The sequence below is a fragment of the Clarias gariepinus genome, chromosome 10 (genome assembly GCF_024256425.1).
Source record: "Clarias gariepinus isolate MV-2021 ecotype Netherlands chromosome 10, CGAR_prim_01v2, whole genome shotgun sequence".
NCBI lineage: Eukaryota > Metazoa > Chordata > Actinopteri > Siluriformes > Clariidae > Clarias > Clarias gariepinus.
Window position 1 is genome coordinate 14,048,851 of NC_071109.1, and position 71,697 is coordinate 14,120,547.

General features: G+C 36.9%; 6 protein-coding genes across 11 annotated transcripts in view; 4 read left to right on the forward strand and 2 right to left on the reverse strand.

Moving 5' to 3' along the window:
* Positions 1-1,246: 1,246 nt before the first annotated feature.
* Positions 1,247-10,993, reverse strand: asb12b (ankyrin repeat and SOCS box-containing 12b). Of its 2 annotated transcripts, XR_008361246.1 has the most exons (4): positions 10,957-10,993; positions 5,645-6,502; positions 5,197-5,551; positions 1,247-1,472 (listed from the first exon to the last, which is right to left on the reverse strand). XR_008361246.1 is itself a non-coding variant. In XM_053506225.1 (3 exons), exons 2-3 carry the CDS (start codon positions 6,447-6,449, stop codon positions 5,418-5,420), a joined length of 939 nt encoding a protein of 312 aa, XP_053362200.1. In that variant the 5' UTR covers positions 6,450-6,502; positions 10,957-10,993; the 3' UTR covers positions 5,108-5,417. The 2 variants fall into 2 exon arrangements, 1 of the variants encoding a protein (XP_053362200.1); XM_053506225.1 differs by lacking the exon at positions 1,247-1,472 and having other exon boundaries at positions 5,108-5,551.
* A 3,265-nt stretch (positions 10,994-14,258) lies between these two features.
* On the reverse strand, positions 14,259-20,736 carry LOC128532012 (zinc finger C4H2 domain-containing protein). The gene is made up of 5 exons (XM_053506226.1): positions 20,543-20,736; positions 19,960-20,131; positions 17,663-17,835; positions 17,390-17,552; positions 14,259-14,915 (listed from the first exon to the last, which is right to left on the reverse strand). Exons 1-5 carry the CDS (start codon positions 20,593-20,595, stop codon positions 14,802-14,804), a joined length of 675 nt encoding a protein of 224 aa, XP_053362201.1. The 5' UTR covers positions 20,596-20,736; the 3' UTR covers positions 14,259-14,801.
* Positions 20,737-22,790: 2,054 nt separating this feature from the next.
* commd5 (COMM domain containing 5) lies at positions 22,791-29,911 on the forward strand. The gene is made up of 7 exons (XM_053506227.1): positions 22,791-23,304; positions 23,417-23,577; positions 24,967-24,995; positions 25,482-25,532; positions 25,688-25,777; positions 27,061-27,136; positions 28,825-29,911. Exons 1-7 carry the CDS (start codon positions 23,190-23,192, stop codon positions 28,948-28,950), a joined length of 648 nt encoding a protein of 215 aa, XP_053362202.1. The 5' UTR covers positions 22,791-23,189; the 3' UTR covers positions 28,951-29,911.
* Positions 29,912-32,177: 2,266 nt separating this feature from the next.
* On the forward strand, positions 32,178-45,444 carry LOC128532009 (RING finger protein 148). Of its 2 annotated transcripts, XM_053506223.1 has the most exons (8): positions 32,178-32,698; positions 35,465-35,521; positions 36,058-36,302; positions 36,477-36,548; positions 36,632-36,714; positions 43,681-43,768; positions 44,165-44,303; positions 44,838-45,444. In XM_053506223.1, exons 1-8 carry the CDS (start codon positions 32,278-32,280, stop codon positions 44,951-44,953), a joined length of 1,221 nt encoding a protein of 406 aa, XP_053362198.1. In that variant the 5' UTR covers positions 32,178-32,277; the 3' UTR covers positions 44,954-45,444. The 2 variants fall into 2 exon arrangements, with proteins under 2 accessions (XP_053362198.1, XP_053362199.1); XM_053506224.1 differs by lacking the exon at positions 35,465-35,521.
* Positions 45,445-61,443: 15,999 nt separating this feature from the next.
* On the forward strand, positions 61,444-63,340 carry gjb1b (gap junction protein beta 1b). 2 transcript variants are annotated; one of them, XM_053505811.1, is made up of 3 exons: positions 61,444-61,563; positions 61,858-62,031; positions 62,197-63,340. In XM_053505811.1, exon 3 carries the CDS (start codon positions 62,211-62,213, stop codon positions 63,036-63,038), a length of 828 nt encoding a protein of 275 aa, XP_053361786.1. In that variant the 5' UTR covers positions 61,444-61,563; positions 61,858-62,031; positions 62,197-62,210; the 3' UTR covers positions 63,039-63,340. The 2 variants fall into 2 exon arrangements, with proteins under 2 accessions (XP_053361786.1, XP_053361787.1); XM_053505812.1 differs by lacking the exon at positions 61,858-62,031.
* A 7,225-nt stretch (positions 63,341-70,565) lies between these two features.
* LOC128531475 (tudor domain-containing protein 1-like) overlaps positions 70,566-71,697 on the forward strand; it is a 7,312-nt gene continuing 6,180 nt past the window's right edge. For all 3 annotated transcript variants that reach the window (XM_053505332.1, XM_053505333.1, XM_053505330.1), the window contains exon 1: positions 70,566-70,839. The gene's annotated coding sequence lies outside the window, so the exon portion shown is untranslated. The remainder of the gene's footprint in view (positions 70,840-71,697) is intronic.

Below are 71,697 nucleotides of genomic sequence, written 5' to 3' on the forward strand. Positions count from 1 at the left end.
TTTTTTTTTGCAGATGCAATGGTACCATGGGAAATGTTTTTTTGACAGGACCTTCGAGACAACTAAAAGAAATCAAATGGAAATGCATTTTTTTTGCATTTAAAATAACTTGTTAAAAATGTAAACCAAAACAAACAAAAGATTATAAAATGAAAAGTTTTCAGAAAAGGGGTTGAACTTTTTTAATTTGTAATCATTCACTTTAAGTGTATTTAGACTTTTTTTTTACATTTTGTATTTATTGTGAACTTTATCTTTTATCACAGTGCATAGCACATCACTCGTTAGTTACTTAATGTAAAGTTTTTCTAAAGTTGCATAGTAGTGGAAGCGAGTTGCTTGGTCTGTCCGCTGTGCTTCGGTAAGCTTTTCTGGTGCCAGGAGAGACTCAGTCAGTACACTCACATGTTGTCTGTCAGAAAGGTCTTTGTTTATTAACAGCAAAGGATGGGGTTTTTATATGTTTGACCAAATGCCTGTGCCATCGACATATGTTACTACAAAGAACATGAACCATTGTAAATGTCCTGGTGAGATCCTGAAGAATCAGGAGAAAGGAGAGGAAGATAGGTGTCCGTCCAGGGACAGATCACAAGATCTGGCTCAAGTTGGGGGGGGGGGGGGGGGGGGGGACAGAGGGAGCTAGAGAGAGAGGGAGGGAGAGAGACATAAGGAGAGAATGGGAAGCTGAGCGTGGGAGCGTTTACACCTCAAAGAGCAGATGTAAGAGGAGACTAGAGGATAGCAGCAGAAAAGATTTAACACGTTAATATCAGATCTATGAGGAAGAGAGCAAGAGAGTAGAAATAACTCCTTTATATATAAAATAATTCCAACACTTAACATTGCGTGTAAATGTTTAATATTTTTGAAAAAGGAGAAATTTTTCATTAAACTTTGTAATCTGTTTCATTCTAATTATTACAAATAAGTCATATTGCATTTGGTTGTATGTGTTTCTCCCATAAGCAAATTGAATTTTATAAACCATTATAAAAAATAAATTATATTCATCTGTGTTAAAATTTGTCTTTTTGTCTAACACTTCCTTCATGCACTTTTTTCTCTTTAAGACACAGACTTTTCTCCTAACTCTTGCCACTTGTTTCTCACTGACTACCTTTATTTTTCTTTCTTTTTGCCCCTAGCCCAGAGCGCGACGCTCTATACCTGGTGCTACGTAATAGCGTCGATTCAAAGTGGCTTAAATGGACGCATGCTCAGGTGTCGCACATCTTGCCTGATTGGCGCTCGGGCGGCGTCGTTGAAAAATGCAAACTTGTGGGACTGCGCATGCGCAGATACAGTATGTAGCACAACTTGATGGGTAGCATTTTTCGGTTAAATACCCGGTCCCAAGCCCGGATAAAATGGAAGGGGTTGTGTTAGGAGGGCCATCCGGTGTAAAACCTGCGACAAGTTGCAGATTGATTGTCTGCTGTGGTGACCCCTCAACAGGAGCCGTCGAAAAACTAACAATAACAACAACAACACTAGAGAATTAGTTTCTTTTTCCTTAACTATGTGCTTTGCTTAAATGTAGAAAAAATGCTGTCGTCTCTTTATGCTAATGTCTAATGAGTGTGTTCTGTACAAAGGTGTTTTTACATTTTATGCCACACCAAAAGAATGGGAAATTGAATGCAAATAAGGACAGGCCTGTAAATAAGGGCATTTGTATAAAAAAGCAACACATTACATGACAGACCAGTTTTCAGATTGAAACAAACCAAAAATAATAATGTAGGGTCTGCATAAATATAAAAAAGAACAAGTTTGACACCACAAGAACTCATATCATGCTCAGTAAAACGTAGCAGCTGTTTTACCTACAGTACTGTGTAAAAGTAAAAAATGCCATAAGCAAAAATGCCTTTTGAAAACATTTTTGCACAAAAGAAACTTCTATAAGAGTACTAAATAACAATAAAATAAACACAGTTGATATTTGGAGTGAAAACTATTTACTTGAAAATAAATAGTAGTATTAAATAATGTTTGTATGGTTTAATAAGTAAAACAGCTGGGAGGCATGCGAACATTCATCTGCAATGTCATTTATTTCTTACTTTTTAAGTTATGTTTGGATTTTTTTATGGTTTTGTACATAATAATGCAGACATTATAAACATATAACACAATCTGTATTTTTTAAATAAATAATATGATGCCTAAAATCTTCACAATACTTTAATATTTAGTGTGGTGCAAAAGTGATATTTAGCCACATGCAAATAAATGCTGTAGAGCAAGGATGCCTTAAAGCCCAGTAAACGGTAATAATAATGATAATAATAAAAACAATATTTTTTGTGACAATGCATTGAAGACCCTTTAGTGTCAGTTAACATTTGTGCAGTTATATAAGGCAAATTAGTATTACTGACCATCCTGCAGAACCAACCACAGCTTTTTTTAAAGACTGTTTTATCTTTTTACAATTAGATTTTTGTTTTAAAATTTTTAGGTGGAATACTCATGTTTGAAAATCAGAAATGTTTTGTACTGACTCAACGATACTCAAGTAAAGTCAAATGTAAAATGAAATAAAGTTAAGTTCATACTAAAAACACAGGGTGCCTTAGACTTTGGCTACAGTATTATATACAGTGCCATGAAAAAGTATTTGCCCCTTTCAGATTTTTATTTAATTATTTTTTGCATCTTACATTAAATGATTGAGATTGTCAAACAAATTTACACACAATCATCCAACATTACACAAAAATAACCTGAGTAAATACAAAATGCTATTTTAAAAGATAAGTTCATTTATAAAGGAGAAAAAGGCATTTTGACCCCCACCCCACAAGCAAACCATGGTGAAAGCTATTATCCACAAATGCAGAAAACTTGGAACCGTGGTGACCCTGTCCAGGATTGGCCAGCCTACCAAAATAACTCATAGAGCATGAGGATTACTCATCCAGGAGCTCATAAAAGAAGCCAGAACAACATCTAAAGAACTGCAGGCCTCACTTAAGCCTTAGTTAAGGTCATTATTCATGATTCAACAATAAGAAAGAGACTGGGCAAAAATGGTATCCATAAGAGAGTTCACAGGGAAAAGCCACTGCTGACCAAAAAGAAAACAAAGGCTCGTCTCACATTTGACAAAAAATATCTTGATTATCCCCAAGCCTTTTGGGCAAGCCTATAGACTGATGAGACAAAGGTTTAACTTTCTGTAAGGTGTATGTGTCCTTATATCTGGTGTAAAACTAACACAGCATTTAATAAAAAGAACACCATACCAACAGTCAAATATGATGGTGGCTCCAATGTGGCCAAATTAAAGCAATTTTGAAAAGTAATTCCTCAACAGCAATGTGAAAGAATCATTGCCAGTTATCCCAAAAGCTTGATTGCTGTTATTAGATTTAAGTGGCAATTAGTTCTTCACATGGTACCAGTTATGTTGGATAGCTTTTTTCCCTTAATAAATAAAATCATCATTTAAACTGCATTTTACTTGTACTTGTGCTGTCTTTGTGTATAATTTTAGTGTGATAAATATGCACATTAAGCATATATAATTATATACAGTGGGTACAAAAAGTATTCAGACATCCTTAAATTTATCACTCTTTGTTATATTGCAGCCATTTGCTAAAATCATTTAGGTTTTTTTTTTTCTCATTATTGTACACACAGCACCCATATTGACAGAAAAACACAGAATTGTTGGCATTTTTGCAGATTTATTACAAAAGAAAAACTGAAATATCTCATGGTCTCAAGTATTCAGACCCTTTGCTGTGACACTCATATATTTAACTCAGGTGCTGTCTGTTTCTTCTGATCATCCTTGAAATGGTTCTACACCTTCATTTGAGTTCAGCTGTGTTTAATTATACAGATTGGACTTGAAAGCCACACACCTGTCTATATAAGACCTTACAGCTCACAATGCATATCAGAGCAAATTTTCTGCTGCACTTAAGGTTCCTAAGAGCACAGTGGCCTCCATAATCCTTAAATGGAAGGCGTTTGGGATGACCAGAAGCCTTCCTAGAGTTGGCCGTCCGGCCAAACTGAGCTATCAGGGGAGAAGAGCCTTGGTGAGAGAGGTAAAAAATAACCCAAAGATCACTGTGGCTGAGCTCCAGAGATTCAGTCGGAAGATGGGAGAAAGTTGTAAAAAGTCAACCATCACTGCAACCCTGACCAAGAAAGAATTTTTGGCCTTAATTTTAAACGGTATGTGTGAAGAAAAACAGGCACTGCTCATCACCTGTCCAATACAGTCCCAACAGTGAAGCAAGGTGGTGGCAGCATCATGCTGTGGGGATGTTTTTCAGCTGTAGGGACAGGATGACTGGTTGCAATCGAGGGAAAGATGAATGCGGCCAAGTACAGGGATATCCTGGACGAAAACCTTCTCCAGAGTGTTCAGGACCTCAGACTGGGCCGAAGGTTTACCTTCAAGGCAATGACCCAAAGCACACAGCTAAAATAATGAAGGAGTGCCTTCACAACAACTCTGTGACTGTTCTTTAATGGCCTAGCCAGAGCCCTGACTTAAACCCAATTGAGCATGCAGAGACCTAAAATGGCTGTCCACCAACATTTACCATCCAACCTGACATAACTTAAGAGGATCTGCAAGAAGGAATGGCAGAGGATCCCCAAATCCAGGTGTGAAAAACTTCACAAAAATAAAAAAAAATTAAAATCCAGTGCTTCTACTAAATACTAAGCAAAGGGTCTAAATAGTTAGGCTCATGTAATATTTAAGTTTTTCTATTTTAAATAAATATGCCAACATGTCAACATTTCTGTGGTTTTCTGTCACTATGGGGTGCTGTGTGTACATTAATGAAAAAAAAATGAACTTAAATGATTTTAGCAAATGGCTGCAATATAACAAAGAGTGAAAAAGTATGTATACACTGCACCTTGAAAATTCGGAATATCATGGAAAAGGTATCTGCCTCCTTTTTTAAAACTGTCCTAACTGTTGATTTAATTTCATGTAAAGTAAAATATTTCAAGCTGTTTTGTTTTAAGTTTGATGATCACATCAAAGGTCTTGAAAGATAACTTACAAAACTTTATATTACAAAAATTTTGCTAAAACTTTAGCATCTCAAAATATTACAATATTACAGTATTTCATCTTCAGTTTGTATAAATTACTATTTATGCATTAAATATCTTCACAGCAGTATAGTGGATAGCATTGTGGCCTCGCACCTCCAGGGCTGATGGTTTGATTCCTGAATCAGGTCTGTGAATTTGCTGTGGAGTTTGCATGTTCTTCCCGTGTTTGGTCTGTTTCCTCTGTACTCCAGTTTCATTCCACTGTGTGTGCGTGTGTGTGTGTGCGTGTGTGTGTGTGTGTGTGTGTGTGTGTGTGTGTGTGTGTGTGTGTGATCTTCTTAAGCTAACACAAAGGAGCAGACAGACAGTGTAGGTCATGTAGTATGTTTTAAATATTTTTTTAGTACTTCTGGAATATCCAGTCCATCTATCAAGTGCAGTTTGCGCGCATTAGAAAGGTACTTTCGTACTGCAAGCCGAATCTGAGACATCAATGTTTTGGGGAAAGCTGCAAAAAAAAAAAAGAGAATATGTGAAGTACTAAATAAAAACGTAAATTCATATACTGTAAACATACTGTAACTCGTGTATAAAAATGTACCTCTTTCTCTTAGCACCAGCATGATAGCCTCATCCTTCTCTCTTGTTTTGTCCGTAATCACCATTGGAATGTAGACATTTGCTCCGAAGTCTATAAGAAGTTGAATATATTCAGATTGGCACCCATATTTGAGACATGTGTCCAGCACTGTGCTTGATTTCTTGATCCTTGCCAGTATTTTCTCTTCCCTACAGTTGTAGTCTGGGTCGGCACCATGTAGCAGCAGCATTTTAAAGCATTCCAGGTGTCCATAAATGGCTGCGAGGTAAAGAGGACCTCGGCATGTTGTTGTATTGGATGCCCAGTCTGGTACTTTGGCTCGGACATCTGTCTCAGCACCATAAGACAGCAGCTCCCTCAAAATGTCAACATCTCCTTCCCTGGCTGCAGTTAGCACTGGTGAACAGTTGTTATATTGGCTTCCATTAGGGTCAGCACCAGCTTTGAGCAAAGCTGATACACACCCAAGGTGTTTGCCACTGACTGCTGAGAACAGTGGAGTCTGGGCTTTCACATCCAGACTGTCAACCTCTGCACCGTGAGCTAAAAGGCATTCCAGGCAGCGCAAGTGACCGTGAGCAGCCGCAGTTTTTAGTGGTGTACTTGGTATTCCCCAGCCACTTCTGCTATTGATACATCTTCTGTATCTTTCTTGAGAAAGCAGATCAGCTAGACGTTTGTCATCATCTTCAGCAATAGCCTTATTTAACTCTTGACAGCCATCTTCTTCATCCTCGTTCGGTCGGAGGAGTGAGAAAATCTTGGTAATGTCCATTAAGCTCATTTCAGTGGAAGTGTATAACATCTTGATTCGAAAAACTTGTCAAGGCTACATTAAATTTTCTTAGCAGCACAAACCTTTGGAAGGAAAAAGAAGTTAGACAATACTTTTGTTAGACAGATTTTACTTTATATTAATTATTTAGCAAAAAAATAAAAAAATTTTAGCTACCCATGCAAATGTAAAAAGAAAAAAAATTCTCCTAGAAAATTTCTCTAATATATATATATATATATATATATATATATATACACTCACCTAAAGGATTATTAGGAACACCTGTTCAATTTCTCATTAATGCAATTATCTAAATAACCAATTACATGGCATTTGCTTCAATGCATTTAGGGGTGTGGTCCTGGTCAAGACAATCTCCTGAACTCCAAACTGAATGTCAGGATGGGAAAAAAAGTATTTTCTCAAATATTTCACAGTATTTCACAATCTGCTCAGTTACTGGGATTTTCGCGCACAACCATTTCTAGGGTTTACAAAGAATGGTGTGAAAAGGAAAAAAACATCCAGTATGTGGCAGTCCTGTGGGCGAAAATGCCTTGTTGATGCTAGAGGTCAGAGGAGAATAAGCCGACTGATTCAAGCTGATAGAAGAGCAACTTTAACTGAAATAACCACTCGTTACAACCGAGGTATGCAGCAAAGCATTTGTGAAGCCACAACACGCACAACCTTGAGGCGGATGGGCTACAACAGCAGAAGACCCCACCGGGTACCACTCGTCTCCACCTTAAACAGGAAAAAGAGGCTACAATTTGCACGAGCTCACCAAAATTTAACAGTTGAAGACTGGAAAAATGTTGCCTGGTCTGATGAGTCTCGATTTCTGTTGAGACATTTAAATGGTAGAGTCAGAATTGGGCGTAAACAGAATGAGAACATGGATCCATCATGTCTTGTTACCACTGTGCAGGCTGGTGGTGGTGGGGTAATGGTGTGGGGGATGTTTTCTTGGCACACTTTAGGCCCCTTAGTGCCAATTAGCCATCGTTTAAATGCCACGGGCTACCTAAGCATTGTTTCTGACCATGTCCATCCCTTTATGACCACCATGTACCCATCCTCTGATGGCTACTTCCAGCAAGATAATGCACCATGTCACAAAGCTCGAATAATTTCAAATTGGTTTCTTGAACATGACAATGAGTTCACTGTACTAAAATGGCCCCCACAGTCACCAGATCTCAACCCAATGGAGCATCTTTGGGATGTGGTGGAACGGGAGCTTTAGAACATTTCTAAAGAATGCTTTCAGCACCTTTTTGAATCAGTGCCACGTAGAATTAAGGCAGTTCTGAAGGTGAAAGGGGTTCAAACACCATATTAGTATGGTCTTCCTAATAATCCTTTAGGTAAGTGTATACTATTGATCAAAAGTTTGGGATCACTTGCAAATTTCTGTTTTTGTGCAGTGATTTCAACAATATTGGGGATTTCTATGAAATAACACATTTGGAATTAGGTAATTATGTATTAACATTAACATCAGCTGTTATTTTTAAACACAGTGGTGACCTTTTCTGAAATAGTTCTTGTAAAGAACGGTATTGTAAAGTGCATTTGCAAAACCCATCAAGCACCATCATGAAGACCCTCCTAAGAACGCAAGACCAAAACTTACCTCTATGCATCATGCCCGCTGTGCAAGCCTCTGGAGGCAGTCAATCATATCTAGGCTCAGCAATGTAACTGGTCATAGTGAGCTAACTACCTGAATATACTAAATGACAAGGATTTCTAAAAATAAAGTTCTGGAGGAAAATAAATATTGTGACATTTGCATAAGGAAATGCACAAATAAGCCATACCAAAAAGTCCAGTGTGTGAATGTTTTAAGCATTTCCACTTTGTGTTGCATTAAATATTTAGTTTTAATAGAATTTGGGAGTGCATGATTCAGTACACATAAATACAGAAAGGAATGACTGACTTTATATTTTCTACTTTTCTTTCTTCTAACTATAGCAGTTATATAGCCACAGTAGTTATACCTTAAACATCTCAGAGCATCAGCAAATAAGGTGATTAACAAAGAGGTGCAGTTAAATAAACTACTGTTATTCTTTTTTCCCATGATACCTCTATTACCAGCTGTTTAAAAATTATATATGGTAAGAATTATGAGTGGGCACAGGATCAATATGGCCACTACCCAAAATTAGCATAGAATTACCATGGCATCTATGCCAACCAGAGAAACCCAGGGTAATTTACATGTGTAGCCAAATAACAAAGAAAACAGTCAATAGCTGTGTTACTCACCATCTTAAAAAAAGAAAGGGAAAGGAAAAAAGTAAGAAAAAGCTACAGCAAACTGGATACTAACTTTCAATCCCAGTACCATGAATGTATCTCCCAGTGATACAACCTAATGAATGTGCAGATGTGGAAACACCAACCAGACAACAACAGCACAACAGGGAGGTCATGAATAATTCATGGGAAGACACAGAGATATACAGCGAAAACTGTCTTGATGAAAGCTAAGTGAAGCACCTGCGGAGGAAAGCAGCAACGTGTTCAAACAGCAGGGCATTAGATACTTTGCAACCAATGTATTTTAGCTTAGCTGGAAAGTTAAATAAATTACCAAATGATAGTAATAGAGGTAAAATGTTTTGGTGGATTGAAGACTTTTTTGGAGTATTGTACAATACTGTTTAGGGGAAGTGGTGCTCTTGCAGACATTCCTAATATAGATACTGCAAGCAACTACACAAGGAGGTGTGATAAGCCCTACTCTTTTTAACATCATGATCAATGATATCTTTGCCAAAGTGTGGCAAGAAATCAGGACATTGCTATATGCAGATAATGGGGCTGTTTGGGCGAAGGAAAGGAATGTTACCCTCACTAAGAATAAGATATCCCTTAAGATATCCCATTTTTCATCCCACAGCGGGAAAATTTCTTGAAAAGAAAAATGTCCTAAGATTTAATGAGATGTAAAGGTGGTAAAGAACTGGTCTATGAAATGTTGTTTTTTTTTTAACTCATTTAAAACAAAATGCAGTTTTCAGTCACTCTAGGGAAAATGGGAGGGCATGTTGTCATGTAACTCTCCTACTGAGAAGCCTAAATGTTTTAAAAATTTGGAGGTATGGTTAAACAGCAAGCGAAACTGGAATACACATATATCTACAGTAGTTTAACAGGATGTTCTTAAGGAGCAGAAAAGTACTCTTTCACTTATTTATCAGACCATATTTAGATTAATTTCTGATTATGTTTCCCAAATCTGAGGATTAGCAGCTGCATCTGTTCTAAAAAGACAAGCAAAGGGCTCTGTATTTGTAATGGAGCTGTCAGATCAACAATGATTTCTGCTCTACTTGTAAACATTTACTGGGAAACAGGATATTGGCTAAAGATTAGATATCATTGCTGATAAATGCTGAAACTGGGTTCATGCCTTTGTTACCTTTATGGTAACAAAATTTATAGGATTTATAGGATTTATTTGAATTATTGCAATGCATCTCTCTCTGGATGTTTCAGTAGGTGCATAAACAAGTTCTCACTGGTAGAGAATAGGTTATAGACTTTAATGTTACAGAGCTAATACAAACTCTACTGTAGTAAATCTACTTAAAATCTACACAGTAAACCTTAAGCAAATTTGAATGCATGTACTTTTATAAAATTACTCAAGTAATGTAAAGGGAGATTTTCTACTTTTACTTGATTAATATTTTACCTATTTATATTTTATGAACTTTTACCCAGACATTGTATTTGTGTATTTTGCCCACCACTGTAAAAGTACAGGCTGTCACTGGCCAAAGACTGCCCAATGCCTGGAATTCTATTTTAACTTGGAATTTTGGCAATTGCTTTTGTTGGACTCTGACTATACAACAAATTTCCCCCATGAAGTATTTACCATATCAACAATTTTTCCATGTATATTTTAGATATTAGATTATAATCCATCTTAGATTATGTAGAGCATCAGCTAAGTCCCGATGAATGTCACTTTATAAATTATAACATATTATGAATACAGTAATGTAACTGTTTTATGGATGTAGTGAGAGGGGACATGAAGTTAGTTGGTGTGAGAGAAGAGGATGCAAAGGATAGGGTTAGAGTGAGGCTGTTGATTCGCAGCCGCGGCCCCTAAAAGGGAACAGCCGAAAGACAAAGAAGAAGAAGTAATGTAACTGTTTCGAAGTGTGACCCATTAGATTTGAGAATTCAACACCTACAATACAGTGAATTTAAAGTAGGCAAATGTACAACCTACAGACAAAAAGAAATTATGCTGTCAAACTACACATCAGTGCCAGTATAAATTTTTGTTCCATGTTTAAAAAGGCCATTTTAAAATGTATTTAATTTTTTTTCCTTAATCAGTTTTAGTTAATATCTCTCTCTCTCTCTCTCTCTCTCTATATATATATATATATATATATATATATATATATATATATATATATTTAAGGTCAATGAATAACAAGATATAGAATCTGATACATCCTTTTAAAATTTAAATGCATACACCTAGTCTACCTACCTCCAAGAAAGTAGATTTGTAGTCCAAATTGAGTTCTTGCAGACTCTCCGTATTCCTGTCATTCACTGTGGAGTTTTGTGTTCCAACAGACAAAAAGCTGAAGCAGACAAAGGTGACAGAGAGTCCATGAGGCCTGACCAACAAGAAGGGCTAATTTTAGGGCACAGATGTATCTGGTTAAACTTCCATTCAAGGCAGGTTGCTACAGGAGTTTATTATTAGAAAAGTAATTGAGTTTGACAGGCAGTGAGGTGTTTGGTCTATAGCCTTTAGTTTATGTTTAGTACCTGTACTTTTTCACAATAAATTAGTTTTATTGATTTATTTATATAAAAGAATAAAAATAATGTACATGAGATACAAGCAAAGATAAAAACTTTAAAATACATGTAGATACCAGTTTGATAATACATTTACATTAATAATAATTTTTTTACAAATATCTAAAATAATATAAAATACACATACATATTATAAACTAATGTTTATTACACCAAATATTCATGTAACAGAATGCAGTGCTCACACCTTCCCATATGTAAAGTGCAGATTGATCTGAAATAACATAGGCATGCATAATTTTGGATTTTATAGATAGGCTACAATTTTCTATATGAATTGTACATTTCTCTGGCTGTTCATGTGGGTTGGTTGTTTGCCTGAATAACTAAAATAGGAAATGGAAATCCAGGGAGATTTTTCACATTGACTAAAAAAAGAACTCTGAGAGACAATTTATAGGCATTCCTCTCTGCCAGACACCAAAGTGTCTCCAAATGTCAACAGCTGTTCTACTGTTTAAATCAACTGCTGACAATCAGCTGCTGATATTCCTTCATGCTTCACTGCGGGAGGTTGCCCACAGGTTTCTCCACATGAAGAAATGGCAGCAGTTCTTAAAATCCAATTACTTATTAAATAAAGAGTTATTTTCATATTTACCGCTTTCTCTCATGCTTCCCTTTCATTACACTACTATGTAGCAGTAAATATGCTTTGTTTAACAATAAGCTTATATTAATAAAAAAAACTAATGAGAACACTGTAATTTTTTTAAGTTATAATAACTTTCAAATGTGTATTAGGGCATATTACAGACATATACCTTTTGAAAATATTATAAATATATTGTTATGTATTAAAAACCAATTTGAAGTTCCCACACTAGTTATATGTTCAGTGTAATGTGCACAGATCTGTTAGCATGCATTTTTTACATTGTGATCTATAAAGATAATTGTTTGAAAAATGTTTTTTAAACAGCTGCATTTTTTTATAAACTATATTAGATCATAATATATAGATCTCATGAGCTATTCATGGATATCTATGAGCTTATGCAACCAGAAGTCAGTGGATACACTATTATCTGAATTTGTTGCACTGCCTAGTAACGGTGCATGTGCTGCATTTCATATGGTCAGCTGACCTGTAATGGTGTTTTTGCAGGAGTTCACAGTCACCATCTGAACTGCTGCACATGCACTGTTACTAGGCAGTTTAGGTTGTCAGCTGGCACGACATGTCTCGGAAGAAGCCCTACTTTGGTTGCTCCCACCTCATTAGAAGTTTTATTTCATTAAAAAAAAAAAAAAAAAAAAAAAAAAAAAAAATATATATATATATATATATATATATATATATTTTTTTTTTTTTTTATATATAATTTAAATAATTAATTAATTACCCTAACAACATTATCTATTTTTTATAATTGTATTACCCTTGTTCTTTTTTTTTATCTTTTTACTACAAAAAAAATATATTAACTATTAACTTTAATTTGTACTTTGGAATATTAAGTAAGAACTAGAATTTCTTAAATAAAAATATTAATATACAGTATACACATTTTAATTATGTAATTATGTAAATTAATTGTGTTTAAAGAGTAAGTTTTATTATATACAGTATTTATTCATACTGTCACTGCACATAATCCTAGATGTAAATTTTTATTTTAAAAAATGCAGTGTGTAAATCTGCACATGCACCCTTGGACAAGAAGTGCTATGTTTCTATTTCTATGAACATAAATGTCCTTGCTAAACTAAATATAAACATAATTAGCTTTTTGTTAAAAAAATTGCTTTGTGTAGATTTACTCAGATGAACATTTAATCAAGCAGAAAGCCTTTCATGCATATTCTATACACTTTAAGTGGAATCTTAATTTTTCTGTTTTAATTTTGATGATTATGGAAAATCAAAAGGCCAATCATGCACAGTAATATCAAGTTTCAAGTTTTACTTTCATATTCATGGTAAAATAAATATGGGTATAGAGATAGATAGATTTTAAAATGAATATATTAAACCCAGCTTTATGAGCTGAATATGAAAATATATACTGTAAACAGTCAATGGATTGTGCAAATTCTTTGTAAAAGGTGTATAAAATAATGTGTTTGACTGTAAGTCCGCAATTAGTGTTGAAGAAGTTAAGCAAACTATTTAGTGGTAGCTTTAGACTGTGGATAGGTGCCTAATCATGTTGAAAATGAAAATCCGCATCTTCTTAAAGCTTGTCAGAAGATGGAAGCATGCTGTGCTCTAAAATATTCTGCTAGCTTAATGCTTTGTCTTTGGACTTGATAAAATACAGTAGACCAACATCAGCAATCAGCAGATGACAACAATAACTGTGAAAACTTCAAGCAACTTGGATTCTGTTTCTTACCACTTTTTATCCAGATTCAGCAACCTTGATTTTTAAATGGAATGCAAGTGTACATCAATCTGAAAAGAGCAAATTGGACTACTGAGCAATTGTGTTAATTTATTTTCTACTTAGCCCAGGTAAGATGTCTCTTGTTCAGGAGTGAACTGATACTAGGTATGCAACAGTTGTATTGTATCTCATTTCCTGAAAATATCTGTTGTGGTGGCTCCATCCTCACTCCATGCCTTCTTAATTTAATAAATCAGCTTTGATTGACAATACAGTTAAATCTGCAGTCATTTTCCTACCACAATTTTTCTTCAGTTTTTATAAAGATGCTTTGATACAGAACTCTGTTATGTATTTTCTGCCATAGACAGCTGATTTTAAATTAGACGTGAAGTAAATACCTGAATTATTTTTCCACCTTTTTGGTAACCCTAACTTTATGTCCAATAAACATTTCTGAAAATTCTAAAAAATAAATAAATAAAATAAAAAAAACAGGGCTCTGGGCTTTTACAATTACTTTGGTTTTTAGCATTTATCAATTAGCATTTATAAAAAGTATGATTTTCTGCTAATATTTTGCTTAAAAAAACTTAACATTGCATGACTTATCTTTTATTGAACAACTAGTTTGTCAATTAAAAATGCATGATACACCATCAGACAAATATAAAAAAATGGAAATATAAAAAGATTCAATATTTAACACTTTTCAATAACAGTTACTAGATGCTTTAATAAAGATTGGTTCTTAAAATAAACAAAATATTCACAATAATTTTTTAAAGACAACAAACATGCAAGCCTACAATTTTGCAATTATTAATGCCTAATACAACCACTCGTTTATCATAATCTGCAGATACCTTTTATATTTTAAATTTCCGCTACCAGAGAAAAAAAAAATACCATGAATACCATTTGTGCTTGATAAACTACATAAGTATTACATATACGCAATACATAAAAAATGTAAAAATGCATAAATCAATGTCAGTAGAAACAGTACAACAGTACAAACTGAATAATATGAATTATTGCATGAATGATTCCGACAAACTCTTAAAAAGTTTAATATATTTAAAAAACATCACACATAAGGGACTATAACATTGTTTACATAAACAAGACTCTAAGGGGATCTTCTTAGTTTTTCAAATAAGTTCAATTTTATTTACTCATCTGGCTTCCTCTTGGGTTTCTTGGGGTTCCTGGAACGACTCTTTGCTTTACACAGTGGACAGATGGGTGCATTGCGGTGAATTTGCTGGTGACAAGACAGGCATGCCTGTGTGCAAAAGATTATGTTAATAACAAAAAGACTGACATCACAGTGCATATAATGTGCTAGTGTACAAGGTTTTCTTCATTAAGAAACAAAATGTTTTAAGACAAAGTCGAATATATTATTTTGCCTTGGTATCTGGTATCACATATATAGTTGCAGTTTTCACAGACTCACTGGCTTATCTTATATAAAACTGGGATTTAAAAGTAGAATCCACTAAATTACATATGACAGTCAAAGCATGTGAGCTTATCTGGTTTTCAAGAAAAGTCCAGGGATTTCATGCACAGCAAATGTTTTTATTTGCTTTCACAATTTAAGGCCAACAAATCTTTTTTGAATATGCCTGTGCTTTCAGGAAAAAAAATAAATCTTCTGATGGGATAGCCAGCTGCCTCTAGAGGTTTGCAGTGAGCACTGTGCATGAGTGCACTGCTTAATTCGCTTGCCTTCTTATGCTGATACGCCCATCACTTCAGAATAGGGCAAATGTGACATCATCAGACTTCATGACCTTTTACTTGGCCTTTTACATTGCTCTATAGACCAATTCTTCCTAGCAAAAAAGTCTTATTTTCCGATTACCCTAACAAGTAATTTCCATTTCAATACAGTGACATCTTATGGTAATTTGTTGACAGATGATGGAATACAAAAAAGAAAACAAAAAAACTGTTTTAGACCACTGTATAGCAAAAAAATAAAAATAAATAAATATATATATATATACTCAGCAAAAAAAGAAACGTCCTCTGACTTTCAACTGTTTTTACTTTCAGTAAACTTAATGTGTAAATATTTGTATGAACACTAAAAGAATCAACACCATAAGACATAAACTAAAAATGTTTCACAATGTGTCCCTGAATGAAGGGAGGCTCAAAATCAAAAGTACCAGTTAGTATCTGGTATGGCCACCAGCTGCTTGAAGTACTGCAGTGCATCTCCTCCTCAAGGACTGCCTATTGCGGACAGTCTGAGCACTAATGTAGGGATTGTGTGTTCCTGGTGTGACTCGGGCAGTTGTTGTGGCCATTCTGTACCTGTCACGCAGGTGTGATATTCGGATGTACCGATCCTGTTCAGGTGTTGTTACACGTGGTCTTCCACTGCGAGGATGATCAGCTGTCCTTCCTATCTCCCTGTAGCGCTGTCTTAGGCGTCTCACAGTGAGGACATGGCAATGTATTGCCCTAGCCACATCAGCAGTCCTCATGCCTCCCTGCAGCATGCCTAATGCAGGTTCACGCAGATGAGCAGGGACCCTGGGCATCTTTCTTTGGGTGTTTTTCACAGTCGGTAGAAGAGTCTCTTTAGTGTCCTGCGTTTTTAGAACTGTGACCTTAAATGCCTACTTTTTGTAAGCTGTTAAGGTCTTAACGACCATTCCACAGGTGCATGTTAATTAATTGATTATGGTTAATTGAACATGCATGGAGAACATTGTTTAAACCCTTTACAATGAAGATCTGTAAAGTTATTTGGATTTTTACAACATTATTGTTGAAATACACAGACCTGAAAAATGGACGTTTCTTTTTTTTTTTGCTGAGTATTTATATATATATAAGTGTAAATGGCAAATATTCCTTAAGCAGAATTGTACATACACTGGCATGGTCATATACTATATTATACTGGTTAATAAAACACTTTGAACCTTCCTCTCAAATGCTAAAGTCAAGCTTAATCTGAAAGCATTTAATCAATTTAGGACACAGGTGAACATATAATGCAAATTTAATTTTTAATTATTTATGCATTTATTTATGTTAGGATTTGATGCCTGATTTGAAATTGAACTGGGGAAAATTGTAAGTGCTGGAATTTACAAGGTGGGGCCTCTATGAATCAGATTTGTTTGTCTAGCACAACTGAGTTTACAAGTCATTTTTTTTGGGAGGGGCAATCCTTTTACAAATCAGGGATGACTTGCCCCAGGGATGGGGGAAAGACTTCCCCATGACAAAAGACAATAACCTTAAAGTCAAAGTAAGTAAAACAAGACCTATTGTTGAAGTAATCATCCATTTTCACCCTTTCATTAGTGCAAACAACTTCAAATTCATTGGTTTGCAAATATATGTTTCACTGGGAGCACAGTTGACCTTATGTAGACATTGCATTGCAGGCTCTTCATTTATCTCTTTCATTTATCTTTATTTAGTTTAAGCTCTGAATTCCTTAAAAAGACTAAGAAGCACCATGGGGCAAACTGGATTAAGCCACTCGATCTCAACTAAGTATCCTGGAATTACTTTCTGGAGCACTTTCCACCCAAACAGTACTAAACCATTTAATATAATTATACTTTCTACTTTGTAATATACTTTGCATTTATTTTATATTTTACTTCATATTTACTTTTTTCCCCTCTTTTTATGTTTAAGTGGGGTAAATTTACATTTTATCTTACCTGGTCTTATAATATTTTTATTATAACCAACCAATCAGATTTGTGATTTATTTCTGACCTTCATAGGTGGAGGCTGCTGTCTGAAAGTGGCCGGCTGCCGTGGGTCTTGTTTTCTTGACACCTGAAGCTGTTGAGCAGCAGCTGCAGCTGCTGCTAGAGATTCAGGAATGATGGGTTCATGTGGTTCTTTTTGCCATTCAGCCTTCTGCTTCTCAAAGTAACTAAATGGGAAAACAAGAGCAAAACACATTTATTTCTTTATCCAACACATACAGCAAAATAGGTTTTAGCTTGTTTAAGCCTGACACTTGTTTAGGCTTAAATTACTCACTCTAGTGAAAGTCTTTCCTCTTCCTCATTAAGGTTTGGCAACCGGTTCAGGCCAAGAGTCATCCTCAGAGCATCAACATGCTCCTTTAATGGTTTGTATTCATCATGAAGGCGTCGTGTAGTCTCCAACAGTTTGTTTAAATCATTTTCTGACTGCTTGATGGTGCTTTCCATCTGCAGAAATCAAGTACACAAAGGAGATTCCTACCATATTGGTAACATTCCAAAGTCAGCATATAAAGTCTTACAAAACTTTTACAATGACTGGCACTCTGAAAACATGTTATAACTTTCTGTTAAAAAAAAGACTAATAATGGTTGTTTAACCAGAGTTTAGCAAATAATCTGTATTAGCAGATGATTAGCACAATGCTCTGTTTTTGGGTTGCTCATGATTACTGCAGGCCAACTAATTTGTTATATTTCTTGCACAGTAGATTCTTGTTAAATAAACACCACATACTTTACAAACTGTGTGATGCCATCATGCCAATATGGACCAAACTTTCTAGGGAATGTTTCCAGCACCTTTTTGAACCAATGCAATAATGAATTTAAGGCAGTTCTGAAAGCAAACTCAGCCACCTCAGTAGCCTGAACCCATAACCTACTTGTCCTGGGGCCCCCTGTATCAACGCTGCGTACGCACAAAAACTTTGCTTACGCCAGTTTTCACGCTCACGGTCGGATTTACTAACAGTGAAATTAACGTGAGAATGTGCGTTCTTCCACGCCAACTTCATGTCTGGGGTACATGTATTTCTTGTGTGTGTTTGTTTTATTTCCATTGGCGACTCCTAGAGGCAATTATGTTAAATTGCACCAACACATGTGAAAAACATTGCTATTAATTTATAATTGATAAAATGGGTTAATTGACACAATATTTTTCCACCAATTATTTGATTTAGAACATATAAAAGCATTTGCTAATGTATACAACCTTTAGTCTATGGCAATGGCAGTGTTGGCCTTATTAGAGGACATTGTCAGTGGCCGAATCCGAAGGGAACGCGTTTTTAGGGATCACAGTGATTTCTGGCCCACGATGATGACTGGCTTATTAGCCGTTCAGATTTCCAAGAGCTATCCTCTTGGAGCTCTGTGCTGTGTTGGGTCCAAATTTGGAAAGAAAGACAGCGAGGAGCCACGCATTACCCGTTCCCTTACAGGTGCTGACAACGCTTGGTTTCCTGGCAACTGGTCCTGTCCAAAGGGAACTGGCAGACCGATCAGGGTTAAGCCAGTCGTCTTTGAGCCGTGCCATGCCAGCTGTATGGGACGGGATTATCCGCATGTCTAGCAGGTATATAAGGTTTCCATACCATGCAGTTGACCAGCCAAACATTAAAGCGCAATTTGCAGCAATCGCCGGGTTTCCTAATGTAATCGGAGCAATCGACTGCACGCACTTTGATATAAAGGCGGCATCTGCAGACGAATTTGCATACGTGAATCGGAAATATTTCAAATTAATAAATGTGCAAATAATATGTGATGCTCAAATGCACCTAACAAATATCGTGGGAAGGTGGCCTGGGTCAACCCATGATTCATTCATCCTCACAAACAGCATGGTTGGGATGAGGCTCCAGGGTGGCAGGGTGCGCGATGGGTGGCTTCTTGGTGAGTGATGTATTTAAAGATATTATTCCAGCTAAGTTTTTTTTTTTTTTTTTTATTAATTCCGTAGGACAAACTTGCAAATAACACAGTTTTTCTCTGGTCTTCCTCCGATAGGAGCACCTTCAATTCACTTTCTGTGAAGTTTCTCTTCTTGCTCGTTTTTGCCATTGCTTTTTCGTTTGGTTTTGCCCAAGTGGAGTCATTAACATATTTATATGGAGGAGGAGGCAGGGAGGGGTTTTGCGCTCGTGCATGTGCGCTCATTTTCACGTTAATTCGGATGTACAAAGAGAATATGTGTGGGATTCCGCGTACGCAGTGTTTTATACATCAGATTTTTTTTACTGCGTACGCACATTTACAGCTTTGTCCGTACGCAATGTTTCAGTATGAATTCAACGAAAGTCTTTGTACATGAGGCCCCTGGTCTACTTATTGTCTACCACTGAATTAGTTGGCTATGTGAGTACTTGATTACTGACGCACTTATGCAAATTACAAGTCACACCTTACAACCTCATGAGAACTCCTCCTACTTTCACAACTACTGTGATGGAAAACAGACACAAGTACATACTCAACCTAGGTACAGATAGCATCTGGTTTTAAATTTGGTAACCATACCATACTTTCTGGTACCATAGATGGGGGAGTGGATGTTAGAATACACACCACATTGATATCGGCATGGATCAGACGCAGTTCCTCAACATGGGCCATCTTCTCCTGAAGGAGTAGATCCATCTCTTGCTTGTATTCTCTCAGGTGTTTTTCTTCAGATTCAAGGGCTTCAAACTCGCTCTTCAGTCTGGATTTGATCTTCTGCAGTTGGATTGTTTTATTCCTAAAGCAACAACGTCGAAGCATAAAATAAATTCATTTCTGGGAATTAAAAATAGCTTAAAATAATAGGCGTCCTTGCAGTTTCCAGCACATAACATATCTATTGCTGATGTTAACCGGTTCTCTAAGCGTGCTCCTTTGTTTAACAAACAATTATACAGCGTCTTTCCAGAAGACTATCTATCACAGCATCTACAAAATACTAAAAGAGCCAGGTGATGAATTCGGTGCAAGGAAAACGCGTTATACACCAAGAACATAAAACACCCATAGCAGCAATTAATTGCACAACGAAAAGGTAGTAAACCAAAGCCAGAACACTAATAAGCATAGCGGATACACTAGTCTAACAGTAAGGCGCTAGCTTGCTAGCTGACCGGCTACTACTGAATGAAAACAAGGCCATTTTTACCTTATTTCCAAAATATTTTCTAATTTGCACATTATTTCTTGTTCGTCTGTCATGTTCTCGTTTTTGTGTGTTTCAGCGTCACGGGTTAAGCGCTAATATTATTAAATATTAACTAATTAGCCCAAAATCCACGTGTAAATAAATACAAGGCAGTTGCAAGCAGCATCTAACTGTACACGGTAGCGCATGCGCAGATAAATTCGCTGCTGCCGACGTGGAACGGTCATCTGTGTGTTCTTTTGAAATATTTATAATACGTGAAGTTGACCGAACCAATTATATCAGGCTGCGGAAATTATTTGAGCTGAGGGTTTTAGGACGAATTTTAGGATTTTTTTTTTTTAACGCAAGCTGCTCTCATCATCATCATCATAATTATAAATCACTGATAAAGACACTGTATTCTTCCATGATTTTGATTGACTTGTCACCTACCTAGTGTCAAATTAAAAAAAATTGGCTTTCATTTTATAAAGTTCTCTTTTGTTTCTGCAGGTACAAATTCAGTATAGTTAATATTTTATGCTCCCCAGACAGGTAAAAGCTGTGGAAACCTCAGCAACCTTTAACTGATAATACAAGATCCTCTTTTTGCAGCAAGGACCCATTAGATAATATCACTGTTCTACAAAGCTTTTTAAATCTTATGGTGCTAAAGGTTTACCAAAATGGCTTTGAAGGATGTTGCAGGGACACAACTCTTTCAGCAGGAACTATATGCCACAAAGATCGTGGTGAAGAAGAAAAGGTAGTGGAAAAGGAAATTCTTGTCTGTCAGCAATATTATTAAATACTAAATAGAAAATGGGTAATCATAATATTATTACATTTAAGTATACATGTACATATACAGTGGGGGACATAAGTATTTGATCCCCTACAGATTTTCTAAGTTTGCCCACTTACAAATAAATGCAGGGTCTATAATTTTTATCATAGGTTTATGGTAAAGTATTGAGACAGAATATCAACCAAAAATCCAGAAAAAGCAAATGATACAAATGTTATGAATTAAGTTGCATTTTAATGAGAGAAATAAGTATTTGATCCCCGAGCAAAACATGACTTAGTACTTGGTAGAGAAACCCTTGTGGGAAAGCGCAGTGGGAAGATGTTTCTTTTAGTTTTTTTATGAGATTTGCACACATCTTGGGATGCATTTTGATCCACTATTCTTTACAGATTTTCTCTAAATGTTTAAGGTTTCTTGCTTGTTGCTTGGCAACTCAAAGTTACAGCTCTCTCCGTGAATTTTCTATTGGATTAAGGTCTGAAGTCTGGATAGACCACTCAATGACCTTAATGTGTTTATTCTTGAGTCACTCCTTAGTTGCCTTGTTTGGGGTAATTTTCATGCTGAAAGACCCATCCACAACCCATCTTCAGGAGGTTCTCATCCAAAATTTGACAACACATGGCCTTATCCATTGGGCCCTCAGTGCAACAAAGTCAATCTGTACATTTAGCAGAGAAACAGCCCCAAAGCATTTACATTTGGGCATTTAGCAGACGCTCTTATCCAGAGCGACTTACATTTTTATCTTATTACACATCTGAGCAGTTGAGGGTTAAGGGCCTTGCTCAAGGGCCCAACAGTGGCAACTTGGTGGTTGTGGGGTTTAAACCTGGAATCTTCCGAACCATAGTCCAATGCCTTAACCACTGAGCTACCCCTGGCCGCAAAGCATAATGTTTTCACCTCTGTGCTTAACTGTAGGGACTGTGGTGTTCTTAGTGTCATAGTCAACATTTTTCTTCCTCTGAAAACAGCAAGTCGAGTTGATAACAAAGAGCTCAATTTTGGTTTCATCTGACCACAGCAGTTTATTCCAATCTTTCTATGTTTATTGGCAAACCTCAGACGGGTCTGTACATGAGTCTTCTTGAGGAGGGGAAGCCTTGCCGCGTTGAAGGATTTCAATCCATGCAGGCGTATTGTGTTACCAATGGTTTGTTTGGTGATTGTGCTCCCAACTGCCTTGAGATCATTCACAAGCTTCTCCTGTGTAGTCCTGAGCTGGTTTCTAATTTTTCTCATGAAAAATGAAAAATTGCCCTATCTTGCAACACTGTTTTAGCGAGGCGCACTGACTGATGAGGAACTTTGATGAAACCCGTACACTTTTCACAGTAGAAAAAAAAACATTTCCCGTAACTCTTTAGAGGCAGATCACATGACGAACTTAGGCGGAAGTATACCTCAGTTCGCTGCAACTCGTAACTCAACTTGAAACCTCCCACTTCCCACATTCTTGCCTTCTCTCGAACACAGCCGTCTGAAGTCGGAACAAGCGTTCCTTCTAAGCTGTCCGGGAGTTAAAAACGGAAATTAAAATGTTGTTTATGTTGTATTGGACTGCTTAAACGCGCTATAAATTCGTGTTTCCACTATGAGTGATGTTGACCTTGTTGAAGTGGCCCAGCTTGAAGATGTCGAGGGTTTCGGAAAACTCCGTCTTAACGAGTAGCAGTTACGAGTTGGTGATGCGTGTTTTCCTACTGGGAAGTCGAATATTCAGACTTCCTATCTGGTGATGGATGTAGTGTATTAAACAGACTGAATCTGATCACGTATGTGTTGTGCTGCCTCGCTTCGGATATGGACTTAAATTGACCGTGGAATTCCAGATTCTTCACGGATGTTGACATGATGGCTGATCATAATGTTGTTTTTCTGGGAGGAAGAATTTCCAGAGAAGTCGTCAGTATTGCCAAACACTTGAAAGACGTGGATAAACAGCTGTTTAGACAAATTATTAAAGGTGAGTTAGCTAGCAAATCATTAGAGAAACTAAAGATATAAGAAAATGTTTATGAGAGTTGTTGTACATACATGTGTGAGGGGTTTAATATTTGCAATAATATTTTGTACAGTTGTGGTGAATGCATTGGAGGAGAAGGAGTGCAGTGTGTCTATGACAGACATTTTAAAGAATAATGCACTTCCAGAAGAAAAGCTTACCAACATTGTTTCAGGCATTTATGAGCTACTGAGAGGAGCTTTACGTCTCCCACCAGCTTCAATAAAACAAGAGGTATGTTACATTTATTAAAAACTAAAATGAAAGAGAATGTTGTAAACAAGTATTTTCTCAGGAACACTGACTGATCTGTAACCAGATCAGTCTCTTATGTCTGGTTTTGGGCCAAACAATAGTCAGCGGTTTTGTTCTTGTTGTTGATATTAACAACAACAATAATAATAATAATAATAATAATGTATGCATACAGTGAATTTACCTTCACGGTTAGTATAATTATTAGTCAACATAAACAAAAAGAAATGTAAAAAAACAGCTGTGCTTTACATAAATTTGGAAGAAATTCAACCGACCAAATTAAGGAAAATGTTATTTACATACATACATAATAGTTCAAAGGTTCAAGGTCCTGAAATTTCCAAGATCTCAGTTCAATCAGAATTATGAATTGGCTTATATTACTGGCTTTCCACTGCGACAGTGGCAAAGGTAGCCAAGCAGCCAGTGCCAAGAGTAATCATAAATTGAGTTAATTAAGTTAAGCGTATGGCTGGGAGCCATTCAAAACTGGATTGGACTTATCTGGTTAAACAAGCCATCGCTTCTGACACCTTGTTTGGGTTGGTCTGACTGGGATGCCTCTGCTTCATTCCATGTGTCCTTAAATGTTTCATTGTGTTTGATGTGTTTTCCCCTCTTTACATGCAGTTGTTGAAAGACATTAGTATCTTATCACAGTGTCAGGATCCATTGTTGGGAAATACAGCCACGTGTGTCTTAATGCATTTTAATTTAAATGTGTTAAGCGTAGCTAACTGTACCTGCTGCCATCAGAGCAAGTGTAATTACTGCATGCACATGCTGCACTCATGTGGGTTGTCCCATTTCCTGAGTTGTGCTCTTAAGGTCGGAATGTGAAAACAATACAGACACTCGCGGTACTACAAACATTAGTTTAATTTGAATTATTAGAGCTTTCCGACTTGCGTTTACATGCATTTTCTCAGTCAGAAAATCTTTTTTTACATGCGGTGAGAGTGATAACCATCTGTTGTCGTGCGTTTTAGAGAATCAGATAACAATCTCTGAATTGATAATTCAGGCATTTGAGTGGCACTGAAGTTAGGCACCAAAATATGCTGATTCTGATTTGGGGTACATTATATAGGTAAACAATCCTACTTAAAACCCTTTCAAAAATTAATGTTCTTTTTAGGTTCTTTTTATATTTTTCTTTGAAAGCTGTGACTTCTGCTATTAAAGATAAACAAAATTAGCTTGTGACAAATGCAACTGATTTTGTGCAAATCCTATTTAGGTATTCTAGAACTGTTTCAGTATTTTTTTCCCCCAAAGTGTTACAAAAGTTAAAGTTTGAATAACACGCATTAGGGAGAACCAACAATAGCTGCATATTACCCTAAATGCATTTCTGTTTTTTAGAGTTTTGAAGAAGATCTCCGTGAGCTCAGGTAAGGGGTTCTGGCTACAGACTGGTGACAAATAAATGAGTTAGTTTTAAACTTGCTACTCTCACAATTTATTGGTAAGAACTGTCTTCACACCCTGACTTGTGAATGAACTTGGGTTAAGCTGGCTGCACGACATTATCATTACCTTTTGCAGAAAGGATGGGTAAAATTAAATCCAAATTATTTTAGGTGGCTGGGATGATGAAACTAAACATTCCTTTTTGTCAAGCACAGGATTTGTGAGGAGCTCAGGTAAGGGGTTCTGGCTACAGACTGGTGACAAATAAATGAGTTAGTTTTAAACTTGCTACTCTCACAATTTATTGGTAAGAACTGTCTTCACACCCTGACTTGTGAATGAACTTGGGTTAAGCTGGCTGCACGACATTATCATTACCTTTTGCAGAAAGGATGGGTAAAATTAAATCCAAATTATTTTAGGTGGCTGGGATGATGAAACTAAACATTCCTTTTTGTCAAGCACAGGATTTGTGAGGAGTTCATTGCAGACCTTTCCTCTGTTGTCTTTGGAAATGGGTATGAAGCAAAGCTAAATAATAAATATGTTTTATTTTTATGGTACTTGTGTTATTTCACATTTAAATTTCTTATTACAAAAAAAATCAAGCTGACAACTAATTCATTTTCGCCACAGATGATTCAGTTATATGCTGTTTTATTTTCTCTTTTAGGCGACCATCATCCGATGCTTTACAGCATGGCCCAAGATTACCCACATTTAAAGAAATTAGATGGAGAGTGGATGTTGCAATTTCAACAAGGTACAGTAGTCATGTCCTTAATAGGCATAAAGTAAAATAAAGAAGTGTAAAAGAGTGCTTGTCTCCTTCTAGAATAATGCTTAATGTTGTGAGAGAAAAAACAAAAAAAAAAAAAAAAAAATATATATATATATATATATATATATATATATATATATTCTTCTAGTAATGTAAAACACATCAGATTTTGTGTATGTTAGAAATCTGTGAGCATCTGTGTTTCTGTCCCAGAGGTTTAACAAATGTCAAGTTAAAACAATATTAAATGGCTTTTGGTAAATATAGCCTCAAGTGATGAGCATTAGGTTCCAAGCACAAGGGTTCAGCAAATATTGCCCCCCAATAGCCAGTTACATTTCCTTTGTAGTTTCAGCAAAGAAAAGCATCTATAAATAAAGATGGGTATCATTTTGTGAGAATCAATATCAATGGTATGGATGGGGGATTTAAAAAAAAAAGATATATATATATATATATATATATATATATATATATATATATATAACCCAGTGTAAAAATTCATTTATAGTTCTGAGTGTTTCTCAGAACCTGATAGTACATTATCAGGTTCTGCGAAACAGCTACTTAAACCTACCTTTGTGACTACTGCCATCCATTCCCAAAACTTTGTTCACTTCCTGATTACATGAGTCTTGTTTTAGTAAAACCAAGCTCCACCCCACAATGATACAATGATATATTGGATATATTGATTTATATATAAGATATATATAAGATTTATATGTTGTTTATAAATCGTACCAAACAAAATCATTGCTGAAAGGGCTAGCTGTTCGCGAAGTACCTTATCAAAGCATATTTATGGAAAGTTGACTAGAAGAAAAGTGTGGTAGAAATAGGTTCCAGAGTCTTGAAAAAGAATGGAGTGGCATCCAAGTTAAGTCCAGTGTGACATTTGATATGTGCTGTATATGATCTGGAAGTTGAACACAGCTTCTCCAGCACAACCTAAAGACGTGCTGGAGGTGCCTTTTCATTTTGGTTAAGGCCAGCACTTTGTTTTTGCCAATTCATGTCTGAAACAATTTTTCATGCTCAGAATATTTTTCATAATTTGTTCCTAATAAATAATGTCATTGCTATTGTGGAACAACCAAGTGAAAGGGTTCCAAAAAGTGAAAAATGATGTGCTAAATCATCTAATCCAGACTGGCTTGAATAATTCTTTTGACCAATCATATGATGCACATAGTACAGGATTAATTAATAAATGAATTATTATTTTAACAAACTTCTGGTTATGGATTCCTTTTGTGTTTCAGTTCCTTGTCTCGAGCTCTACAGCCAACCATTCTGATGCAGTTGAAGCTTTCTGATGGGAATCTTCATCAATTTGAGGTAAATACATTTATTTATCTTAATTATTACATATAACTTGATGGCAATCAGACTTATCCTATTATCATGCTATAGTGCATATTTAAAAAAATTGGACTTAGAGTAATGCCTTCATTTTAATTAACAGGTAGGGAACAGTACTATAACACTGTAGTTTTAACCTCTCCCCCGCCCCCAAACTCTCACAGTCTTCCATCTGAGTTAATGCAGTTATATTGTCAGCTGAACTCAGTCTGTCTATTATCATCAAGACTTTTTTATGCAGATCTGCAACAAATCGTCATTTCACTATTTTGAGTAAACTCTAAAGACCCTTGTGCTTGAAATGACCAGAAATCAGCCCATCAGGTACCATAAAGCGTGCCAAGCTTAAAATCAGTTAGATTACTTTTTACCATTCTGATGGTTGATCTGAACATTACACAACTGTTCCACATGACTGGACTAATTTGACTAATTATGTAAATAAGCATTTAATAATTCTTCCTAGGATCAAGATAATAATAATAATAATAATAATAGTACTTTTTATTTATGGATACTTTTCAACCACTTAAGATTACTATGCAAAGACAGAAAAAAAATTAACGGTAGCAATGGCAAATTAAAATGAATAAGTAAAGGTATATATGATAAAGTAGTAATCATCAGTAATTATCACATGTACAGAAATTTTATTTGCATCTTATAATTTGAAAATAATAAGAGTCTGCTGTGAATTAGTAACAGAAACACTAGTGAGAGCTACTGTATATGATGTGTTCATCATGTGTTTTTTTTATGTGTTTTAATAATTCTTGCTTGAGCTGATAACTCACAAAAAATCTCAACAAACTCTGACCTCTGTATAACAGAGCCAGAATGCATGATTATTTTAAGGAGCTCTATACATCCTTTATTTTATTTTTACATATAGGGCCTATAATATGTATAAAACTATAATTTATTTTATTTTATTCTATATATTATAATCCTGCTTTTGCAAAAGTTTTAAGAATGACATAAATTTTCACCAAGTCTCCAGCTTTAGTGTTTTTAGATATTTTTGTAAGTTTGTTAATATGCTGTATTGTAATATACTTAGAAGCATTTCATAAGCGTCAAAGGCTTTTGTTGATGGTTACATTAAGTTTATACAGAGAGTCAGTATTTTTTCCATGACCTCTGCAATTTCCCCTTGCATGCTCTTAATCAACTCCAGGGCCACATGATGGCAGCCCATTCTTGCATATATAACACTTGGAGTTTGTCAGAATTTATGGGCTTTAGTGTGTCCACCCACCTTTTAAGGATTGACCAAGTTCTCAATGGGATAAAGGTATGGGTTTTTTCAGGCTATGGACACAAAATTTCTGTGTTTTGTTGCCCACTTAGTAATCACTTTTGCCTTATGTTATGGTGCCTCATCATGCTGGAAAAGGCTTTTTTTTTTATCACCAAACTGTTCTTGAATGGTTGGGAGAAGTTTCTCTCTAAGGATTTTTTTAAATATTATTCTTTGTTCTTGGTTGTTGGTTATTCTCAGCAACCCTACGCATGAATGGTCTTGCCTTACTGTTGGCAGGACTAAAGTTAGCGCTTTCCACTTCTTCTTTTTCTGAGTGCCCCAGATAATCGAAAACGGGATTTATCAGAGAAAATTCTTTACCCCAATCCTTAGCAGTACAATTTCTGTCTTTTTTCTTTAGATTTCTATGTCAAAGTTTCAGGAGCTGCGGTACAACGTCGCACTTATCCTAAAGGAAATGAACGACTTGGAGAAACGAAGTGTTCTCAAGATTCAGGATTATCATGTTCCTTCAATTACCTTTTAAATCAGCATATGAAGTTTAATAAATAAGATGTGTTATTGAATATAGTAGTTTGTAATTGAACATGTAATATTGTATGTATGTAATATCGTTCAAATGCAGTTTAGTAATGAATTAAAGAATGAGTTTTTCTTTTTTAAGGATGGGTTAAATAAATTGTCTTTTTCTTACTTTATTCGAATTTTTTAGCACTGTCGCCTTGCACCTCCAGGGTCCGGGTTTGATTCCAGGTACTCAGGTTTCCTCCCACAGTCTAAAGACATGCAGATTAGATTAATTTTCATTTCCAAATTGCCCACAGTGTGTGAATGAGCAAGTGAGTGTATGTGTGTGTAACCTGCGATAGATTGGCACCCTGTCCAGGGTGTACCCTGTCTCGTGCCCTAAGTTTCCTGAGAGGTTTCAGGCCCCCCACAACCATGAGTGGTATAATTGTCCCCTAAATAGGCACTTGACATGGATTTTTCTACCCAGTATTTTTATAGCAATTCAAATATGCTCTTAAAGTAGCAGTTACACTTTATAAGGTGCAACTATTCTCATGCTTTAATGTTGTGTGTGTGTGTGTGTGTGTGTGTGTGTGTGTGTGTGTGTGTGTACACCAGACTGAAGCAGGTTGTAAGTTTGTATGAAAATGTGAATGTGTATAAATCAAAATAATTAGATAGTCCCTGATGAGCAAGCAGAGGGCAACTGTGGCAAGGAAAAACTCCCTGAGATGGCTATTGGAAGAAACCTTGAGAGGACCCAGGCTCAACATAGAACTCTAATTTGGGTGATAACAGATAGCAGGGATTGATCTGCAGTCACACTGTTTGTATGTATCACTTCTCAGTCCTTTCGCTACCGAATCTATGGTATCTACTCCTGGAAAAATAAATGTCAGCTTTGTTGTCACATTGAAAATGGCACCATTTTTTTTTTCCTTAACTTATTTGACAATAAATACATACAGTAGTGCCGATTTAAGTCCATATTCTCTATACTCCTGACAAATATAATAAAAATTCTTAATAATAAAGAATAAAATCATCTTTAAACATCGTTTTGTGAAGAATATTTTGTATATATTACATTCAATAAGCAAACACAATAATAAGTTTACACAATGTCACAACATTTATTTCTGTACAAGATATTGTATTTATAATGGGGAGTCAGACCGTTGCTTTTTTGAGGCTAATGAATCCTGGCATTGTCATTTTGGAATATTCCCGTGCCATTAGGAAAGAACAAAAATCCACTAATAGAAAAACCTGATCATTGAGGTAGTCAGCAGACCCAATTTTTGGGCATATAAAATTACTGAGACTAGACCAACAGAAGCTACTCGAGATCCCTTTTTCCCTTTAGGCTTGGGTACTTGGCATTATGTGTGCTTCGCTTTATCTGCATGTCTTTTTACCCTGATGCACCCATCACTCTGAAACGGTAAATATGGACTAATCAGACCACATGACCTTTTTGTCATTCTCTACATTCTATCCTTTATGCTCCCTAGCAAACTAAAGGCTTTTTTTCCCAATTAGCTTCACTGATAAGTGAGCCCAAGTTGTCTTGGTGTTTTTGAAACATTGGTGTATTATTTTTTTCTATATGTGAACATATGTAGGGTTTTGAAAATAAAAGAAAAAGAAAAACAACACAGAGAAGCTAACCAAGAGGAGCACACTCATGCTTTTCCAGGCGGGCATCTTCCCCCTGTTTAGAGAAGACTTTATTATTACAATTATACAAATAATCCTCCGCTTAACATGCATTAAAGTAAAATTGTTTATGGACTAAACCAAATTACATGTGCCAGAGGAGCCTGCTTCTTAATTTCCAGATAGACATTTCCAATCTAAATGTAGTTAAATGTAACAAATTGATAAATGAATAACGCAACATCAGTGCAGGACAGGTTTATTTTTAAGGCATATTTTAAAACAAAGCAATTCAATTGATTTACATAACATATAGACATGAAGATATATTTCAAGAATATTGAAATATAGTTGAATAGAAAATAAAAAGAAATAAATAAAATACAAGCTGAATAACCTAAAATAGAGTAAGACGGATTCCTTTGTGTTTAGATACAAGTAAGCAAAGATAAGGTAACAAGTGGAATCCATCCACTGGTCCAAACCCAAACTCTAGATGATTAGATGGATGTCATTGGCCAACTTTTTTTTTCAAGAGGGCCCAAATCCTTATGCCACATCAGTTTTTCCACTTTTAATAGAAAAACATACATTTTAGTTTTTGCTATAAAATTGTGCTGCCTGCAAAGTTATTTTTGGAGGGAACAGGAAAATCCTGGTGTTAAGGCCAAAGTTTCCCTCTTTCTTAATATGCCACAGAATCCTTATTTAAATTTTCTAAAAATAGGAAAATTTTGACATTTTTTCCAAGGTTGGAAACAAACTTTCACTGGCCATATCTCAGCAACCAAACATGATACAGAAATAAACTTGAAATCAAAATGAAGCTTATTGAACCAGGAATCTAATAATATGCATAATTCAAATCACCCAAAATGTGACTTACCTGATTTGGTGTGGCAAGTCACATATTATAATTAAATGTTTATATGATTTAATATTATGTGAGTGGAATTGTTTGTAATAAATAAGAAAATAATAATTAAAAACTTACACAAGAAAAGAAAGCTTACACTACACTAACACTAAAATAGAAAGAAATTCACAAAAATGTAAATAAGACAATTCACAAAAGGGAAGTATAATTGCTAGAAAAACATTCTATAGACGTGGGTGTCAGCAGCGGTATGGTTATCTTGGCATAAAGTGTGAATATGTCTTAAGTTTTGTTATATAATGTACATATAAACATTATACCGCTCAAGAGTTTGGGTTTCCGTGCAGTTGTCTTTGTTTTAGTTTAGTGATTTTTTTTTTTTTTTTTTACATTCTACAACAATACTGGGGATTTTAAAACTATGTAACTATGACTCGTTCGTTTAACCAGCAATTTTATGTAATATTTATAGAAATTCCACAGTGTAAATGTTATACACACTGGTATATACCACAGTGTTATAAACATTCTTGTGCTATAGTATTATAAAACATTCATGTTTGTTTTGTTCTCTAAAGGGTGTATTTCTTCACTGACAGGGAATGGGTAGGGCACTAAAAATGGTATCTTATACAAATAAATGCTATCTTATCCAGTGTTCAAGGTCCAGAATGATAAGAACAGGTCCTACTGACGTAGAGCAATCTTGGATTACCTGGAGCAATATCTGATTACAATTAGCCACAGGTACAGAGCAACACTGTCCCACTACAAAAGAGCATCAGGATTATTTACCTGGCTGAAAAAATGAGAAGGGATTACAAAGCAATACATCGATTGACTTGGCCATGGCTAGCATTGTGGATTATTCAGTCTCACGTCCATTCAGCATCAGGTATGATATTTTGGACCGCATATGTGGAAGTGAGCTACACGAGCATGGAGACTAATCAAACGAGCATAAATGCATGTGAATGTGGAGTTTATGGATCAGAATCACCATTGAAACAGGCCAAAGGATTCGTGGTGCTCCCAAACTCAGATTTACTGGCCTGCCAAACAAATACTACATTCACCATTAAGGAGAAGCCATGGATAGCTCTCATCAAAAGAGGCAACTGTACCTATACGGAAAAAATTCAAGTTGCAAAGGAAGCAGGAGCATCAGCTGTCGTTATTTATAATCTTGATGGGACTGGAAATGGGACTAACACCATGTCTTATGCAGGTATGCCAATTTGGTTTTTGCAATCCAGTTCTTGGATGAACTGGGGTTAGGAATATGTTTTGTCCACATCAGGCTTCAATATCAGTTTATGTAATAGAATATACTAACCAAATCTATTTTACACAGATGCCTATTTGACATACTGATTGTTTCATTGCGTACTTGCCAAAAATATGTCACTGTTCCATCTCAATACGGAGTATTTAACTTAGAACTGTGCTTTATCTTTACATTTAATTGGACTACGGTCCTTGTCCCATTACACTACCATGTTAGGGGACTCGATTTATTGACTGAAGTATGACAGACTCTGCTACGATTGTTTGGCGATATGACCCCTTTCAATTTGTTGACTTATTACATCACAAGCCAAACCTAGCTAAAAGTTAGCTAGTGGCAAACTGTAGGCCTAAGCATATTAATTTTCACTTTTATCAAATGATTTCGTTAGCCCTTTTGCCCTGGGACAGAACACTCCCATCAGAAAAAGTGACTCTTGAAAAAAAAACTTTTTTTATTGTTATATAAAGATATGTTTTACATTTTAACAATGCTTCCTTATAGTAACAACCACAAACACAGCGACTTACAGAGCAAAACATCGGACCAGATGATTATAAAACCAAGATGTGTTAAAGTTAGATTTCACTCTGTATTACCAAAAGAAAACCTGTTTGCATAAACACTAACAATTACATATACATACTGTATACATATAAACAACAAACTAATGATAGCTTCTATTTTTCGCCTTTTTTCCTAGTCCACACACAATCGCACACACACATCTCTAGTCTTCCTATCTCAGCCTAGATCAGGATAGAAATGTTTCATAGCATGAAGTAATAGCATTGTAATGTTAAAACCTTTTGTGTTATAGGTGATTATTTCCATAAGTTCCTAAAATAAACTAAAACAATGATAGTATATATGTGTGTGTTTATTTGCTTACTTGGAGTTTCAGTAAAGATTTGGAGTTGCTGGTTTTGGGTTCACTGCGTTTTACCTAAAGTTAACTCAACCATCTCCCAGGTGATTTTGGAACATAATTGAGATTTACATGATTTTCTCCTCATGATCATATGGTTTGGCATAGTTTCTTTAAATTTAATGGAAGTCAGGAGCCATCGCATTCAAGCTGAAAAACAAGCTTAGTGAAAATATCTGCAATTCTTCTTGATTTACTGTATTTATATTTTAATGTCAGTTTTACAATAACAAAACATTCCTCGTGGCTTCAGGCTTAGGTGAGATCTATGATTGATGTAAAAGCAATAAACCATTAAGAAGATTTATCCATTATATATTTCCTTTTTAGTGCTTTGCTGCCATGTTTGATGGCATGCCACAAGGATGTTTTAGTTTAGTTACTTTTATTTGATTTAATTTGATTCTAGTTTAGTTTAGCCTAATTTACAGTATGGCTTAGTCCATAAATGCGACCTATCAAATTTAATGAGTGAATAAGCTACTCACCACAACTTTACATCTTAATTGGTTAATTGAAGCTGTTCTACAAATGGTGCACATTTCTTCGGTTGGTTCTATTGCATTTCCTTATCCTCAAATTCTAACATTATTATGGATTGCTAAAAAAAAAAATCTACCTAAATTAATCTGATCTACATGAAAGGTGTATGTGGCAGCCAAAACAGCATTATTTCCTCTTACTGGGCTGTCATGAACTTACTTTTCTGAAATTACCTTTCTAAAGGTGGAATGTAACCATCATTTACACATATTCAGAAACATCCAAAGGTCAGATATTTCCCTTGTGTTGCACTGTTGTTTCTTAAGAGAAATTTACTTTACTAACCCATTCAAAATGCTGAAATGAAATGTATATCTCTGAAATTGCAGTAATGAGTTCAGCAAAATGAATGGGAAACCTGTATGCTTTGGCACTAAATCGGACTTGTATACATTGGTGGGTAAAAACTCTGCACTTGAACTGGGAATTTTGTCCAAGGTCATTCCATTAAGGTTAGCCAGCAGACAATACCTTGTTCTGCCACATGTGTACCCTACAGTACAATCTGGATCAGTCAGCAGCCATTTGCTCCTCTATTAACTGTTTATCTGCCAAATGACACCACTTATTTTCTTGTCTACCTGGTGTCAACCCGACAGCTGGATGTTTACTCTACAAATAGTATTTCTTTCTCATGGGAATTAGTTAAACATGTGTCTTTAAAAAAACTGTGCACTGTTGTTAGTTGGGAGCTGGGATTGTTTGGGATAATGTCCTTTAAAAAAAATAATAATAATTTTACAAATGCAGCTTTGGAAAGAGCATGTTTTTGAGCACCACTTAAAACTCTATCCCAGAGTTCTTGAACTTCACTGCTGGAGGGCCAGTGTCCAGCAGTTTGGTGATTCTTCTGCTCAAACTAATTTCCAAAGTTTACATTTTCAAACCTAAAAATTAACAAGGCAGCCATAATAACATTTATTTTATTTTATGTTATTATGGCACCTCTGGTTAAGATGTGTTCTTAGGCTTCTAATAAATACTTCTTTTATTGCAGAAGCATAATCTCATACTGAAAATTGTAGAAAAATCTAATCTTTAACTCAAGTGAATAAAGAAAAAAAAAACATTGTTTTTTAAATAAAATCACCTGTTCCACAATTATTGGCCCCCCTAATTCTGATAATTTTGACATTTTCTTCTAATTTTACTGTAGTTTATCAGAGTATCTAGAAACTTTTAATTTAATAATACATGACTTCCTTTTTCCCTGTGTAAAATATGACGTGACACAGAGGCCTATTTCTCTTATCCACTCGTCAATGGAAATGACAAGAGAACACCAAATTCAGGTAAGACAGGTGTGTGTCGACCTTCATGATTCAGGCAATGGCTACAAGAAAATAGCCCCTTTCCTAAACTTGCCCATATCTACAGTCAGAGGAATCATTAAAAAGTTTAAAACAAATGGAAAAGTGACAAACAAGGCTGGACATGGACGCAAGTTTATCTTGCCATCCTGCATAGTCAGGAGGATGGTAAGAGAAGTAAAAAAATCTCTAAAGCTCACTGTTAGAGAACAGCATCAATAGTGTCATCTTGGGGTCATGAGGTCTCCATAACAACCATCAGATGCTATCTATCTATGCTATCTAGATCATTAGATAAAGCCTGGGCTGTGAGCCCCAATAGCTCCATGTGGTGAAAGGTAAAGGGAACACTTCACTGAAACAAACCCAAAATGCACTGGCTGATTATCTTTTCCATAAAGCCTTTATCTATAATGCAATATTAAATTAATTAATATAAAATTATAAAAATGACACCAAGCTTTTGAGCCTTTCTCATTATTTTTAATTCTGTTTTATTCTGAATACTTACTCCACAGAAGCCGGGAACATAGTAGCAATCATGATTGGAAATGGCATAGGCAGAAACATTAAGGACCTCATTGAGAGTGGAATTGAGGTCTTTATGAGGATAGAAGTGGCAAGCCAACATGGACCTTGGAACCCTTTTTGGATTTACATTATGTCTTTCATCTTTTTTGGTATAACAGCCATCATTCTGGGCTACTTTATCTTTGTAGTCATTAGCCGATTCTACCAGAACCGACAGCTTCAGATTCAACAGGTGAGGCATTTATTAGCTTTTAGCTGATGCAGATCAGTTTAACATTAATCTTGTCTTTTTAAAATAGTCATTTAACCTTCTTTTTTTCTGTCCAACAGTAAAAATAAATAAATAAATAAATAAAAACTGACTATACATAACTGACAAGTTCATATTGCTTCAATATTTTTACAGAGAAAGCTTAAAAAAGTGGCAGAGAATGCTGTTGCCAAATTAGAAGTTCGGACTCTTCGGCGAACTGATCCGGTACATTCTAGCTGCTTTAATCAAATAATAATTTATAGAACTATAGTGAAGATGTTATAATGATAAAATTATTGTTTTTGCAGGAAGTTGAAGCAGAAGAAAGCAGTTGTGTTGTTTGCTTAGATTCCTTTATGAGGTGTGATGTCGTGACAACTCTGCCTTGCAGGTAGTTAATGGATGAACATAGAAGATTGCTTTGCTTCAACATAAATTATACAACAGTTAGTTCTGAGTGAGTAATCTGATTGGACAAGAGGCATTCCATAAGTGGTGATAATAAAGCGTAACAGCACAGTGAGATTTAACTCTATGATTCACTAACCAGCATTAATTACACTGTTGATCACTAGCAAGGGTAAAAGTATACCAGGGGGGGGGGGAGCAGCTGGCTGCCAAAACCTACATTCAACACATCTGATAATGAAAAAACATTTGATAATGTTATGTTAAACACATGTTAACACTTTTCCTGCTACTCCTAGGTCCTTCTGAATTGAAAATTAATGCAAGCTATAAAGCAAACTATTATCTACCCAGTTTTAATTTGACAGCTTATATAAACTTAGTTTTAGGCTTTGACTAAAATGTACATTAGTTATTTCACATTGTAGTATTTAATGATTCTGTAATGATTGCTAGTCTTGGTATATTTTTAGTCAACAAAAAATAGGTGTCGGTCGCTAACTGTCGATCATCAGCTGCAATTCTTTTACATAACATAGAGGGCAATCATTTTATTTTAATCCCTTGTATGCCACAATTTTATCCCATATTACTAACATTCAGTTAAAAATGGTACCACAGCTTGTTCATACTGAACATAGTGTAATAAAAGACATACACCAATCAGCCATAACATAAAAATGTTTAAATACATTAATTATAATTGATTTAACAGTAAATGTGATATAAGCATGGGTATCCAAGGCCAATCCTCACCCAATGGGACCAAAGAACAGCCTGTCTGACTCAATTCCACAGACAAACCAATGCAGCACTATCCACTGAAAAAAATTTGAATCAGAATACTCGGCACATAACAGTCTGTTGCACATGAGGCTTAGTTGGTAATGGCTGAGTTCCTCAGATTCCAATCCATTAAGCATCCATGAGATGCGCCAGACAGATAATCCTGATCCACCGATGCCCCACCTTGTAAACAAAAGCACTTGAAGGAACTGCTGCCAACATCCCGGTGCCAAACATAACACCATACCACAGGGGTCCTATAAGCCATGCCCAGAGCCACCATGGCATCCCAAGGGGATCTGGGGTGGTTTTTAATGTTAATGGTTTTAATATTATGGCTGATCAGTTCATACAGTATAAGACACACTGCCTTTGAAAAATATTGACATGATTACAGTTAATGATATTGGCTCTGAACACTACATTCTCCATGGTCAAAATGTCAACTCCGTCTAAAGCACCAACAAGTGCAGCAAAAATTACCACAATCTTTTGCAATAAATAAACTCAAAGATTGCAAAATGGCAAAGCAGTTTAAGATCAAATTAAGCAATCGATTTAAGGTGCTGGCGGAGTAGGTAGATGTTAAAGAAAGATGGTTAAGGCTGAAAGAAGCAGTGACTGAATGTGCACTGATGTGAATTGAAAGAATGCGCGGTACGCACAGGAAACGCTAGATTTAGGATCAGACCTAGAATCTAATCAATGAGCAGAGAAATGCATGGCAGAATGCAACCAGGCGAAGATGGAGGAAGAGCCACTGCTCACAGCGAAAGCCTACTGGGAGCTGGAGGGAAAGTGAAGAGAAGTTTTAGGTAGGACAAGCTGGACTGGCTGGACAATAAGAGCCAAGAAGCACAAAGAAAGGCACTGTATTGTATTGGTCATGACCTGTACTGCATTGTTCGTGACCTTGCTGGTGTAAAGAGTAGGCTTTAGGCACCTGTCAAGGACAAGAATGGCAAGTTGGTTCTAACCAGAGAACAGAAGGATGTCTGATGTGTTGAACATTTCAATGAAATGCTAATTCAGTCTCCCCCCAAAACCTTGCAGGGTTGGACTTTGTCTACTGAAGCTGGCACAATCACAGACGTCTCGGGATAGGTAGAAAAATACAGAAGATGGAGAGAATTAGCGTAGTTGCCATTCAGGATAAATGAACTGAAGTATGAGGTTATGTGTATGCCAGATTAAGTTATGTAAATTATGTGTATGCCAGATTAAAAAGATGCTTCTTGAGTCTACTTTTAAACTGGGAAACTGTGCCTGAGCCCCGAACACTGTCTGGAAGGCTATTCCAAAACTTTGGAGCTAAATATGAAATGCCCTACCCCCTTTTGTAGGTTTCGAAATTCTAGGAAATACCAGAAGTCCAGAGTTTTGTGATCTTAAGGAATGTGGTGGATTGTAGCATATCAGAAGACTGGTTAGATATGTGTGTGTAATGCTATTTTGTAATTAATTCTAAACTGAACAGGTAGCCAGTGCAGGGACGATAATATTGGGGTTATATGATTATATTTTCTGGATCTAGTGAGAACCCTGATGGCTGCATTTTGGACAAACTGAAGCTTGTTTATTGAGGATGCAGGACAACCACCTAGAAATGCATTACAATAGTCCAGTCTGGAGGTCATGAATGCATGAACTAGCTTTTCTACATCAGATACGGATAAGATGCTTCTAAGCTTGGCAATATTTCATAAAGATGGAAAAAGGCTATTTTTTGGAAATATGATTTTCAAAGGACAAGTAACTGTCTAATATTATGCCCAGGTCTTTTACTGTTGAGCTAGTAGTAACAGTACATCCTTATAAACGCAGGGGCCTGTGATGGGGCCTGAAACCTGACTGAAATTCTTTAAAGAAGTTGTTTTCCTGCAAGAATGTGCATATTTAGGCTGGTACTACCTTTTTTAATATTTTTTATATAAACGGAAGGTTTGTAATTTGTTATTTCATTTGGGCCTAAATTAGATTTTTTAAGAAGAGGCTTAATAACTGCCAACTTGAATGGTTTAGAGACATCTAGATATAATGAGGAATTAATAATGTTTAGAAGTGGATTTCCAACCGTATGCATCGCTTCTTTTAAAAATCTGGTTGGGATTGACCGAGGTGATAAGTTTATACAGCTCATCCTGTCCTATACCTGTAAAGCACTGAAAATCTAAATGTGAAGCTTTTCACATTTTCTGGATCATAAGATGCTATTAGAGATTGAACCTCTGTTATTTTCTTCCTGATACTATTGATTTTTTCTTTGAAGAAGTCCATAAAGTCTTAACTTCTAAACTGTGATGGGATACTCTTTGCAGGCATCATAGGTTTTGGTCTTGGTTTTGTCGCTATGATGTGGTCAGCCATCAAATGCAGACTTTGAAGGTAGCAACCCCTCAACAGAGATACAGCAACAGAGTACACAAGCACTGGGTTATTTACCTATACATATCATGCTCCAACACCTGTGTACTAATTATTGTTAATTACGCCAAATATTGCCAGCTTTAAACTTCTTTGCTAATGTGCTTATTTAGCAGTTACGGTTGTATAAAAAACTGTTGTATAAAAGCAATTTTACACTCGATGTCGTACTAAATTTCATCAGTATGAGCTCACAGGAAATATCACTACCATACTGATATTCATTATAATAGTGCTCCCTCTCATATTTAGTGCTCCTTTTCTTGCTTGAATATTTACTATTGTGCTGTTACTATCCTTGCACACACTATGTTTTTTTTTTTATACAACTTAATTACAATAAGAGGCTAAGCCCCACAAATGAGCCCCACGTGAAAGGCTAAGCCCCACAAATGAGAACTTCTTATTCTATGTTACAATAAACATGTAGTATGTTGTCAAATAACTTCTTTTTACTCTTCAAATGCTGATAAATCCTTTATCAGTTCTTAGATTCATGTCCTATGAATCTAAGTATTATAAAAACAAATATATTATTAAATGTTTTTAAAGCTAATTACTTTCATAGTTCTCCACGAGTGCACTAAATGTATTCTTAACTACAGGCGTATGGCTGGTAAAATCACTCCTTTTTTTCATACTAGTTTTGTAAGCTCCATTTTAACAAAAAGTGGAACATATTACACTTTGCAGGACCTATCTTTAGCTTGATATTTCACCTCCTTGTCATGTTTACACACTCAAAGTTCATATATATATGGGGTGTAAAACGTATGTTTTTTTTTTACGATTTTATTTTATGTTTTGCATTTTCCACAATTTAAAGTTGCCTCTTTGCAGTATTACACTTGACAAAAGATAGCTCAAAGTTCACATACATTAAAATGAACTGTCACTTCTTTTTTCCTTAAACATTTACTCTAAGTAAATGATCAGAGGATTCACACAATTAGTTTATTCTCTGACTAATCTGACTAGAGAGATACACAAAGAGAGAGAGAGGGGTAACTTCTCTGTTCGGCTCACAGACTATTAGCACTAATAAATGAACTATATATATATATATATATATATATATATATATATATACACACAGTGGTGTGAAAAACTATTTGCCCCCTTCCTGATTTCTTATTCTTTTGCATGTTTTCTCATCTTTGCAGAATTGTTGTAATTCAGCTTTATTTGAGGGTTTTCTAGCATGAACCGCCTTTTTAAGGTCATGCCACAACATCTCAATAGGATTCAGGTCAGGACTTTGACTAGGCCACTCCAAAGTCTTCATTTTGTTTTTCTTCAGCCATTCAGAGGTGGCCGGACATTCTCCTTCAGGATTTTTTGGTAGACAGTAGAATTCATGGTTCCATCTATCACAGCAAGCCTTCCAGGTCCTGAAGCAGCAAAACAACCCCAGACCATCACACTACCACCACCATATTTTACTGTTGGTATGATGTTCTTTTTCTGAAATGCTGTGTTACTTTTACGCCAGATGTAACAGGACACGCACCTTCCAAAAAGTTAAACTTTTGTCTCGTCGGTCCACAAGGTATTTTCCCAAAAGTCTTGGCAATCATTGAGATGTTTTTTAGCAAAATTGAGATGAGCCTTAATGTTCTTTTTGCTTAAAAGTGGTTTGTGCCTTGGAAATCTGCCATGCAGGCCGTTTTTGCCCAGTCTCTTTCTTTTGGTGGAGTCGTGAACACTGACCTTAATTGAGGCAAGTGAGGCCTGCAGGTCTTTAGATGTTGTCCTGGGGTCTTTTGTGGCCTCTCGGATGAGTTGTCTCTGTGCTCTTGGGGTAATTTTGGTCGGCCGGCCACTCCTGGGAAGGTTCACCACTGTTCCATGTTTTTGCCATTTGTGGATAATGGCTCTCACTGTGGTTCGCTGGAGTCCCAAAGCTTTAGAAATGGCTTTATAACCTTTACCAGACTGATAGATCTCAATTACTTTTGTTCTCATTTGTTCGTGAATTTCTTTGGATCTTGGCATGATGTCTAGCTTTTAAGGTGCTTTTGGTCTACTTCTCTGTGTCAGGTAGCTCCTATTTAAGTGATTTCTTGATTGAAACAGGTGTGGCAGTAATCAGGCCTGGGGGTGACTACAGAAATTGAACTCAGGTGTGATAAACCACAGTTAAGTTATTTTTTAACAAGGGGGGCAATCACTTTTTCACACAGGGCCATGTAGGTTTGGTTTTTTTTCTCCTTAAATAATAAAAACCATCATTTAAAAACTGCATTTTGTGTTCAATTAGGTTATCTTTGACTAATAGTTAACGGTTTTTGATGAGCAGAAACATTTAAGTGTGACAAACATGCAAAAGAATAAGAAATCAGGAAGGGGGCAAATAGTTTTTCACACCACTGTATATATATATTGACCTGCATTGGAACACTTAATTCCACTTTCAATTCTTTTTGCTATACACTGAACCATTCATTTCACCATTTACTGAAACATGTAAAAAAGCCAGAATCAAATTGAGAACGTTCATATTACCAGATGCCTGCTGTACCGAATCTTTAATTAAATACAGTTTACCGTTTGATTTAGGAGCTCTCTCATAAGCTCAAGCTACACTCAAACAAACATTATCCCAAGGGTCCCAGTTTAAGTTACCAACAGGACACTTAATACGTTAATATTAAGTTTAGTAACTAACCGTGTAAGCTGGACAAGTTGGCAAAGAGTTGTTTGCTAAATGTTTCTTGCTAAATTCCCAGTCATGGCACCATCCTCAATAATGTAATTTTAAGATTTTAAAGGAGGTTTTGTAACATTATGCAAACTTGAATGATGAGAGATGGCCGTCACCTGTTTTTCTTGTATTATATATGTTACAGCACATGTGAAATAAAATCATCACAGGTGATAAAATGGAGCCATATTTTTGAAAATGCATAGACATTTTTACACAAGTCAAGGGTCACAAAGTACGATACATACAAAACCAATCTCTGAGTGTTGTAATCAGCATACTGCAATGCTTACTGGCTCACTGATGCTGATTAAATTTACTTCTACATACTTCTATGAAAGCAATTTGGTCGATGCCATAAAGGTATTAAAGATTGGTACCCAGCCCTAGTTATATGTGTCAAAAAACACAACAAGAAAGACGTATGAAAGTCTGTTTTTCTTTCTTTAGGTTAGATATAGAAGCAAGGTTTATAAACAAGCTTTCTCTAAATGCTATTGCTATTGGATATATGTGCCATGTGGCAAATATGTGAATATAAAACCTAAAACCTTATTAGTGTAATTTTATATTATTAGAGTGAGAAAATTTAAGAACTAAATAAACATTCCAATGATTGTTATTTTTTTAGGTACCCTCCCTTACCTACTTTACACAGTCAAAAAAATGACTATACATCTGCCGTTAGTTGCTTTGTTTACGAATAATAAAATTTGAACACATTATCAGATGAAAAAGTGGGAACTATATATAATATCTTTATATAAACTATGTGGCTTACCATAGAATTGAATAACATTTTTTTAAACAGAGATCTGTGAATGACTACTGGTTACAATGTTCAAGGTATAAACTGTTTATGGAACAGTAATCCCATAGTTTTATAATGGGCCATATGATATGTCACCACCCTCATGGTGATACACAGTGATTAGACTACAGTTAAGTCATCTGTGTTCTAGAAAATTATCATGTACTGTAATTATTACATGTTACATTGACACAATTTAACTATTGCCTCTTATTCCCCTCAAGCCATCTTTTTCACAAAACATGCATTGAGCCATGGCTACTGGAACACCACACATGTCCAATGTGTAAATATGACATTTTGATAAAAGAGGTAAGTTACATTTGTAAACTGTCAATTTAGCCCTTTAAACTCCCAAGGCTCATAGACAGGTCGAACAATACTTCCCCTTTACTATAAGTACTAGGTTCCCTAACATTATTAAATAATCCATTATAGGTAATTATATTAAGAAGATGAATAAGATAACAAGCTTATTGTAAGGGTTTAATGCTATTGCAAGACAAAATATTCCGCTTCTTTGTTTGTGAAAATTGTTAAAGTACTTCTAACCTCTTGCTTTTGTTTTATAAGTCCAAACATTTGTACCATTACATATCATAACGTTTAGTATTCTTTACCGTAAAGAATGTATCTTATCGTTTTGGAGACATTTAATGAGTAACAAGTCATGTTCCCTTTTATTGTGTTGTTGTAAAACCTGTCCAGGAATCCCCCGTACCACCAACAGATGGCAGATCATACCCAAGCTCTGTGTCAGGTTTACTAGTCAACTCACCAAGAGCGCTCACATACCCAGAGCAACAAGGTGAAGGCAGACTAAGCTTACCCACCCAGACTGTTGAAAGTAAGTGGCTTTACATATGGTTTTACTTGTCATGTGTACTTTTACATTGGCCCCTGACCTCCCTAACTTAAATAATGAAATATAAAGTAAATAAATAAGAAACATTTACCTCTATGCAAAAATGTAAGCAGCATTTCTTTTCTTCAATAAATAAATTCTGCTTTTAAATGTTTTACTTCAAGTATATATGCTGTGTGGCTTACTGTATATCCAGACACACAAATTTGATTGATGTGCTATATGTCATACTATTATTGGCTGAATGAAGAGGTCATTGGCATTTGTAACTAGTATTTAAAGGTGTAAATAATAATGCATGAAAAAAAACTTTTTTTTCCTTTTTTATGTAAGAAAATGTGTAGTTTTAGTAACAGTAAGTAAAACTGTAAATATCCTAAAAAATAATTGATGTTAATGTTAATGTCTTGGATATTCTGGATAGCATATCTTGAGAGCATTAAGAAAGTCATTATTGTAAAATATTGACAATATACTGGGATATATGATGACAAAATGCTTTCCCCTTTACATCAGCTGCCGCAGAGCGAAACAGCAGCAGAACAGATAACAGTTATATGAACCCAGCATTTGAAGAAGAACAGCAGTACTCTGACCATCGGAATCCTGTTTGTCTGTCACATCAAGTTTAAAAATTTGAAATTTCTTTAATTGAAATGATCTATCCTAAAAGATTCTAGGAATCGTATGATAAGAAAAATAGAGTTGATCTCTTTGAACAAGTACTAATTGTAATCACCCATAGCATACTGGTTTGCATGTATCTGATATATACGAATTATATGAATTGTGGAAAATAAAAAGACTTAGATCTTTATATAAGGGTTTTGTAAGACCTTAATTAAGAAACAAATGCACTTTAGAGGTTTAAGAGTATGTGTTTATAGATTTGGTGTACAAATTTATTTTAAAGATCATAAGATCTGCAAGTGATTTGCATTTGTTTAATAATTGTGCGATTAAATAATTGTCAGAGTTCCCCCATATACTAGAGGATAATCATTATCCCGACAAAAGAACAAATAAATACATTTTAATCATGTCAGATTCTGTTTATTTAAAGACCAATGCATTTCTTTTATGTATGAGTGTAAGACAAATATGGTAAAACATCTGTGGTGGAACATCTGTTAATGTGCACACAATGAAGACAATGGCAAGATATACAGGGAGCACAGATAAAGCAGGGAAAGTATTAAAATGTCACTTATTAGATATGGACTTTTGTAAAGGTTTGAAGAGTTAGATACGTTTATTTAAAATTAAAATGTAATGCACTAAGCAGAATTACGTCAAACCTGGATGTGTTCGTGTTGTAAGCAACATGCTTAGTAGCTAACTTGAGTGGTGTATATTTTATTTTACAATGAATTGGTTAGTTGGTCTTCTATTAACAATTAAATATATCTGTATGTTGATTAGCCAAGTGAGGCTTCAGGAAGCACTGGGGCTTCCCAGCTGACTAATTTGAGAAAGGGTTCATTCATTCAATTAGATTTTATTTGTATAGCACTTTTAACAATGGAATGAATCTGTGTGCTATAAGGTTAAAAGTTCAATGTAACAGGAAATGCATTTGAGTTAATATGAAGTCCACTTTCACCGATGGAGGCGGGGGTACAAAACTGTTCATGGCATTTTTTTCGTCACAAGCCATCACAGAAAAACTGCCAGTATCAGCCAAGTCCATCATCATGGTCAAGCGGAACCATCCTCAGAACACTAAACGCATCCCAAGCAGACCATATGGAGCCATCCACAGCAGCAGCCAGTGCACTCCATGCAAAGAGAATTCTATTCAGAAATAGGGCATCAGGATGTGTCAGACACGTCCTGAGGGCAGCAGAGGTCAGGATCACTAGTAACTTGGGAGTGCAATATAATGCATAATTAAATATTTTGTGTCAGCAACATAATGTAAATGGAATTGTAAAAAATAAAGGATTGACGGAAACAAATAAAAGGAGATTTGTTTTCTTGACCATTACTTTAGTAATGGATTTGCTACAGCAACTGCATGCACATGGTAAATGCAGGTTTGATTAACTAAAAATAATCTTTCCTACTGCGGTTGGGATGACGCAGTTCCTTTTCTGAAACAAAATTTCACCAGCCCTGGAACACTCTCTCACAAAAATGAGGATCTATGTGTACCAGTGCCACCTAGCATGCAGCTATCCACTCTAGATACAGATGTCCACTTCAGTAGTCAAGTTGATAACCAGTCCTTGGAATGCTTTTCTTAGCCAAATAACACTGCAGTTAATGCAATTTTAACATTACAACAACTATTTGTGTCACATCAAACATATCACATTTAATTAAATAAATATGTCAAATGGGGGGGGGGGGGGGGGGGGGCAAACAAAGAGCATATGAGGACTTGTATGCTAGGCTGGACAGTAAGGAGGGAGAGGTGGATCTGTACAGGTTGGCAAGGCAGAGAGATAGAGATGGGAAGGATGTGCAGCAGGTTAGAGTGATTAAAGATAGAGATGGAAATGTACTGACAGATGCCAGAAGGGTAATGGGAAGATCGAAGGAGTATTTTGAGGAGTAAAGGAGAAGAGAACAAAGAGTAGAAGAAATGACTTTTTTGAAACAGGAAGTAGCAAATATTAGTAAAAGTGAGGTGAGAAGGGCGTTGAAGAGGATGAAGAGTGGAAAGGCTGTAGGTCCTGATGACATATCTGTGGAGGTATGGAAGTGCTTAGGAGAGGCGGCAGTAGAGTTTCTGACTAGTTTATTTAACAAGATCTTGGAAAGTGAGAAGATTCCAGAGGAATGGAGGAGAATTTTTTGGAGGATTTTTAAGAACAAGGGAGATTTGTTCTTATAGCCTGTGACAAATTGCAAATGTTTTTATTACAAGGTTCTCTTTGGGAGTGGCAAGGATGGATAGGACCAAGAATGATTTCATCAGAGGGACAACCCATGTTAGATGTTTTGGAGATAAAGTCAGAGAGGCCAGATTGAGGTGGTTTGGACATGTTCAGAGGAGAGATTGTGAATATATCGGTAGAATCTGCTACCGGTTGGAACTGCCAGGCAGGAGGTCTAGAGGAAGACCAAAGAGGAGATTTATGGATGCAGTGAGAAAGGACATGAAGTTAGTTGGTGTGAGAGAAGAGAATGCAGAGGATAGGGTTAGATGGAGGCAGATGATTCGCTGTGGCGACCCCTGAAAGGGAATAGCCGAAAGACAAAGAAAAAGTAATATGAAAATAATGCAAATAATATTAATCATAATTATTATAATTTTGTCACAAAATGACAAACATAAAATAACCATTAAGACGCACAAAGCTCATGTGAGAGTTGCCCACTAGAGGCCACTGTGTTTATTTAGTAGTTTTTTTGTTGGTAGACTCAGTTTCCCAGAAGGCATCTCAGTCAGGTGATACAGGTGCTCACCTGAACGAGGTAGCTCATTAGTCACGCAATAAATAGCTGGTTGTTCTGGGAAACTGGGTCGAGCATTAATGTGAGTTCGGTTGAGTGGGCCTGTGGTCTATCTGGTTATGTTCTGTTTCAGTTTGTTTAATGATAGTTGGCCCTTTGGTTTCTGGAGCTTTAAGTTAAGTTTATATTTGTCTTAATTTATGAGGTCACTTTGACTCCTAGCAGTATTAGCCCCTAGGAGAATTAGCCTTCTGTGTTTACCCTTATGTGTGAGTAACCACCTATGCATGTATAGTTCTTAGTCTGTATAAATATTAATCAGTGCACTACTAACCTGCTTAGACCTTAATCTGTCTAGTCTTTGAGTCTGTCTAGTCTCCTTGTCTGTTTAGATCATAGTCTGTTTAGCTACTAACCTTTAGAGTTCTTAGTCTGTTTCATACCTAGTCTGCTGTGTACCTAGTCTGTTATGCACATTAGCTGCTAAGCTAGCTAGTAGCTAAACAGCTAGTAGGCCTAGCCATGCCTGTTTTGTGTATGTTTAGTCTCTTGTTTAGTTCTTTAGTCTGTTTAGTGTGTGTCGTCTGGTTTGTATCCCCTGTCTGTACTGTATATTAGTTTGTGTAATCCCTTGTCTGTGTATTAGTTGATTTATTTTTGTTTATAGTATGCTCCAAGGTAAAGCCAACTTCCTTTGTTTGGTTTGTTATTATTAAAAAGACTTTGGTTGTTTTTCACAACATCCCCCTCTGCGTCCCCCCCTATGCCACACCTCAGCCCACAGTCCAATAACTAACAAAACGTGACAGTTTACATGCACGCATGATAACATTTGCAATTTGTCACAGGCTTTATTTGACAAACAAATCTACTAGACAAAATATTATTAAATATATAGTAAAATAAGTACTAATTATTTTATTACTATCACTATAATTCTTACACTACAAACTGCATATGTTTGTTGAATGAAAGTACATTTTATTCCAACACCTTTAATAGGTTTTATTTAAAGTGTAATCAGTACTCTCAAAACACCCCACAAAATGCCACCTGTTTCACTAACTTTTGTCAAGGAAACTCTGAATGAACCGTGATGTGTCCCACAAATAACTGGTACACAAATGCTTGGTACCAGCCTCATGAATAACAACCTGGGTTTAACAGTCCCATCAATCTATAGTCAATACAGTGCCTTATAAAAGTACTCAAAGCCCCAGAACCTTTTTACATTTTTCACATTATAACCACAAACAATGTATTCAATTGCGATTTATTTTATCGACCAACACAAGGTGGCACATAATTATGAAGTGGAAGAAAAATGATAAATGGTTAAAAATTAAAATTGGAAAAATGTGGCGTGCATTTGTATTCAGCCCCGCTTTATTCTAATACCCCTAACTAAAATCCAGTGAACCTAATTGCCTTTAGAAGTCACCTAATTATTAAATATGGTCCACCTGTGTGTAATTTATTCTCAGTATAAACAAGCTTGTTCTGTAAAGCCCTTATAGGTTTGTAGGAGAACATTAGTGAACAAATATCTACATGAAGTCAAACACCAGACAGGTCAGGGATAAAGTTGTGGAGAAGTTTAAAGCTGGGTTAGTTTATAAAAACAAAAGGTCCCATGGCTCATAGGGTGACAGGCATTTTGCATTAAGCAAAAGATTTATTCCACAAATTCCACACTCGCAGCCACACTTAATGGGGACGAGGCGAGACAAGGTAGCTGGGGTTAATCCACCACATGGTTGAGGGGATGAAGAGCTTAACAGAGAGTTTTTTTTTTTTTAGAGGAATATCTCTGGAGGAAAGCATGACTCTCTGGCCTATCCTGTATTTAGAGGTCTGAGAGCGCCAATGATCCACTTGCTTCTTGTAGGCTCTGTTGAGTTGTAGCAGTGTCTTCCTGGCTTGAGACGAGGTCTTCCTACAATGGCAGACGAAAGCTTGGGCAGACAGGACGCTGACCTCCTCCTGCTGAGATGGGAACAAGGGTGGTTAATACCCCAGGCAGCACTGGAAGGAGGACAAGCCAGTAGATGACAAAACTTGGGTGTTATGGGCATACCCCACCCAGGGCAGAAACTTGCTCCAAGGGGTGGGGTGGGGTGGGGTGGGGTGGGGTGGGGTGGGGGGGTGTCTGCAGCACAAAGATCAACAGGCCTGGATCCCCTTTATAGGTGGCAGGGACAGGTAGGTATGGTTCTCGTCGCATGTTAAGATCTCTCAGGAGAGAGTTGGTGCTGTCGGAGTTGGGTCTTGACATCAGCGAGGGCTCGTTGTGTGCTAAACAGCTCCTGCTGGTGTGCTCCGAAAAGAGCGTCTTGGCTCTCCAATGCCCATCTTATGCTGTCACACTCTGCTGGATTCATTTCGCTGGCAGGGTTATTCTGTTACAGACGCAGAGCAGAACGAAAGGTATCCAAGCACAGATAAGTGACTACAGCATGATCTGCGTGAGCAGATGAGTATGTGCAGACAGGGTGGAAACAGGGGTGTGGAATAGGGCACATGACAGGAAAGTGACAGTGTGGGAAAAAACGGAGCAGACAGGTTGTGAATCATAACAGTGGCAGCACTAACAGTGTGAAATGCAGTCATTAAAAGCAATAGCAATTTAATTTGTTAAATGTTTACATCAAATGCTCTGATGCAAACACTTGATATGATATTGTTGAAATTTCTGTTTGTATATATATTTAAAAGCAAACTACTATAGAATGTATGCTAAAACAGCTAAGATAACTTATTCCATTGCATTTTGGCTTCCACAAATTACCCATTAACTAATCAGGACCCTGTTATTTTACCTATTCCTAAAGGCCTATGTAGCAGTATAAAATAGTTTTAGCTATATTTTGTTTACTGTGGTCTTCTCTTCTTTTCTTTTCACCCAGCGTACCTGACTCATATAGTTTTATTGGCAATTTTTTGCACCACGTGTGATATCCCAGATGTAAAGAACAGAATTTTGTCTACCCAAATTTTAGCAGCCTGAATTTGTAAGGTTAAAATATGATTAAGACGGGTATGAAGGGATGCTTAAGCAGCTGTGAAGCAGATGCCAAAGAAGGTGGGGACAAGTAAACACTCCTACCTGATTCTTCACATCAAATGAAGTTGATGTTGATCTGGATGACTCCATGTAATGACTAGATCATGTACAGAAGCTTTGAATAGGCCTTTGTCCTATGGGTGTGGCTTATACCAACCAAATACTGTCGCATAGTTGTATCCGGTAATCATTGGTGCATCTTCTGGCTGGTGTATGTATATCTTCTAACTGCAGTATATGTGCTTGCTAGCGGATCTTCACAGGACATCAATGTCATCGATGTCACACTAATCGTTATGGCTAAACATCAGATGCAAATATGTAAAGGCTAAACTACACATGGAGACATCTCAACTGTGCTCTGTGAGGTTTGTATAACCAGGTAAAGAAAAAAACACATCTGAAAACTGATTTTGGAACTGGGCAACCTGTGTTCTTTGTGGAGGTAATAGGTAGACTTCCCAGGGATCAATTAGGCTGCACTTTTGGACTTATCTCAAGTCCTAGCCAGCTCTATTGTCTCAGAAGCTATCACTGAAATAGCCATAAGACTCAGTTTAAGAATTGAGGTGGAAAGTCAGAAATAAAACAATTCTTATGGTTCCATCTGATATTATCATCAACTGCCCCAACAGCCTGACCAGCCACCTCTATTATACAGTTGGACTTGTAGTTCTTGAGCCTGTAACAAATTCTTATGGGTTAACTAATTCAGTGTGTAGGTTTTGTTCTCATTAGTTTTTTTCATTAAATAAATCAAACTTTTCTCCCTCTTCCTAATCTTCCCTAATGAAGTCTGGGATGCCAGAAGTCTTGCAGAGATGAGAAGTAGGAAAGAATAAGGCAGGAAAGGACAGAGAGTTTGCCCAGCTTGCTTTGTCCCTGCTTCCTGGTGTCTTGCCAAATGGCGGCTCATCCAGTTTTATTGCCTCCATCAGTGACGCAGATCGATGACACTGGATCTATGCCCTTTCTGGGTCATTGTCTGGGGGCCTTTTGGCAGTATGATGTGAACGATGAGTGTGCTGATTACCACATGTTCTGCTAGAACACGCCCAGCTGGCAGCAGACTCAAAGCACCTGCTGGTTCTCAGCCTATGCTTGGAGCAGCGCCTGACAGTACTCACCCTGCTCTGTGTGAAGTTGGAGGTGCTCTGGGTGTTGGCAGTCATGGGTAAACATGAGGATTTGTCCCACAACTGCCTAGGGATCAATGAAGAATATCAACCTTCAGTCCCAGGTTTCAGCACCAGAAGAATAGTTCCTGGAATGTTTGGAGTATTAAGGGCTGGATGCAGGCTTGGTACTCTTAAGCACTGCTAACACAAAGAAACTGCATAAAGAGCCACAGGTTGAAACATTATATGTCAGCTTGTAACACTTGGATTTAATTACACCACTAGTTACTATGCTACGGGGTCGAGAATCAAAATACGGGCTTTTAAACTGCACTTCCGGTATTGCGCAACAGTGGCGGGACAATATAAGACGCGACACAAAACTAGATGTAAACCCAACCAAAGTGTATTGTACAAAACAAACCAATAAATAAATAAACCAGGTGCACCAAAAAACAATATATACAAAATATATACAAATATAAACAATGTGTATGGTGTATGCGGGTGTGTGAGTGCGTGTATGATTGTCCAGAGTTAATGATATTGCAGTGTGTGAAATGATGTACGGGAGAGATGGCTCGGCCTCACCGGTATATGATGGTAAATCCGGGAGCACGAGAAAACGGAACGAGATGGGAATTGATGTGAGTCCAAGGAAAAGTAATCCACGGCAAACAACAATCTCTCTGTCTCTAATCCACCTGCAGCGCGCTGTCTTCATCTCTCCGTGTCGGGCCGTTTGCCGGTTCCGGCTTTATACCGGCACACGTGACCCGACGCCACTTCCGGGTTCCCTCGCGTTGCGATCGCGCATGCTCGCGAGAGCTTTCCCTGTGACCAACACGGTCTATGGGGACAAGTAAAACCATATAGGGTCTATTTCAGTGTGCAGGTGAGCCGCATTAGCTCCGTAACCCTTTCCCTGCAGTTAAAAATGCCCCTTTATGTGGCTGCGCTACATAGACCCCCCCCCAAGCCTCCGGCGTCTGAGGAGAATGTCCGTAAAAGCGCTTCAGATTCACCACATTTAATAAATTAGTTTTTTGTGGATTGCCCCAAGACCCTGTGTAGTTAATTGGTCGTTTTCTTTTCTTTAATTCTGCTGGTCCCTCCCACTTGGGCGCTAGCTGTGCAGAAAATCTCTTTGCTGGGGAGGAGAGTGAGTGAGTTCTAAGCCCAACCAGTTCTCCCGGGTGAAAGTGCGCTTCTTTCCTCCGGGTATTCTGATATCTGGCTTGTTGGGCTTTCGGATGTTGTACTCTGTGTTTCACTTCCTCCGTGCTGAATCTGTGTCTGTCCGGTGATGAGTAGTTTGTAAGATTGGGTGTTGTCGGGGTATTGGTGAGCCTTGCTAGTGGTCGGCTAGGCTTAGGGTTGTCTGTTCTGTGTCGCTGACAAACGCTGCAAGTTCTCATGTAGTGCCAGAGGTCCTTTCTCACCGTCGGCCACCATGCCACATCTAGTAACCTCAGCAGAGTTTTTAGGTGCCCCTGGTGTCCTCCCCTGGGATTGTCGTGGTAAAAATGAAGAAAGGTTTTAATTAATACCTGGGGAACCACCAGTTGGAACTTCTCTCCGCGTTTCACTGGTACCCGGCGATATAATGCCCCTTGATGATACTCGAAGGAGACCCTCGGATCTAGTGTGCTTCTTGGATGGTCCGTAGAAAGCAGCTTTAAGATAGTAGGGTCCTCCTGCTGGGCTTGAACTATCTCACAAAGGTCGCTGGGTAGGTCGGCGGAAGCTTTAGTGTTTGTGATGGCTAGACATGGTTCGTCACCCCTTTTCTGTGACGGGGGCTCTTGGGAAATGGTATCTGGACCCAGATTTAAACAGTCCTCGCAGTCTTTCTCTACCCTGGAACCTCTCTTCACCAGCTGTTCCACAGTGTTTACCGTTCCTCTTAGACATCCGGCTACTTTTGGGTTGATGTTCAGCAGGATTCGCCCCACTAGTTCTTCCTCTGAGATATCCGGCTTCCACTTTAGACAGAGGGCGCGGTAGTCATAGGCAAAGTCCCTCAGGCGTTCTCCCGGCTGCTGTACCCGAGACCTTAAGTTGACTTCAACTTCTGTAAGGTAGTCCTCGGGTAAAAACGCCGCCATGAATGCCTGTTTAAAAGACTTCCAATCCTTCACCTTGCCTTTCTCCGCCTTCCACCAACTCAGAGCAGGTCCTCGTAGAACCGAGCCGAGGGTTCCTAGCAGCTCTGGGCTGGTCAGTGGTCTGATATCCAGATAATTCTCGGCTTGCTCCAGGAAGTTGAACACATCAGCTGTCTCTGAGGCGTTGCCAAAGGCTGGAAACTCCACGCGTATGGATGGTTGAGCATGAAGAGAAGCAGAAGAGGGTGAGACTGAGGAGGTGGGCTGAGCAGAAGAGTGTGATTGAACACAAGGGGGAATGTCGTAGATATCCGGACTGCTAGGGTGCTTTACCTTGGCCGTAGCTGTAGTAATTGAAGTGCTGGGGGAATGTGGATTCTGTAATTGTTGTGCAGGGGAGCAGGCCTGTAACCTGTGGCTGGTGGGCATACGAGTGAGACGCAGTCTCTTTATCTGGTTTTCCCAGATGACGTCACGTCGTAGAAAACAGTCAACGATGGCTCTCTCCATTTTCTCGAGAGCCTCCTGGCAGTAGCGCTTCAGCCCTTCCAAGCTCGCGTCCACTGCGTCACGAAGACTGATTTCCCGGTTGACACTGCTGTCTAGGGACTGTCTAAAATCCCGCTCTACTGAGCTCACTTTATCTGTAAGCGCCACCATATCCACCTTGCATTGATTTAGTTCATTTTGTAGTGTGTGCACCACATCAATATCAGTAACATGAGTAACAACCTTATCATCATCATTGTCATCATCATGTCTATCAGATATATATAGAGAACTAATCAATGAAGCTATTTCAACTGTAGGGTTACGGCGTGTTAAAAATGCCTCATCCACATTATCCAGCCCATAACTACCAACAGCAAAGTCGGCTTGGCTATCACTAGCATTAGCATTATTAGCGTCCATTTTGTTCAGCCACGACACACAAAACCGGAAAATACCCCAAAATAACGATTCCCCGTACGTACGGGCCACCACTATGTAACACTTGGATTTAATTAAACCACTAGTTACTATGCTACGGGGTCGAGAATCAAAATACGGGCTTTTAAACTGCACTTCCGGTATTGCGCAACAGTGGCGGGACAATATAAGACGCGACACAAAACTAGATGTAAACCCAACCAAAGTGTATTGTACAAAACAAACCAATAAATAAATAAACCAGGTGCACCAAAAAACAATATATACAAAATATATACAAATATAAACAATGTGTATGGTGTATGCGGGTGTGTGAGTGCGTGTATGATTGTCCAGAGTTAATGATATTGCAGTGTGTGAAATGATGTACGGGAGAGATGGCTCGGCCTCACCGGTATATGATGGTAAATCCGGGAGCACGAGAAAACGGAACGAGATGGGAATTGATGTGAGTCCAAGGAAAAGTAATCCACGGCAAACAACAATCTCTCTGTCTCTAATCCACCTGCAGCGCGCTGTCTTCATCTCTCCGTGTCGGGCCGTTTGCCGGTTCCGGCTTTATACCGGCACACGTGACCCGACGCCACTTCCGGGTTCCCTCGCGTTGCGATCGCGCATGCTCGCGAGAGCTTTCCCTGTGACCAACACGGTCTATGGGGACAAGTAAAACCATATAGGGTCTATTTCAGTGTGCAGGTGAGCCGCATTAGCTCCGTAACCCTTTCCCTGCAGTTAAAAATGCCCCTTTATGTGGCTGCGCTACAAGCTGTTGGCTTTGTTAGAAACAGAATCAGATTTATTGGCCAAGTATGTTAACACACAAGGAATTTGGTTCAGGCAATTGGCGACTCTCAAGAAGTACAAACATAAATAACAATTATAATACTGTAAATAAATTATACACAGTAAATACACAACCTTCAAGCACTGTACAAAGTTGTGTATGTTCAATATAATGTCCAGCACCAGTCAAAAGTTTGGACATACTTTCTTCATTGTAAAACAATGCTCAGGGCATCCAAAATATGCAATAATCTCATTTGAACAGTTGATATTGAGATGCGTCACTTATGCTCTGTAAAGCCTTCATAACAGCTCTAATCTCAGGTTCTGTTCATTTTTGCATGGTAATTCTGAATTAACTTTTGCTCTGGTCTTGCTTAGCTGAGAGGGTCTTAATTTAAGACTTAAAATACTGTTATTAGTGTTTTTGGTGCTACTCAATTACATAATACCATAGTATTTTTGTAGAATGAAAATAAATCCAAACTTGTCTCCAAACTTTTGACTGGCACGGTATATACAGTATAAGATGTACAGTCGTGTTTAAAAGTTAGTACCCCATCTTTAAATTCTATGTTTTTGTGTGTGTGTGTAAAATCATAATAAAAATCATCTGCAGATCTTAGTATTAGGCAAATACGACCGCAGACGTATACTGTAACTTATTTTTAACTGTGCCATTATTTATTTATCAAAACTGAAGCCAAGAACAACTTTCATATGAGCAAATTGCTGCCAGGTTCTGCTAATCATCAGCCCTTGATTAACTGATCATCAGCAGGTGTGCTGATAAAAAGCATTAAGTATTGCTTAAAATGCCATGAAAAATGGTTGTATATGATCCTATGGTGTAACAAGTTTGAAATGAGCATATTGATGTGTTTTACAGCAGATAGAAAGTGCTTCTTGTTAGCTGTTTATTAAGGTGATTGCATGAAGAAAGAAACTGTTCCTGTGCCTTGCAGTTCTCATGTACAGACAAGGGATGAGTGGAAAAAAGTTTTGTGTCGCAGTTGTAAGGAACCTGTGAGGAAATGATTTTTTTTGCCCGTTTCCTGGTTAAGCATACTTCCTTGGTTGGTGTCCGGGTACAGAGTGATATGTACTGTATGCTTAAGAACCGGGTAGCTGTCATAAAACATGTTATTTTTCCTGGTGTGACAATTAATATAGTGTCTATATTTTAGCAGTTCATTGTTTAATTGTGCTCTCTTGAAGTCTCAGAGGATTGTGAAAAGTGTTGGGGATTTTACTGAAAGAGAGGGCAGTGGAATGTGCAAAGTCGTTGTTTGCCTCATTGAGAAGAAGCAGCTTGTCCTTTTTGCTCAGCAAAGACTGAACATTTGCTAGGTGAATCAATTGGAGCACAGTTCTAAATTCATTCAGTAGCTCACCGGTGTTTGCTCTGCATCTGGGTCACCTCCATGTCCCACAAAAAAACTACTCTTCCTCCAACTAACTTATTTTCAGGGTTAGTATAATAAAATAAAATAAAATATCTGGAGTGAACTGTCTGATGATGAGTAATACTTCTCTGGTAAAAGTAATTGGGTTTGGTTAACCAAAAACACAAACAATTAACAAAAACAAAGAATTTGCAGCATTATGCAGAGGCTGCCATTTGTGGCATCATCTTAGAATTACAGATTTTAATTCTTATTACCGCTTCATCTGCCTCTCACCATCTGCAGATGATGCTCCAGTATGCACCCACTGCCATAGGTGGCTATGGACTTTTATAAGAAAAAAGAAAGAAGCTCACCTCTAGTTTTGCCATGAACTGTTTATTCTCTGGAGTCAACTGTATCTGTGTAAATTGACAGTAATATTTGTCTTGAGAAGGTCATGCAGACTCGAATCAGCAAGTACAGTATGTGAACAGAATCAAGGATCAGAATTGGGTTTTATTTGCCAAGTATGTTGAGACGCACAAGGAATTTGGTTCCAGCTGTTTGTAGCTCTCAGAGTACAGACATAAATAAAACAAAAAGAAGAAGAAAAAAAAAGTGAGTGTAGGTTTTCAGTACACTTTGAATAATCCTTACTGAAAGATTGCTTTTAGATCCAAAACAGCCAATATGGATATGGACATGTTAATTGTTATGCTATGCCCATGGTGGCTTTTGCTGGCCAAAATGTCATACTATAATACTGAATACTATTCTTTTGAATAAAAAAAAGAAAAATAAAGAACATGGTGAAAGAGATTAGAGATTCCAAGATCAACCACTTGGTCCAATTTTATAAACATTTAATTGGTTGAAAGTCACTGGGGACAAGGACAGATGGATAAACAGATGCGATCTACTTTGGGGAACTTTTGTGGCTTAAGAGGGGAAAAGGAGAAACAGTTTGAAATTTTAAATCTCTTCACAATGTTATAAATATCCACAGAATCGCAGCACCCTGGTGAAGGATGGAGTGCTTTATATCAGTGGTTACCAGCAGAGGACCCCCTGTTCCTACCTCGGGTCTGTGTACATGGAGTTCGCATATTCCCTCTGTGATGGTGGGTTGTCTCCATGTGCTCCGGTTTCCTCACACAGTTCAAAGACATGCGGAATAGGCTAATTGGCTTTTTCAAAATTGCATGAATGAACCTGTGAATGTATGCATGTGTGCCCTCCATGATGGATTATCGCCCCATCCAGGGTATGCCCCACTTCATGCTCTAAGTCTCTTGGCTCTAGGCCCCCGCAACTCTGTATATGGGATAAAGCAATATAGACGATGGGTAAGTGAGTGAGATGCTGTAAAGTAAATTTAAATAATATAAATCTAAATAAAAATGTATTTACTAATGAATGATGCTTCAAATGCCGGGTCAACAGTCAAGCCCACTTCACAGTAAGGTACACTTGAAAATAAAATGTATAATTTTTATTCAAGAAAGCTAACATATATTGACTTCTGGTTTCAAAAGAGCAAAGACAGGAGTATAACCCACTAAATGCTTTAGCTACATTTTATAGAATAACCTTTATAGAAAAATTTTGCTTGCATTGGCAGTAACCAATTTTTTTAGTGACCTAAAAGTTAGTGTAAAAAATAACATTAAGCTTAAGGCCCAAGGCAGAAGACACAATGGATGTGGTTCCAACCCATCTAATGGCATGGGTGCATAAGTGCTTTGAACTTGGTTACCCTTTTTATATGGAAATTATTATTAAAATGCTTAGCTGCTTTTGTTAAGCTCACAGAAGCTCATTTTCCGCTCTTGGCACTGTTCTTTCTTTTCAATGTGTAAAAGCCCTACCCCTAAAATGCCTCATGCAGCTGATTGACCCTCCTTTCCAGGCTGGTTTAAGTACAGTGAAGGTTACATGTTTGGCTTCCTTAAATGGCATAAAAGAAATTAATAATAAATAATAAAATATCAAATATAATACATTATGTGTTATATTAAATATAATACATAATGTGAAGAAGCAGGTCTTGGATACAATTATTACATCCACTCACTTACTCATCTTCTATACTGCTTTTTTATACCGCTTCTATACCTGAATTTTTTATTCAGGGTCATGGGGGGTCTGGAGCGTATCCAAGGAGTCTTGGGCACAAGGCAGGGTACACCCTGGACAGGGTGCCAATCCATCGCAGGGCAACACACACATACACATTCACACACTATGATCAATTTGGGAAAGCCATTTAGCCTAACCTGCATATCTTTTGACTGTGGGGGGAAACCGGAGTACCCAGAGAAAACCCACCAAGCACAGGGAGAACATGCAAACTCCATGAACACAGAGATGAGGAACCAGACCCTTTAGGTGCAAGGCGACAGTGCTGCCTTATTACATCCAATAAGAAAATAAACAAAAATAGAATGTGAATGCTCCTTATCTGTTTGTTTTTTTTAATAATTTTAGTTTTAGAAACAGATATTTCATTTTTTTTTGTTTGTTTTATATCGATGAATTTTACAAAGACTATCTTGTGCATGATTATTCATTGATTATTGACAGTGTGTACTTCCTTGGCTTGGTGATTGAATCGGCTCTGAAAAATTAAACATGTTTGATATACTCCAAATCAGGTCAGGATGAGTTTGTTTCCATCTGTTCTATTAACACACTTGCTGCTTCAAGTCTGCACCTCTTATGCACTTATAGGCTGCTGTGCCAAAGTGCCATGCCAACTGGCTGCAACTTGTGCTGACTGGTGCAGGCTAGAACAGACTAAGCACGATTTTGAATTCTATACAAATTCCTGTCTAAAATTGTGTAGTGTATATCAGATTTAAACTAAACAACATAGTTACATAAAAGAGTTAACACACCATGGCACACGCTTTGGGTTAAGTTAGGTTGACCAAAGTGGTAAACACCATATAAGCCAGCATTCACTAAAAGATTGATATAAAGTAACGTAAAAGTTTTTTTGCAGCACATCCTTAAAACTTTCAGTAAGTTTAGGGCATAAAAAATATTTTTCCATGCTCCCAGAACCATAAAACCATTAGATCCTGATGAATATTGGCATTGTTGTCCGGAAAGATGCCCATGCCAACAGAGAAGAAAAAATCTATTGGTAGAATAAGCTGGTCATTCAGTACATTCAGGTAGTCAGCTGACTTCATTTTATTCCCACGTAACAACTGCTGAGCCTAGACCTGTTCAACTGAAGCAACCCCTTGACTGCCTCCAGAGGCTAGAGTCCCATCTTACCCTGACACACTCACTGCTCTGGATATACAGTACATGTGGACCATACAACAGTTTTACATTGTTCCAAAATCCAATCTTTGGGCTTCCACTTAAACCCTTTTCCCTAATTAAGCTGTCTAGAATTGTTTTTCTTATGTTTTCGTTGCATTAAGTGTGTGGAAATTCTCTTATTTCGCTATTAAACATAGCTGTGATGTCTATTGTCAATTTTTTTAATGATGCAACAACAGTTTAAACAAACTTTGAACACATTTATTTATGCTTTCTTTCATATATTTTTTGACATAAGTGATAAGTTCGCTGCATCCATTTTCTAACCAAACACTCTTAACTATTCGCTTATTTAAATCGTAAACTTTACTTTTTTATCAAAGCACAATACATACAGAGAAAGGAATTCAAGTGTAACTTTTATTTGTCAGGCAAGAATAGTTATTTATACAAGCAAAAAAAAGTCCCCACATGGATAGCTGTGGATGCTCTCAGTTGGTTAGCCAATTGCTAAAATCGATGCTCAAGTTTCATTCTTTTAACACTGAATAACCTTACTTTGACATTAGACCTAAAGCTTCACTTAATAATCTTTATAACTAAAATAATTTCACTCAAGATCTTTATAATATAGTAATGTACATTTGTAACAAAAGGATAAATTTTACAAACTTTTATTACCATTTGAAATCCAGCACAAAGTAATTACATTATTATAATATATACATCTTGTCAGAGTTATAAAAAATTTTTTGGACTATGCATACAGTCAAACCATTATTATAATTCAGTGATTAATCATAGGGCGGTGTTGTCTTTTAAAACATTCATTCACAAGTCAATCAGTTCAAAGAGAGTTTTTCTTTCCCTTAGGCTGCCAGGCACAATAAATAATGTTGCTGATGCCTTTGTGTCCACACAGATTCATTCTTTTCCCTTGGGTAGGCGGAACTTGAGGCATTTGAACTGAATTCAAGTCTTGTTAGCCTCAATAAGGGCCACCATTGTATGTTAATGGCTTATATAAGAGCATATGACTTCTATGGTGCAGGGCATCGGCTAGTGTTGAGGAAAACATTTGCATTTCTAAATGGCATGGTGTTCTTTACTGAGCCATTTAGTGCAGTTTTTCAACCCTTTTCTGGACATATTTGTGTACCACCACTGCTGAAGGTAACTGACTTAATATATCTTTTTAATTTAATGATTAGAGCATCTATTTTAGAAGCTGAGCCAGTAATTATGAGCCAGTAATATACATATATATATATATTCATTTCAAATTGTTTTGTATATTGCATTTTATTTCCATACTCCCTCTACTGTATATCCTAGCTACATGAGAGACGTATTGTAGTAGATCTGGTTAGGTGCTTTAAATACTGCTAATACAGCTTTTTATAGAGTTGGAGAGGCTGTCACATGGCCTTCCCAAAATATTGCGATTGGCTTTTCTTTTTGCATCAGGTGACAGCATGTGGCAATAGAGCATCGCCCATGCTCTTTTATTCAGCTCCAGGGCACACACAAATTGCACAAAGTGTCCAAATGCCCAAAGTGTCCAAATGTCAAGACTGTACCTGATGGTCGATATTTTTGGACCTGGAAAGGCTTATGCTGCTTACACCACGGGCTGACCTGGTAAACTTTGAGTTTTTTATTAATGCAAAGGGCTTACATTAACTACCTTTTAGCTTCTACCTGGGTATGTCTGGCTGTTGTTGATTGTATGTTTTACATTTAGGGCAAATTATTAGAATATGTCAAAACGAATTCTGAATTTTTAATTACCTCTTTCTTTCATAGACCTGGAATCAAAAATGAATTGGGCGTCTTTTTACGCCGTAATCAGCGGTGTAAATAGGCATTCAACAGGCATTGGCCGGATCTGGCTCTCTGTCATCTTCATCTTTCGCATTATGGTTTTAGTAGTGGCTGCCGAGAGTGTGTGGGGCGATGAGAAGTCTGGCTTCACCTGCAACACCCAGCAGCCTGGTTGCAACAGTGTGTGTTATGACCAGTTCTTCCCAATTTCTCATATCCGTCTCTGGGCCCTGCAACTGATTCTCGTCTCAACACCAGCACTGCTGGTAGCTATGCATGTTGCTCACCGCAGACACGTCGACAAAAAGATCCTTAAATTATCAGGACGAGGTGGCACAAAGGACTTTGAACAATTAAAGAATCAGAAATTCAAGATTACTGGGGCACTTTGGTGGACATATATGATAAGCATAATTTTTCGCATAATTTTAGAAGTGACCTTCTTGTACATATTTTATTTAATTTACCCTGATTTTAAAATGGTGCGTCTTGTTAAGTGTGATTCTTATCCATGCCCTAACACGGTGGACTGCTTCGTTTCTCGTCCAACAGAGAAGACCATCTTTACTGTCTTCATGCTGGTGGTGTCTGGTGTTTGTGTTTTGCTAAACATTGCTGAGGTGCTGTATTTGGTAGGTAGAGCATGTGCCCGTTACATGCAGAAACCGGAAGGGGATCCACAAGGACCTTGGCTTACTCAAATGCTGTCTCCCTACAAGCAAAATGAAATCAATCAGCTCATATCAGAGCATTCCTTTAAGCCCAGATTGAATTTGTCGAGAAAGAGCCCTACTGACAAGGGGGAGAGATGTTCTGCATTTTAGCTGCTACCACCTGGGAGGATTTACTAATCATTGGTAATTAACTTGGAGTCTCAGTAATCTTGACTAGTGTTATCTTGATTCAATTTTGGTGTTTTTGTTAAAGTATGCTAAAGATGGATATTTGCACTTTTTAATGAGATGCAATTAAAAAAATGAATGGTGAAGGGCAAAATCTGTATGTATTATTCTAAGCATTGGTCTAAGAATTTGGTGTTACAGGAAACAGAAGGAAAAAAACAAACATTATATTTGTTGTATTCCCAAGGACTTTTTGGGATGGGGGGAGGGGGAATCTATAATATGTAACAGATAATATGTAAAAAAAACAAACAAAAAAAAACGTACACACGTTTTTTAATGTTATGTTAAATGCTTGAAATATAGTGAAAATAAAAAGCAATCCAGTGTAGAAGTTTTAAATATAATATTTAAGTGATATTCTGCTTGTTCAGAGCTTGCATTAAACACTTGATGTTTAAAGTTTTTTTTTTTTGCAATAACATTCTCTATTTTCACTGAACCGAAAACCTTTTTTTATTAGGACCTTACCTACTGCCTTTCATCAGTCAAAATAAAATAAAATGTATTAATTATTTGTCTATTAGAGCATCTTCACGTTTTTTTTTTCCAGAATGCAAGTAATCCCTTCATACAGAATGAGCAAAAAGCCCAAGACTGAGGTGGGCAAGAAACTGTACTGCTATGGTTGTGATTTTCTTTACTGTATTCGTTGTCTAAACTGACTGTACACCTGGTCACCTTAAATAGGAGTGAGTCTGATAGTTTCCATTAGAAAGAAGCCAAATGCCAAAATTAAACTAAAGAAGACAAACTCTCGGATTTGAGGAAACCTTCATTGCAGAGTTTTCAACAAGTTTAAATAAGTGAACAGAAAACACTTTGTAACAGGGTATCTGCACATTTTTCAAAGTACAAATTAAATTATATTTAAGGCCTTTTTAATACATCTTAAAGAAAAAAATACAATTAATGCAGCAGAAGATAATTACAAACTACTAACATTAAATTACACAACTATTTAGCGCATGTTGAAATAATACTGTATAACTGCTTACTTATTAATAAAAATAAAACTATAGTAGTAGACCCAATGTGTTCACCATCAAATAAGTATTGACATATTGTATGCAAAACTCACAGCACCTTTACAATCAACATGGCAGTCAGAAAAAGAGTGCTGAATGATGATTATAGCTGCCAACTGTTTTCGAAAAAAAAAAATTCGAAAAAATTCATTAAAGGTCATTAAATGGCGTCACTCACTAATTTGCATATCATTTCCGTCATGGCGCAGCATTTTTATAGCAGCAAGCAGTAAACAGAGAGCAGTACACAGCAACCGACATCAGGTCATTTCTGCCTATACTGGACTGAAGCCAAGGAGCGGAGCCAGGCGCCATATTAGTGGAACCCAATTCACATGCATGAAAAAAATATATATTCACAAAAAAACAACTCACGTGCAGAACATATACATATAATAAACTTATAGTATACTGTAATATACGTTTCACAAATGCAAAACACAATTCATAGATGTACAACTGTGTACAAAAACAAAATTCTTGTTTGAATGTTTAACGTTCACGAGTGTATCATGAACTGTGAATGTGAAAATCGTCTTTCGTGTGTGAATCGCCCTGGATTTGTGTGTTTTTGAGACTTTGCTGGCAGCAACGTAGGCCACTCGTACTTTTTAGCCAATCAGATGCGACCTCACCATTCGACCAATCACAGCCCTCCAGGAGCGCAGCACTCAAGTAGCTCAGCTTTGCAGACCTTTTGCGCAATCTGAGTTAATTACAACAGAAATTAAGTTTTACCTACTCAAACCAACAACAGGATGTATGTGTAAGTTATCACTTTAGTTCATAATGCATCATATATAAATGGTGTTACATTTGAGAGTGAATGGGTTCTCTCTGGTTTATTAACAGAATAAGAGAGTATGTAACTTTTTAATCAAATGCCTTGTGTTACTTACTGTACATCTATTACATCAAAGAACAAATGTACTGTAATGTTTGGAACCCACAAAGAGAGGAAGTTGCAGGAATATCTATCTGGACATGGGATATGGAAAGTATTGCCATATAAGGAGTGGAAAAGAGCTTGAAAATATTTGACACTGTGTAGGGGACATATAAATATACACTAACAGAGGGAGAACAAGTTTATATATATATATATATATATGTGTGTGTGTATATATATGGTGTTCGGGTTAGTGGCTTCGGCCAGGTTTGTGTGTTAGACTGTGTGTGACCTGTTAAATGTGCGCTGGTTTATGTCAAGGCTGAATTGGATATGGTTCTCGTGTGAATGTGCTGCTCATGCTATACATGCTGTGTGTTAAATATAGAACTCCCAGCCATTGCATTGGACAGCAATTAAGCTCACTCGTCTCTCCAACATCCTTTCCGGCGGTAAAACGCTACAATTTTTTTTGTTTGTTTTTCTTAACACAACTTATGAACACAAATTTAAATACAGAAGCTAGGCATGCAGAAACAAAATGAATACTTAATAAGAAGAACATACCTTTTATAATGGATTCACAGGACAGAAGCCAGCACAGAAATTCCATAGACCTACACTCCTGCCCAACACGGCAGCCATTTATGAAACAATAGAGCCTCTGCTACTAAAATAGTTAGCCATTCATCTGCTACTGGCACAGGCCAAATAGAAGAGCTACAGTGGCTAAAAGGGGAGGGCAATAACAGCAACATCTCTGCCTGTTACATATGTTTCGTTTCCCTCTGTTGTGTTTCACCGGATTTCCATACAACTTGCAAATGATTATGAAGTACCAGATGGTGTATACAACACCTACAGTATGTACTTTGGATTTACTCAGGAAATTGCCTATCCTGGAAAGCCTCTTCGCCTGTGAGTAAACTAGAAAACATTCAGGGAAACGACACTAAATTAAGGGGAATCGCTTTCAATTTAATTTTATTTGTATAGCGCTTTTAAAAATTGTCATTGTCACAAAGCAGCTTTACACAATCAAAATAATTATTTAAGTCTATATGGTAAGGTCTGAAATGGTAATAGGAAGAAACCTTGAGAGGAACCAGACTCAACAGGGAACCCATCCTCATCTGGGTGAAACAGAAAGCAGGAAATGATCTGCATTTATACAGTGTGTTACAGTATATGGCAGGCAGTTCAGCTATAACAGTTGATGTTAATTGATGTATATGGAGTCCAGGTAGTTATTAGAGACAATTGACTTGACCTATTGAGCAACTGCAGCCAAGTCAAGTCCTCAGAGAAACAGCTGTGAACACCAGTCGAAGCCAGAACCGTCTTTATGGTAGAGTGAAACCATCACCAGACACCAGACACATCCCAAAGAGACATACACGCAACGAGATCCCCAACCAGAAGCGGGACACCAGGATGGGTCTGACAGGTCTGGAGGGCAGAGGGAGTCTGGATCACTGGCAGCTCAGGAACGACATGTGTAGCTCGACAGAGAGAGAGAAAGAGTGAAAGGGGAAGCGAGAGGGAAGAAAGAGACGAGAAGAGAGAACAGGAGAGGGGAGAACAGAAGAGGAGACTAACAGTTAGGTATGGTCGCAGTCAGATAATGTATAATGAGAATGTATATTTAGTGTTTCATTCAAGTTCAAAAACTGGTCCATTTATTTGGACAAGTTTAAATGAAGTACAGGTTTGAAAATGACCATATACTCAGGTTCAGAATACATACATTCTTAGGGGTCTGAGCATAGGATGTGCTGCAAAACAATCTATTTGAATGCATATGTTTAAGTTAGAGCAGAATTTAATAGAATAATATTCAATTTGGCATTGAGGCCAACCTATTTGCACCTTATCCAGCCTGCAAGAATATATGCTTAAACAAGTATCCCATGCTCATTCAAGTGATTCAACATGGTTGTCAGGACATGAATTGACCACGCCAGATACTTGCCAAGTACTTACCTGATGTGATAATCATTTTAACATCATGATTACTGTTATCTGTTAAAAACCTATTTATTACAAATAGTTTTACAGTCACAAAACCTTAATGCCAAACTTTTTTAAAAATCAGAAACAGTCTTCCAAAAATAATTATTTCCATTGTCTATGTAAGGATATGAGCTTTTAACACCTTTTTAAGACACTGTGCTCTCGTGGGTTTGTTTGACCCTCTAAAGCCAGTCTACTCTACAGGCAGTTCACAGGCCAACGGTGGCGTACCAAAGCTTTCCACCTGGCCCACTGACCTTTACCTACATATAATAAACATTATCAGAACACTGATTAGCCTAATTTGCAAACTCCATGCACAAGGATCTGGGAATTGAGCCTGGCAAGGTATCGAACCCGGACCCTGGAGGTGCAAGGTGACAGTGCTAACCACTACACCACCGTGCGATCTGTGGCCAATTTTTTTTTTTTTTTTTAAGCATGGTTTGTTTTGTGCATTTTGTAATTCTTCAAATTTCCTGTCCATCACTTGATATTCATGTTTGTGGCTGCTGATTGATCCAATTTAAAAGTGATCTACATGGACACCATGACCCAACAACCTATTGGATTGTAAAGGAATAATGTTGTCATGTGAGGTATTTAAATGCAAGCGACAGATGAACCCTATGATAGAATATAGAATAAACGAATATATATATATATATATATAAGCTGTCAACCATCAAACAAGAAGTAGTTTGAGACAGATTTATTTAAAGCTGTAAATAAGAAGAAGGGAGAGTGATACAGTAAATAGCTGTGTCAATTGAAGAGAAAGTAACCTTCTTTGCCACACCATTTGTTCTCTAAGTGCATCATGTTGTGAAGCAGCAATCACCCCAGCAACATAGCCCTGGTATAGGTTTTAAAAAAGAATCCCAGTTAATATGATGGTAGTCATAAAGTACTGAAACAATATATATTTTTACCAACAGATCCAGAAGTGCATGTCTAACCACAATACTGTACGTCTAATAATTAGGCAAATTGTGTTATGTTCATATCTACTGAATGTGCTCTTCTTTGCTCTATAGACATTCGCACAGTCTGCTAAAAATTCAAAGTATAATGAAATCCATGTATTTATTGGCAAATGCTTCAAACTCCATAGAACAGGCTTTTTTAATGTTACCATAACCTATAAAAATTACCCAGTAAGCAGATTAGACATAAAAGCAACCAGATTATTTATCATTTTTGCAAATCTAAGTGAATGAGTGAGCAATATGTCAATATTAAACCAACCCTTAGAGTCTTTTTCTTCTGCACAGTATAGCATTCAAATCTTTGTTTCTTTTGAGTAATTTAAGCCCTTTCTCTTTTTACAGAAATAACCATTTATTTTTTTCCTTTCACGAATAACACTTGTGTAACATGCAAGTACAATTCTTTTCTTTTTACAGTGCTTAAATTAAGAATGACAGTTTTATTTTAACCTTTTTTTAAAATTTATTTTGCTCTTATTCTATGTAATATGTAATGAAATTGATGTATTGATAATGGGATGGGATGGGAGCACATCCTAAAGATTCTCAATTGGGTTAGGGCCTGGACTCTGTCCCAATCCATGTGAGAAAATGTCATCACATGCTCCCTGAAGTACTCTCATAAATTTAAAATCATGAATCCTGGCATCATCATCATCTTGAAATATGCCCAGAGAAGGAAAAAAAAAAACATTGACATAAAAACCTGTTCACTCAGTATGTTGAGGCAGTCTGCTGACCTCATTTTTTGGGCACATAACATTGCTTAATATTGACCTGACCAACAGAAGCAACCCCAGATCATAGCACTGCCTCCACAGGCATACATAGGCACTATATATTATAAGTGGATACTCATTCTACCGTTTTTCTTACCCTGATGCATCCAACATTCTGGAACAGGATAAATCTGGACCTGACCACATGACCTTTTTCCAATGCTCCACAGTCCATTCTTATTGCTCTGTAGCATATTGAAGCCTTTTTTTTTCTCAACTAGCCTCATTGATGAGTTGTTTTCTTAATGCTACATACTGTAGCTGTTTAGTCCTAAACGCTTGAGTTCTCCTCACATTGTGTATGCCAAAGTGCTCTTACTTTCACTATTAATCATTGCTGTGTTGTTGTTTATTTATGATTAGATTTTACTAAGCTTTTGAGCCAAAGTGGAATTGCTGGAATTCCTTATTGCCCAGGGTCGAAATCTAAACAACATTTCAGCAGAAACATTTCATACCCACTGCGGTGAAATGGTGATGATTTTTTTTTTTTTTTTTTTTTTTTTTGCAGCCACAGGACCTGGATGGGGACCTTGCAGTCATTGAGTCAACCATCTGTATACCAGAATATTCTAGAGGCAAATATGAGGCCACCTGTCTAACAGATAAAACTTGTCAAAAATGTATTCTTGCTACAGGATAATAATCAAAAGCACACCAATAAATTTACCAAAACAATTGAATCAAGGTTTTGGAATGGCCTAGTTAAAGTTTTATTGTCAACCCAATTAAAATAATGTGGCGGGATCTTTAAAGAGCTGTGCATAAGCCAATACCCTAAAACCTTCATGAACTAAAGCAATTTTGTAAGGAAGAATGGACCAAAACAATGCAAGAAAAAGTTAACATTTACTTTAAATTACTATTGATAATGATGGATTTACAAACTATTGAATAATGGAGATACTTATGATTGCCCAGATGATTTTTTTGTTGTTGTTGTTATGTACTGTAAAAGTTACATGTTGTCTGAGATTGTATTTGCCCAATAATAAGACCCACTACGATCTTATGATTTTTATGTTTTTTATACAAGAAAAAACCCTATAGAATTACACATGACTGTAGTATACTAATTAAATTCTATTAAAAGGTGCATTACTGAATTTCGAAACAATAACGTAACATTTACACACACACACACACACACACACACACACACAAAAGGTATTTGGATGAAATTAATGTTTTCAAGAAAATAGTTTTCTGGAAATTAACATTTTTATTTATTTATCCATTTGTCAAATAAAAAAAAATAAAAAACTGTTTTGTCCCAATTCTATGGTTGGTAGTTGACTTCTTAGGAATGATTATCTGCACATAGTTTTTGGACAATCCACATTTTCCCATTAACTAAAATAATTGTTCAATTAAAAAGGGACAATATTTCATTCTGAAAAATCTCAATTTTTATAATCATTATGCGATTAAACTGTATTTACTGTACTTTGAATTAGTCAATGACAGGGTAAATATTTAGCAATTTTTTGTACGTCTGCTGTTTACATTTTATTTTAAAAAATAAAATTCCGTTTTATAAAAAAAAAAAAAGTGCTGGAGCTTGACCAACATGCATTTCTAATAGTCTACTTAACATTAATACGAAGCTGAATGGAAAATATACACTTTTTTATAATGAAAAAACAAGAAGGCATTTTGCAGTAATATTGACCCGCGTATGACCAACGACTAATCACGTGGCAATGTGACGTTGCTGGACACTGCTCAAACACGCGTTCAGGCCACTAACACTGACCAGTTCCCTGCAGTGTGCTGAGAACAGAAATAAAACACGACCACTATCAGGGCAGCAAATGATTATTTAGCTGGTAGATATTACGCTGTTTCACCTCCGGCTGGAGGATATGGCGTAACTAAGGAGGGCAGGAAGCTGGAATTAGCGATATTGCTTCTGGAAAGATCTGTAAACACTATAATCTATCAACTTCACTAGATAACTTTCTGTAGCGACCTCTGAAAGGAAACAGCAGACAGAAAAAGAAGAAGAAGATGCAAGAGAGTCAGGTAACTGAATGCTTTAAATTTACCACCTTTAAATGTCTGTAATATGTAAAAAAAAAAAAAAAAAAACTTTACTTCCCGGCCCCCAAAAAAAACTACAACTTTAAAACATGCACATTTTAAATAGTAATATTGGCTATGCCATCATGAAAGAAAATTAAACTTTGAACGGATTAACCAGCACGTTCAATTAGTCAGCTGACTTTATTTAATTGGCACACTGTTGCTAATGCTAAGCCTAGACCAGACTGACTGAGTTAATAAAACTAACGTTACCTCAAGAGGCGTGTACAGTACAGTAGGACCTGACTGGTGCATCGCTTTGCCTTCTGACCCTGAATCACCCATGGCTCTGGACTCAGACCACCTGAAGTTTTTTTCATTGCTTCAAAGACTTTATGGTCCCTAGCAAATTTCCGTTCCCTCCAGGCTCTCTTTGTGACTGCTTAGAATTCATCGCATCAGTTTTTTTTTTTTTTATTTTATTGTATATATGTTTTAGGTGTTTTGTTTTAATAAAATTGAGAAATCAAGATTGACAACTGGAGCCAAGTTGCTCTAGTGAGAAAAATATACTACATATATTTTTCATAATCATTTGGATTGCAAGTACCTTGGTGCATTTTTACCACAAATCTTATTTGCCACTTAAGAACACACTTTCTAGGAAAAAAAAAGAAACATCCTCTGACTTCCAACTGTTTTTACTTTTAGTAAACTTAATGTGTAAATATTTGTATGAACACAAAAAGAATCAACACCATAAAACATAAACTAAAAATGTTTTACAATGTGTCCCTGAATGAAGGGAGGCTCAAAATCAAAAGTACCAGTCAGTATCTGGTGTGGTCACCAGCTGCT

Excerpts from the sequence above, each read along its gene's own strand:
- LOC128532012 (XM_053506226.1), bottom strand. The coding sequence starts at position 20,595 with ATGACAGACGAACAAGAAATAATGTGCAAATTAGAAAATATTTTGGAA. Across the intron at positions 20,132-20,542 it reads GAAAATATTTTGGAAATAAG|GAATAAAACAATCCAACTGC; the intron begins GTAAAAATGGCC and ends TTGTTGCTTTAG. Across the intron at positions 17,553-17,662 it reads GAGGAAAGACTTTCACTAGA|TTACTTTGAGAAGCAGAAGG; the intron begins GTGAGTAATTTA and ends TTTCCCATTTAG.
- commd5 (XM_053506227.1), top strand. The coding sequence starts at position 23,190 with ATGATGGCTGATCATAATGTTGTTTTTCTGGGAGGAAGAATTTCCAGA. Across the intron at positions 24,996-25,481 it reads GAAGATCTCCGTGAGCTCAG|GATTTGTGAGGAGTTCATTG; the intron begins GTAAGGGGTTCT and ends TGTCAAGCACAG. Across the intron at positions 25,533-25,687 it reads TCTGTTGTCTTTGGAAATGG|GCGACCATCATCCGATGCTT; the intron begins GTATGAAGCAAA and ends TTTCTCTTTTAG.
- gjb1b (XM_053505811.1), top strand. The coding sequence starts at position 62,211 with ATGAATTGGGCGTCTTTTTACGCCGTAATCAGCGGTGTAAATAGGCAT.
- asb12b (XM_053506225.1), bottom strand. The coding sequence starts at position 6,449 with ATGTTATACACTTCCACTGAAATGAGCTTAATGGACATTACCAAGATT. Across the intron at positions 5,552-5,644 it reads GCTGGTGCTAAGAGAAAGAG|CTTTCCCCAAAACATTGATG; the intron begins GTACATTTTTAT and ends TTTTTTTTGCAG.
- LOC128532009 (XM_053506223.1), top strand. The coding sequence starts at position 32,278 with ATGAGAAGGGATTACAAAGCAATACATCGATTGACTTGGCCATGGCTA. Across the intron at positions 32,699-35,464 it reads TAACACCATGTCTTATGCAG|AGGCCTATTTCTCTTATCCA; the intron begins GTATGCCAATTT and ends GACGTGACACAG. Across the intron at positions 44,304-44,837 it reads ACCCACCCAGACTGTTGAAA|CTGCCGCAGAGCGAAACAGC; the intron begins GTAAGTGGCTTT and ends CCTTTACATCAG.